Source organism: Oryza glaberrima, chromosome 5 (assembly GCF_000147395.1).
Source record: "Oryza glaberrima chromosome 5, OglaRS2, whole genome shotgun sequence".
NCBI classification, from domain to species: domain Eukaryota; kingdom Viridiplantae; phylum Streptophyta; class Magnoliopsida; order Poales; family Poaceae; genus Oryza; species Oryza glaberrima.
Genome location: NC_068330.1, coordinates 13951532 through 14023273, shown reverse-complemented (window position 1 = coordinate 14023273; position 71742 = coordinate 13951532). Strand labels below are relative to the sequence as shown.

General features: G+C 42.3%; 4 protein-coding genes across 5 annotated transcripts; 3 read left to right on the top strand and 1 right to left on the bottom strand.

Moving 5' to 3' along the window:
* Nucleotides 1-15922: 15922 nt before the first annotated feature.
* LOC127774552 (embryonic abundant protein 1) lies at nucleotides 15923-16873 on the top strand. Its single transcript, XM_052300814.1, has 2 exons — nucleotides 15923-16167; nucleotides 16275-16873. Exons 1-2 carry the CDS (start codon nucleotides 16044-16046, stop codon nucleotides 16436-16438), a joined length of 288 nt encoding a protein of 95 aa, XP_052156774.1. The 5' UTR covers nucleotides 15923-16043; the 3' UTR covers nucleotides 16439-16873.
* An 833-nt stretch (nucleotides 16874-17706) lies between these two features.
* On the bottom strand, nucleotides 17707-23351 carry LOC127775174 (chlorophyll synthase, chloroplastic). 2 transcript variants are annotated; one of them, XM_052301494.1, is made up of 15 exons: nucleotides 23161-23351; nucleotides 23011-23058; nucleotides 22838-22923; nucleotides 21971-22058; nucleotides 21377-21462; nucleotides 21159-21245; nucleotides 20561-20626; nucleotides 20383-20466; nucleotides 20201-20262; nucleotides 20025-20100; nucleotides 19884-19946; nucleotides 19711-19792; nucleotides 18936-19012; nucleotides 18306-18353; nucleotides 17707-18174 (listed from the first exon to the last, which is right to left on the bottom strand). In XM_052301494.1, the coding sequence occupies exons 1-15, from the start codon at nucleotides 23258-23260 to the stop codon at nucleotides 18112-18114; spliced, it is 1116 nt and encodes a 371-aa protein (XP_052157454.1). In that variant the 5' UTR covers nucleotides 23261-23351; the 3' UTR covers nucleotides 17707-18111. The 2 variants fall into 2 exon arrangements, with proteins under 2 accessions (XP_052157454.1, XP_052157455.1); XM_052301495.1 differs by lacking the exon at nucleotides 19884-19946.
* Nucleotides 23352-29150: 5799 nt separating this feature from the next.
* LOC127773865 (nuclear pore complex protein NUP50B-like) lies at nucleotides 29151-32685 on the top strand. Its single transcript, XM_052300077.1, has 2 exons — nucleotides 29151-29373; nucleotides 30915-32685. Exon 2 carries the CDS (start codon nucleotides 30934-30936, stop codon nucleotides 32350-32352), a length of 1419 nt encoding a protein of 472 aa, XP_052156037.1. The 5' UTR covers nucleotides 29151-29373; nucleotides 30915-30933; the 3' UTR covers nucleotides 32353-32685.
* Nucleotides 32686-58778: 26093 nt separating this feature from the next.
* Nucleotides 58779-69830, top strand: LOC127773680 (probable AMP deaminase). The gene is made up of 20 exons (XM_052299815.1): nucleotides 58779-59323; nucleotides 60329-60510; nucleotides 61256-61445; nucleotides 61879-62057; nucleotides 62143-62194; nucleotides 62290-62417; nucleotides 62513-62692; nucleotides 62795-62862; nucleotides 62962-63104; nucleotides 65336-65397; nucleotides 65488-65601; nucleotides 67012-67152; nucleotides 67778-67930; nucleotides 68002-68055; nucleotides 68124-68234; nucleotides 68405-68578; nucleotides 68783-68863; nucleotides 69045-69143; nucleotides 69244-69366; nucleotides 69482-69830. The coding sequence occupies exons 1-19, from the start codon at nucleotides 58876-58878 to the stop codon at nucleotides 69310-69312; spliced, it is 2628 nt and encodes an 875-aa protein (XP_052155775.1). The 5' UTR covers nucleotides 58779-58875; the 3' UTR covers nucleotides 69313-69366; nucleotides 69482-69830.
* Nucleotides 69831-71742: the final 1912 nt, after the last annotated feature.

Below are 71742 nucleotides of genomic sequence, written 5' to 3'. Positions count from 1 at the left end.
TGGTGATAGCTCAGTACGGGTATTCCTCCGCGCCTATATATAATCCTAAGTTAATTTACTAGGGAGGGTATTCCTCCGTATTTAGCCCCGGTTGGATGGTCATGACGGGCTGTCGTAAGGAACTCGGCAGTTAGGGGTGGCTTCTCGAAGTACCAGGAGGGCATCGGATAGAGGGTATTAGCTAGTATATCAGTTAACTAGAATGTATGTATACTATGTATATTAGATGTATAGGAATAGATTCTCTTTCTCTTTTCTTTCCACCTAGCTTAGATTATTTATTATGAGGATGAGTAGAAATGCTTGTGTGTCACTCTACCCTTGGATTATCTTAATCCCTGCTTAGAATATGATTATCACAAGTAATATATAAATTATTAGTTGAGTTCTCTCTACATGATCTTCCCACGGGATAAAATAAATATGATACCCTTGGAATACTCTCGGGTGAAATGCTATAATGGTATATCCGTGCGCTTGCAGATGAACTCTGCAACCATAATATACCAGAAGTATTTCTGCGCCATTGCTGGGAATTGTATTTCTAGTAATGTTGTTAAGAAATACCAACGGCTGTGTCGGACCGAACAACCCTTTTGGCCATATATAGTAATTACTAGACAAATCGTTGAAACAAAGAAGATGAATTTGCATTACTCATAAAGGACATGAGCCGATAACACATTTAAGTGAGAAGGTAATAATATGATCTTACAAAATATTGAAAAATAAACAAGAGAGTATGTCGAAACTTGATTTCGGTAATAATAAAAGGAGGTAGCGCACGAGACCTAAAAGTGGATGGATGCGGAGACAAGGATTTAGACAGGTTCAGGCCCTCTCGATGAGAGGTAATACCCTACTCCTTTTTGGGGATTTGAATCCGACGGGTGTATTATAACTCTGACGATCTAGTTATGTCATGCCCCCTAGAGGGCCTCCTGCCCACCTTATATAGGATGATGGGCAGGATTACAAGATAGAAACCTTAACCAATACGGTATCGGTTTCCTAAATCTATTTTACAATATTACCAAACCAGGACTTTAGACCGTTCCATAATATACAAGGAAACGTAATACCCATGACATGATCCATTACATATTTCATAGATATAAGGTACCCTCTACACCGGTCGAATAACCACGCCGTGTGGGTATGGGGTACCCATAATCTCCACAGTAGCCCCTGAGACCTTCACAGTCGAAAAGATAATCTTCTCTCGAACTAGATTACTCCAAAGCCGAGTGCTTCAATCATCTTTGCCATGGTCTCCCGAGTACTTTTACCAAATCTAAAGACTATGGAGGGCTGAAAAATAATTAAATGTAAACTTAGGTGCATCGACTAGATGCACCTAATAGGTGTAGCCCCCGACTATGTGCTTAGTTGAACAATCTAAACATATAGTCAAGGAGTAGATAATACAACCAACTGAGTGGTTTTGATAATTGTAATCAACCAAGTACCTTGATATCAATATATAGCATATGCGGTGTGAATCCCCCAAATAACATTATTCAAGTGATATACCGACTACTTTGTAAAAATTGATGCGAGCAACCAAAAGCTGACTACATCATTGAAAATTCACATAGAAAAACAACTATAAAAAAAGCTTGAATGCTATAAATAAAGAAATTTCCAAAGTATTGGGCATACGCCATGCGCACACTGTTTTTAACAGATGTGCTTAAGTCCCTAAAAGACACATGGTTTCACCACACCCGGAAATATACGGCATATGTGGTGTAAAATCCGAGTAAATAAACTCATAAAGGATTTACCAACCGCCTGGAAAATGACCAAGATATATAATCAGCCTAAGCCATAATATTGGTCAATAAAAATGCACACTTACGTGGAAAAAAGCAACGATATTGTATCTAATCAATTGCTTAAAAACCCAAACAGCACCTTGACTTATATAAAAAAGTCAGTGGGGCAGCTATATAAAGCTTTACTGTTTGACACCTTTTAAGATGCATTGTACCAATTCCTAAAAAGTTAAGTAACTGCGGTATAAAAGGATTTTAAGGTATTAGGCACTTGATCACGTGCACTTTAGCCTAAGCAAAAAGTGCCTAAGTCCCTAAAAGAACGTGACAGGCCACACCTGAAAATATGGGTTGCAGACATATTAGGCCTAGGCCAAAAAATATGCCTTCAACACCCTTTAAAGGATGACGCATGTAACATGCTCCCGAGTAATAAATCTTCCGGGTGATATAGACCAAGTGTAGCTCATATGAATAGCTTCTGATCTGAGTGATTATCCCTTATGGGATACTCCAAAATAGATATAAAAATTGAATCCCGACTGGCGCAATTATTCGGTTGATAGCCCTTACGAGGAATAATGATTGGTCCAGTCTTCGAGCATAGAAAATAATCTCAGGACTACGAGTGCATGTTGCCTGTATCTAGAACAAAATCCAACTTGAAGGTATGATCCTTGTGCTTGAGCTCGTAAGCCCCTGAGCATATAGCTTATCCTTCTGTTGTAGTCATAATTGTCCATTGATGGTAGCTGACGCAGTCGGCATGGAGATGAAATGACCAACATGAAGATGATATTGCTCATCAGAGGTGACGGAAGATGTCAGTGGTAGTAAAAACAGTGACACCAATCAAAGGTTATGAAGTCGCATAGCTGTGGAGGCGAAGAAACCAGTCGATAGCAGTCAGGTCAGCTAGCAGTGAAGATGAAGGCGCCCAACAACAACGACAGAGCAGTCGGTGGCGACAAAAGCAAGCCGACGATGAAGACGTAGACGTGCATCAACGGTGATGGCGAAATCCACCAATCATGAAGATGAAGAAAATAGTCGGCGACGACAAACGCATCCGACGGTAATGATGATTAGCAGCAACAGAGATAGCCGGCTATGATGACGAAGTTGCCCATCAACAGCAGCATAGTAGGCTATGTTGAAGAGGCTTGACAGGATGTTGATGAAGATGACAATGTCGGCGATCCAGTCAATAATGGTGTAGCAGCCGATGATAATGACGAAGACGCTCATCAGCGTTTGCGTAGTAGCTCAACTGTGAAGGTGAAAAAACAAGTTGGCGTTGAAAGTCGGTAATTCCAGAAGCAACCGAAGGCGAAGATGTAGGCACCCCTTAGCAACGGTGGAGACGTCAGGGCCGATGAAGTAGAGGTGCTGGTGATGATGTCAGTGACAATAATCCATCAAACTGTTGAGAAGATATCGAAGCTCGAGCTGTTTCCTTGACGTTGGCATGTCCATAATTGAGATTGAGACAATGCTTCTTGATTTATGACGATAGCAGTAAAACTTGGAGTTATAGCTGTTGCAGATGCTTCATTTGGAGGAAAATAGATATTGTTGTTCAACTCGTCGAAACTGAGCTGATTGGTTAATAACCCCAAACTCCCGGACATGTAGATTACATCTCAAACTTGACACTTGAGCAATTTGGAGTAGATTGTAGCGGCGTGGAGAAACCAAAATTGCCGGTGAAATAATAAGAGTTACTGAAGTAGAACGTCTGCTCTGAAGCGAAAACGAAACTGATGACTCCCGAAGTAGATTCCATAGAACTCATTGGCTGATTAGTTGATTGCTTCGTCTGGACATAAAACTTGTCGAGATTTGAGCCGTATATTTGTGTAGCCCCCGACTCTTTGGTTAGTTGGGAAACAGCTGAACATAGAGTCGAGAACTGTAGCTTCTTGTCATCGAATAGCCATAACTTGAGTGAAGATATGTGTTGAGCATGTCTGGGTAGAAATCTTGAATACTAGAACACCACTTGTTATAATAACATGGCATCATATTTAGTGACGCATACCGAGATGTCGAGGCTCTTGGAGACGTCGTGGCTGGTGCAGTAGTAAAACTTGCGAAGTACCGGCAATAGAGTTTGCCGGTGCCGAAGACAATGAAGATGAAGTAGCTCCACCATAATGACAAAGTTGCATAGCCATGATGAAGTGAACACGAGTCGGCGGCATCATAAGCAAACCGGTAGCAAAGACACGTGATTGTGAAGATAAAAACACCAATCGACGGTGGCATAACCAGTCGGCGACGGAAGAAGTAGAGTGATGACGAAAACGAAGACGTCCTTGAGCGGCGGCATAATAGGCTAGCCGTGAAAGTGAAGACACCACGAGTGGCGGTGAAGGCAAACCAGCAATGACGATGACGCCGGTCAATGATGATGAAGACGCGCAATCGTGAAGGCGAATAACCCAGTCGGCGTCATACAAGGTGGCCAGCAATGAAGACGATGACGTCCATCAGTAGTGTAGCGGTATAAACCAGCCGTAGAGGCGAGGGCCCTAGTCAACAGACAGCTTGCGTTGAAGATGATGACGCCTATTAGCGGCGGTGGCGGTGGCGTCGTGGCCGTGAAGACGATAGCACAAGTTGGCATCATACGAGGCGGCCGGTCGATGAAGATGTAGACGTCCAACAACGGCAACATAATAGGCCAGTCGTGCAGACGGAGACACCAGTCGGTGGCGGCGAAGGCAAGCCAATGGTGAAGACATAGACGCTCAACAACAGTGTTGTAACCAACCAACCGTATAGGCGAAGACACCAGTCGGCGGCGGACTAGACGAACCGGTGGTGAAGACGTAGATGCCTGACAACGGCGGCATAATAGGCCAGCCATGCAGGCGGAGACACCAGTCGGCGGCGCCGAGGGCAAGCCGGTGGTGAAGACATAGATGCCCAACAACGGTGGCATAATAGGCTAGCCATGCAGGCGGAGACACCAGTCGGCGCCGGCAAAGGCAAGCCGATCAGTGAAGACGTAGACGCCCAACAATTGTGGTGTGACCAACCAACCGTGTAGGTGGAAACACCAGTCGGCGGCGGACTAGACGAACCGATGGGTGAAGGAGTAGACGCCCAACAATGGTGGTGTGACCAAACAACCGTGTAAGCGAGGACACCAGTCGGCGGCGGCGACAACAAGCCAATGGTGATGTTCTGATTGATCCATTCCTGAAGCATAGGAGATAAGCTTAAAGCCATGAATCCCTATTATGCATATCTGGATCTGGATCCTGCAGAACAAACATATAGAATGAGTAGTATCTGATGTAAATATAGTACTTGAGGAAAATTCAAGATTTCAAAATGTTTATAAATATGTATTTCTCCTCTTGTCAATTTTGATTTCCCCAAGCATATGACTCCTTACGTTTAAACACTCTACCCGACTAGTCATAGCCCCCAAGCACCGGGGAGTCGGCCTAGGCACTTCCTAAACATGCATATGAGTGACATGCGTTCGTCATTAATGTAACAAAGTTTCACAAATCAAAATTTACTACTCGGGTACTTTCGCAATTGTTAAGAGCAAAAAAAAAATCTATCTTATCTCTATGCTTTTGATTTATTCCGAATAATACTTAGCATCTTGCGTCACTCGGTCCATCCAACGAGCCCCCGGTGCTAGGAATCGGCCCAAAGGCAACTATCCATCGACAAACCAAACGGAAAGCATAGGAAGATAGAACTTTTGTACTCAGATTATGTCGCAAGCAATCAAGATAAATATTATGAAAATTATTGAAAAAAATATGATATAACATCTGTAGCCCCCGACTCACTAGTCAACGGAGAACCAGTTGATGCAGTGAGGCAGAGGAAAAGGAAAAATATCATATAAAAAAGAAAATTAATGATGACTTAGCTTTTGGTAGTCCCCTTGCTGACAAAAACACCAGTCGGCACTAGTGGAACCAAGCTGGTGGTGTAGATGATGAAGCCCATCGACGGTGGTGTGACCAACCAACCGTATAGGCGAGACACCAGTCAGCGGCGACAAAGGCAAGTCGATGGTGAAAAAGTAGATGCTCATCAACGGCGGTGTGACCAACCAACCGTATAAGCGTGAGCACCAGTCGGCGGCGACGGAAGCAGGCCGACGGTGAAGTCGTAGACGCCCAACAACGGCGGCATAATATACCAGTCGTGCGGGCGGAAACACCAGTCAGCGGTGGCGAAGGCCAGCCAGTCGGTGAAGACGTGGACGTCCATGAACGGTGGTGTGACCAACTAACTATATAGGTGAGGACACCAGTCGGCGGCGACGGAGGCATGCCGGTGGTGAAGTCGTAGACGCCCAACAACGGCGGCATAATAGGCCAGCCGTGCAGGCGGAAACACCAGTCTGCGACGGCGAACGCCAGCCAGTCGGTGAAGACGTAGATGCCCAGCAATGGTGGTGTAACCATCCAACTGTGGATACGAAGACACTAGGCGGCGGTAGCGAAAGCAACCACGGCCATCGGTGAAGGCAGATCCTAGCGAGGTGTCCTGGATGACAGCCAACATGAATAGGCAGTCGTGCTGAATATATAGATGAACATACTGTACATGGCTTGATGTATTGCATTGTTCCTCAAAAAATTGCATGGCGTCGGGTTTGGCCCAACTGATCTGGACAGAAGAGATGAAACTACCCAAGAGGGCAAAAACTCCGCCTGTGTGTGCGCGTCGTCGAGGCCGTGGTAGGTGCAGATCATCGTGGCAAACAAAAACTGCAAAGGTCCGGTGGCCGTGACCAGTGCTCGGAGAGTTATGCATGTGTGATTGTTGTTGATTAAGGCGACTGGCGGCGACATCCGCGGTGCTGATGAAGTGGAGGACCCCTGGTCGAAATTGCTGATGACGTGACAGCTCCTGGTTGATTGACCAAATTGCCATGCACGCTCGTTTGCACATGTATCAGATTCAGATGGAAACATACACTTGCATGATTGGTCGTGGAGACTCATGATAGCCATTGTCTTCGAGTATTGCTGATCAGGGAAATAACTCGGCGACGACTGCTCTGATCAGTTGGCTCCAAGTGCAGGCTGATTCCGATTTGGATTGGTAATTGAGTATCGCTAGGAAATTTGACATCGTCTATAAAAAACGCTGGCAGTTGAGAATTGATCCGTTGCTTGGTATCGCCGAGCAGATTGAACCAGATGATGAACACAACATGTCAACTTTCTTCAATAAAACCAGTAAACATGACGGCGATCAAACGAGATGAAAGAGGTCTTGAGCCTTCCCGACTGATTTGCATCTGAATTGAAGAAGCGGAAAATTCCAAACTGGTGGACGAAGAAATCGAAACTCCCAAAGTGAGAGGCTTGGGGTGAATATGAATCCGGCGATGTCGGAGATTGGTTCCACCGCACTTCTTGATAGGAAACTCGACGCACCCCTACCTGGCGCGCTAACTATCGAAACATGATTTCGGCAATAATAAAAGGGGGTAGCGCACGAGACCTAAAAGTGGATGGATGCGAAGACAGGGATTTAGACAGGTTCAGACCCTCTCGATGAGAGGTAATACCCTAATCCTGTTTGGGGATTTGAATCCGCCGGGTGTATTATAGATCTGACGATCTAGTTATGTCATGCCCCCTAGAAGGTCTCCTGCCCACCTTATATAGGATGGTGGGAAGGATTACAAGATAGAAACCTTAACCAATACGGTATCGGTTTCCTAAATCTATTTTACAATATTACCAAACCAGGACTTTAGACCGTTCCGTAATATACAAGGAAACGTAATACCCAAGTCATGATCCGTTACATATTTCATAGATATAAGTTACCCCCTACACCGGTCGGATAACCACGCCGTGTGGGTATGGGGTACCCATAATCTCCACAGAGTAAGTTAACTGTTGTATTTTACTAGTTTTAAACTAGGTATTATTTTACCAGGTTTATTTCATTTACTGAAAACTCTAGTTAGCTCAACTGTTCCACACATGCATTGGCTGGGTACGTGCAAGTCATCGTGTGTCTGTCGATCACATCCATCTTCAGCTAGCACGCCTTTGAGCATCGCTGCTCTTTGCCAACAAGGTGCTATTCCACCTGTGCCATGTCTGTCGTCCTACCTTTGTCTCAAATCTAGTCTACTTCAGATCAAATCACTGCAAATTCGTTTAGCCATAGATTTTAGATATGTTTATTTCTATCGGGGACAAATTGTAGAATCATCAAGTAGGAAAGCTTTGCAAATTAATGGAATCAACATTGATGCAAGAATCTTCGATGAAAAATGAGACGAATAGAGCAATTGCTTTTGCATATTACTATCTCCCAAATTTCCAGGTTCCAAACAATTCTCAGGTGTTGCCAACATCTGACACTAAAAGGGCAAGTAAAGAAAAGATGAAGTCTAGTTTCCCTGTGCCCACCATTACACAAGACACATGTTAGATCATCATCCTCCTTCGCACAATGTCTTCAATCCAGCATATCTCTGGTATTAAACCTGTCACTTAATAGAGATTTGCAAGTTCACATGTATGTTGGTTTTTAAACTCCTTAACACAACACACTCATCTCTCCTCATTCAGCTCTATGTCAAGCTTAGCTTTGCAACCACAACGAGTGAGGGCCTGCGGATCTCTTTTCTGGTTTGTCTTTTCAAAGTGTTTCAAATCCATATAGCCTTAAGTTGAGCATACAAACTGACTCCATATGACCATACAATCCTTCCACTTCACCTTGTTTTTAAAGGTCTTGCTCTACTTAATCCGATCTACTTCTGGTCTGTAACGATGGATATGAAGGATTGAGAGAACAGTGTATCTTACCTAGCATTTCTGCGTGCACACCTGCTTTTGGGCTCACAATAAAACCCTTACCCTTAGCATACTCAATATAGAATTAGTAGTCTTTGTCCTCGCTTCTAAAAACCACATTACCCATCATTTTTGAAAGTTCAAGTGCCATTAATTTGGTTTTGGTGATTAATGATAAATCCAATTATGTGAAACTAATGTTTTTATAAGCATTTCTTTGCCTAGTCTCATGTGGACATGAAAGTGGAGTGTGTGAGAGGTGATTACCGGACTTCTTATGAGTTGAGATAGAAACATTCATTGATGATAGACCTAAATCACAAGGATGAAATGCATGGAGATCAAGCTATATGTATCACTGTTTCTCTCCATATACATATTGATATGTTCATATATAATATTTCCATGTGAATAACAATATACATGTGAGACTAATGTTTTGTTTGAGTCTTTTCTCTTGTTTATCTCTTTACATTGAGAACCTGAAGATGATGAAGGTATACATTTATTTTAGGGTTTGTTGGAACCATGCCACCCTAATTTTGCAAAATTTGAGATATGCCACCCGTATCTCAATGACATGTAGGACCCACATGAGTCAATGACATGTGGGTCAGGGTGGCATATCACAAATTTTGCAAAATTTGTTTGGCATGGTTCAAATTTTCCCTTTATTTTAATGCTTATATTTGATAAATGCCATCTATTCTTGTATAGGGTAAGCTCCTAATATTTCATTCTTTTATGCATACTCTTGCTTCACACAAACATTTTTTTTTCATACAGTTAGGGGGAGCAAATCCTATACTTTAGTTATGCATGTAATTGATCCAAGTTATTCACTTTCATTTAATTGGGATCTTTACATTTGAGTGTATGTTTGAGTATATGGCACTTGTGGTGTTGATTAATACTCATCATTTATTCATATTCTTTTATACATGCGATCGGTTGGTCAACTTATGGAGGTTGATAACTGGATCATTGGGACTAATAATTTTATTGGGTTGAATGAAAGAAATAGGTCCCAAGGATTGCAAAGTTGTTGATGCTCAAGTGATATAATTACACCTAACGATACCAAGAATGACAAAGTGAAGATATTGAAGATGTGGGATACGAAGTGGCTACTATGGCAAGATGGTGAAGGGCAAGTGAAGCTCGGTCACGATGGACCATGCGGCGGTGAAGGGCAATCAAGGTGCTTGGCGCCGAAGAACCAAATCCGGTGGTGAAGGACGAGTGACAGCTTCGTCATGATGGACCGTGTGAGGCCATTTGAAGCTACAAGTAACCGCATCAATCATTTGAAGAATATATGGTGAAACGGTTTTTCGGCATTGATGTCCCTTTAGACAATGAAAGAAAGATGGAAAGAAGGCATTCCTATTGGTATAATTCTCTTCCTATTTACATTTGAGTTTAGGAACGCCGTACTATTAGGAGGGATGCAACGTCGAGATGTTTGTGTATCATAGTGCTACCTTGAGAGAAACCCAAGCTTTAACTTATCCTTTGAGTGGTTTTAGACCTTATTTTTGGTTGAGTTGGTAGTTCTCTGAGTGAGCTTTCCATAGAGTCCAACATCATCAAAAAAACGGACTCTCGAGCGAAAAGTTATAGTCGTTTTACTCTGTGCTTTTCGGAAATTCCGAAAAATTATCGGAAAACTCCGAAAATTTTTGGAAATTCCAAAAATGGATGCGAAACTGAGATTCGCTTCTGTAAATTTTCGGACTTATCCGAAAATTCATTTCGGAACTTCCAAAAATCGCAGTCTTGGCCTCCAACGGCTAGTTTTTGAGAAGCTCGGGTATATAAACTCCTCCAGCCCTCCTTTGAGGGGCTGCTGTTCTTGGGCAACATTAGACGCATCCAAAGCCAAATAGGCATCCCCATTTCCCTACCTTTGTGATGCCTCTTTGTGAGAGGGATTTGAGAAGGGGAGAGAGTTGTATTGAGAGATTAAGAAGTTGAGAGCTAGTGAGCTTCATTCCATCCTTTGTGGTGCCTCTTTGTGAGTGGGATTTGAGAAGGGAAGAGAGTTGGATTGAGAGAGTGAGGAGTTGAGAGCTAGTGAGATTCACTCTATACTTTGAGCACTCGAGTTCATAGCAAGCAAATCTTCGATGGTGTTTGTTACTCTTGGGGACTAAGATCTCCTAGACGGCTAGGCGTCGCCGGTGAGCATCCAAGGTTGTCGTGTGCCACGGAAAGTTTGTGAAGGCTTCGATTTCGCCTCCGCAAGGGAAGAAATCAAGAGTGAAACCAATGAGTGCATTTGTGCAACCTCGTGAGGAAAGGGTTGAAATAGACGCGGCCTTGTGGCCCCTCAACGGAGACGTAGGATCCGTGGATCCAAACTTCGGGAAACAAATCAACGTGTCTTCTCTCTTGGTTTGCTCGTTGTTGTCATCTCCCATATTGTGCTTGAGCTTGTTTTTACTCGATCTACTTGCATGCTTAATTAATATAGTTAGTGACCTTATATATTGCATAGATACCTTATTTGTCACCTTTTGATTCATATACATTTTGTTTGTTCGAGCTACAAGTTCATAGCTAATGTTTTATTCCGTTATCCACCGAACTTTTCGGTTGAGACCGGAACTTCCAATCCCATACCCGAAGTTTCGATTTGAACCGAAAGCTCTCATCATTCTAATATGCTATGAAGTTGTGATAATTTTTAGGAACGCCTATTCACCCCCCCCTATAGGTGGCATCAAGGTACTTTCGATTTTATACTCCTCCCAAACCTTTAGGCCAATGTAACTAGAATTCATGTTGTCGGACTACACCCAAAGATATTACAAAGTAAATCAGAAATAACACAAAAAAAAAGCCATGTTTGAACTAAACAAAACCATTAGTTCTCACTAGCACTAATGTCACTAACAGTCTAACACTAATGCTATAAACTCACATGTTTACGGAATAACTTTCTCGGTAGGCTCTGGGCATGGAGCAGTTTGTACAACTGGTTGTCCAAACTATTGCACTTCCGCTAATTGAAATTTGAGACTGTAAAAGTGGAACCATTCTCCTTACATCTCCTCCTCCCACCATAGTCAGAGCGTCCTTACTCCTTACACTCCTCGCGTGCATAACTACCGAACCCATTGCTTTAACCTCAATCACCCTTCTAGCCCATCCCTAATTTTATGTATGTATGACCCGTTACAACATATAGGCCTGTTTCTAGTCTAAAAAAAATACAACAATTGTTTCTACCCCAAGCTATTAGGTTAAAACGTACCAAATCACCATATAGTTTTACCCACACCACAAGGCAGGGTGGAGCTAGAATAAAATGGAGAGGGGTACCACTCGCTTGCTTTACTTTGTTTTTGATCAAGTATAAGCTGATATGGGTGCTTGAGTTTGAATTGAGGGGTGCACATATGGTGAAACTAAACTAATTATAGCTAAAAAAAATTCTTAACCGAGTTCTTGGGAGCCCCCTCTGGTAATTTAGGTCTGCCCTTATAGGCACAAGCATTTGTCAGTATTGGCTCTACTACCAATTTACCAGAGGCATTTGCTCGTAGGCGGAAGGCCCGTCCGCCTGGGAAAACGGTTTTGGCCCGCTTGCAACTACTTTTTTTTTCTAGTTGTGATTGTTACACTCCCAGTTTCTAATTCGTCACATTTTGGGGAGAGTGAGAAACTTAACTAACTAAGAATAATCATGACACTCAAATAGATAGAGAAACAATTGAAGGCTCGATATTGATTCTAGTAGTAAGAGTGATTTACATTTACGTACTTTTGTATAACAGAACATGACCTGGACATGCTAAATTTCTATTAGTCCATTATCAAACTTTCCATACAAGCATAAGTGATCTATGATTAACAAAATGATATGCGCATCTATACTACCACTACTACTTTTCACATGTAGAGCCGGTGGAATATAAAGGCACAATTTTAACATGAACTTCAGGGACAGTGGAGAACAATCAGTTACAGAGCCAGCCAGGAGCCACCCCCTAGGACTCATTTCCATTACTTTGTCATAATTTCCTACAAATTCATACAGATTTTAGAAATTTATATGGAGTATAGAACTTTTAAAGACCTATGGCTTGAGCCCTAGCTGCCCTAGATCTAGATCCATCCTTGAGCACAACTCTCCATGTTAGAATAGAACACAGCCGGCGAGACATGGCCTTTGGCATGCCAGAGGAAAGTGCTAGCAGCTGCACCCCGCATAAAGTCAGTGGCAACGCAATAGAACATCATCGAAGCGGGGATTGACAATGGCGATGACCTGCGGTGATGATGACGGGGACAAACGGTGTCAGGGGGACCAGGACCATCCCCGAAAATTCCGTGGCCCCATGCAAAACTTTAAACTTAAGTTGGCTTATAAGTTAACAATAAAACATTAAATCAGCTGATCCGTACATACAAAAAAATGAAAAGGAAAAGCGGAATATAAGGGTTGGACTTGGAGTATATACCGGAATACTGAAGCTTTGTCGCTGCAACTGCCAATCACCCACCTGCCTCCGTGGCCGCTACAGCAGCAACTTGCTTTTGCTTGTATATGCGTCGCCAGCAGCCTATAGGCTCCAAGAAAACTAAGAGCAGTGACAGGCTGACAGCAACCACGAGCGCTCAGTGTTGCTGCTGTCATTGCATTCCTCCCATGTTGCAATACTAATGGAGCAATGCGAAGTGACCCTAGGGGAAGCGACTAGTGAGCTAGGTAGGAGAACCCACGGATTAGGAAACAAGGAGAACTGGAGAGAGATTAGACCAATTGTGAATCAAAAAACTCAACTGAACTTGAAAAAAAAAAAGAAACGAAAACCAATATGGCATTATATATGTAGGGTACTTAATATATGATTTAGGGCCCTGTAGAGTCACACAACCTGCACGGGACTAGGGACGGTTCTCGCAGGGACAACGAGGATGAACGGTACTAGAGACTGTTGGAAGAAACAATGTGGGCGATGATGGTTCGTGCAAGTCTTGCATACGGAGTCGATGCCGCCCTCCAGTTCCTTCACATTAGACGTCTTTCGGGACTAGTATTAGGGACGAACTAAGGAGGCGACAGGGAACAACACTGAAGCATGGGGATTAAAGTCGTCCTCCGCGCGTCCACCTAAGTGGGTGTCGCCACCTGAAATCGGACACTTACGGAGCTCTAGCGCACAAAGATTACAGTAATACGGTCAATATATCCAATGATTCAGACAGTAACAATTGGAGGAGGCGATGTTGAAAGAATGGCAGCAGCATGTAGTGGTGAAAACCGTTTGCAGGCCATCAGAGTAGAGCGCCGGTGATAGGAGGGATTTTGCGACGGCGAAAGCGGGATGTGGTGGAAGGAGGCGCCCTTCGACCAAGGGACCTGAGTAATGGAAGGGGAAAATCCAAATGTGAAAATTATCCCGGATCACATAGCTAGTAAAGTAGTAATATGTCTTATAAACCAACAACTCATATTGTTTTTATGGTTGTACAATAGAGAACACGGTAAAAGCACCGGCACATTTTACAAAGGCTTCCGCATGTGCTCCTCGGTGATAATAGCATAACACATCTGAAGCAGGGGTAGAACCGTGGCTTTAGCAGCTTGGGCCCGAGCCCTACTCGTGGAAGAAATTATCATATTTTCAGACTTTCTCAACATCGCTTGGCCCAACCCTACTCCTCTAGCCTAGCCCCACGCACATCCTTTCCCAACCTCAAGTGGCCAGGTTCCTAGCCTAATAGACGGATCACAGCCCAATAGACAACCCAAGTGACCAACCCTAATTCAGTGTCCTCACTCCTCACTCCCCAATAGACAACCCTAAACTATAATCTCCACCGGTCTACCGTCCTCACTCCTCACGCTGCACGCATGACTCCAACGTTGCATCATGCATCGGTGCATGTTCGCTGCTCCTCTCATCTCGCAACATCGGCTGGGGCGCGCATCGACAGCGGCAACAGCTTGGATCTGCATTCTCGTTTTGATTCCCCAAATCCAGGTTAGTCTAGTCTCTAATCTTTGATGTACATTCTCATTTTGCATTTGGTTGTAGACAAGCAGTTAGTGAGAAATTTGGTTTGATTTCCTAGATAAAGAGGAGCAGAACAAATATAGGGGTGAATGGGAGCTTTCGGAAGTTATGTTTTAAAAAGCACAATTGGTTGCTAAGGATGCAGTTTTCTGTTTTAATTGCTTCCTTTCTAAGCAAAACATGAGATGTTTTTGTTGTTTGAAGAGCGAGATAATTTTGCTAGCGTCGAAGATATTACAGAACATTATCAAAATCGTGCTTTGAGAAATGAAGATCGTCGAGGTATGTCATATATTCCTTGTAAATAGTTAAGTTCTCATAATTTGCAGTAATATCATTTTTCAGATTCAAGTTCAGCCTCTCTCCATACTGTAGTGCTGTTGATGGAGAGTGAAGATCATGGAGGTATTCCAATGAAATGTTAATTCAGTTCTTTTTAATTTTTACTGTACTTCCGTTCCGTGTATGAATTGTCATGGTAATTTTAGCCCTCATTTTTGCTTTTTTTTTTTGACATTTTTACTGTACTTGGTCTATGTGTGGTCATGGGCAATTTTAATCTTCAATTTGAGCTCTAGGCTAGAAGAAATCCTAACGCCACCACTAATCTGAAGCACGAAACAAATCAATTAAAGAAGCCATAAATGATAAATGAATAATCCTTCATGCATAAAAATATTTAGTTATCCATAAAGAGACGACAGACGTATGCAACGTTCATATTAATTGTCCTCTACAGTGTCACCGAGTTGTCGGTCCAAGCAATTTTACCCATACATGAAAACCATCTGAGAAAGGGCATGAGAGTAGTACTGCGTCAATACACATGCAGTTGCACACAGTAGCTGAGAGAGCGAGCCGGAAACATCTGGTCGCCGGTCCACGATCGGTCTACGCATGGGCTTCCCCCCGACCAGGTGGTGCGTGCGAGCCTACCACATGTCCACATGCATGCACGGTGATCAACATCCCGATCGACGTGTCGACAGTGCAGCCACCCCGCCGCTCGCTCGCTCGCGCTCGCGCAGTCGCGCTAGCACGGACATACGGAGTAGTATATGCGTATGCATAGGCACGCGCGCGCACGCGCATGCAGCGAACCAGAGCGCGCCGCGCGCGGGCGGAGGCATAGCTTGCGCACGTACGTGTCGCGCTCCGGCGGCCTCGCCACGACGCGTGTCGCGGAGGCGCGCGCGCGCACCGAGCCGTCCGCGTCGCCGCGCGACACGTACGTTGCCGGCGCCCTGATCCCGCCGCGGAGCACCGCCCCGTCCGTCGCCGCCTATAAGAAGGACAGCGCGGCCGCGTCGTCCATCCCTATCAGCTCAAGCCGCAGAAGACATACACACACAAACACAAGCCACCCTTCCGATTTGTTCATCGATCAGTTCGCAGCGTACGTCAGGCTAGCTAACTAGTGTTTGGCAATGGCGTCCGGGCAGCAGCAGCAGGGCAGGTCGGAGCTGGACCGCATGGCCAGGGAGGGCCAGACCGTCGTCCCCGGCGGCACCGGCGGCAAGAGCCTCGAGGCCCAGGAGAACCTCGCCGAGGGTATGCAAAATAATACTGAAACTTTTGATAGATCAAACTTGCCATTTCATTCGGTATTTCGGTTGAAGTACGTAACTAATATGCGTACGTGTGCATCGATCGATCAGGGCGCAGCCGCGGGGGGCAGACGAGGAAGGAGCAGATGGGGGAGGAAGGGTACCGCGAGATGGGGCGCAAGGGCGGCCTCAGCACCGGCGACGAGTCCGGCGGCGAGCGCGCCGCCCGCGAGGGCATCGACATCGACGAGTCCAAGTACAAGACCAAGTCCTAGACTACACACACTTTTGCATCCGTGAATGCCAGTGTGTCGTAGTCGTCTCAGTTGTAGTCATCGAGTCAGTCTTAGCTAGCTAGCTCTCTTATCAATAATAATGTAGGTCTTGACGGATGCACGCATGTAGGCGACCGTATGATTTGCTATGTTATGTTTCATATGGTGATGCGTGCTTAGCTTTAGCTAGCTTTGGTAGTTTGGTTTAGGTGCTGATCGATCATGGTCAGTAGCTAGGGTGTGTGTTTTAGTTTATTGCAGGATCGGTCAGGCAGGGGATGAATGCTAGCTAGGTGATGCTTTGGCTTTTCATGGCCAGCAGCTGCTAGCTTCTTGTTTCCAACTGATGCCTCTGCTGGGTGTGTCCTTTGTAACCGTGCTTGCTTTCAGTTAATCTAGCTAGCTGTTGTTCATCCGAAAGTGCCAGTGTCTATGTCTGATCTATCGCGGCTAATTGTTGCTGTTGCTAGTTGATCTTTGATTCCTCAGATGCCATGTGCAGGATGGAATTATTAGCGCAAAACACAGGAGAAGGGACAACAATTTTAAGTTGCCTAATTTTTTTCTTAAAACACCTGCTGGGCCGTGCACAAAAAAAAAAAAATCAAGTACCTCGTCTAAACTGAATGCTCAAGTTTGAGAGTGAAAACAGGACGTGCCGTGCCAAGAACTTATCTCCGAGTTCTCTTAAGCTTAATGGAAGATAAACCTGCCTCTTTGGCTCGACTCCTGTTCCCGGACGGTGTTAGTAAGTAAGTAGTAACTGGCGATCGATGAATTGGATGAAGCCAACAGCCGCGCAGACACAAGTTAGAAGAACGCCACCACCATATGGTTTTCTTAGCCAGGCTGAATGGTTGATCAGAAACTCAGATTACATGCAAAAAGAGAACCTCTGGGGCTCTCCAGTTCACAGAGAGCAAAATGAGTGCAAAATGAACGGACGAGCAGCCATGGAGGAAACATTAAAAATATTTGAGGACTGAATTCTGAAGACGAGCAACTGACTAAATTTTTTAGTGTGGTTTGATTTGTATTTTTTTGTATCACTGCGAGATGCACAGCAAACGGAGTATAACATTTGTGTACATTTTCCCCTCCGGACACCTATTTAAATACGTACTCTGAATTCAACAACCAAATTAAATGCAGCGCACAATGCATCAATATTACTTCACCTTGGTCAGCTTTATGTTCTTCGCACCTAAGGTCACAAATTGTTTATGCTCTATTACGAAATTATTACCTGCCTGTGCTGGATTCCATAATTTCATAATCAAAGACACAATTTGATCGAAGCAGTGCTCAAGTTTTGCAGCCCACTAGCACTGAACCCCCCACAGGTGTTACTGACATTATTCATCTACAGTCTGTCTACACACCCTACAACATCGGCGGCAAAGTAGCAAAACGACCCCCAGTACCATCTCCCGTCTGCAGCTACAATTGCATCGCAGAACCTTTAGAAGATGTTTGATCTGGATCAGTTCAGGGAATCAACAATAAACGATTCTACATTCTACTACCCAGCACCGCCAAAAGAGCGCTAATACACTCGCGAACATAGCTGCTGAACCTAGCTCCACCAACAGTTGCAGAGAACCATCAATCTGCATCTTCCACCCAAAACTTCGCTGTCACAGAATCACAGTCCAGGGCGATTGCTGCTTTCATCAGTGGCTGGTTGCAAGGGCGGTCACCAGAAGGCCCAAGACGAAGAACGGTTGCGCGCTTGCCTGCATTTGGCAAATGTAAGATTGCACTGATCAGATGACTGTTCGTTGGTTGTCTCCAGTTTCTACTGCTTGGCAGTTTCAGAATGGGGAAGGAAGAGATGAATGAATTGAAGAAGCTAACAGAAGCGCACCTGGTATTTGACGTCATACTTCACAGGGTCCTTGAGGAAGTATTGGAACTGCTCCAAGGAAAATGAGGATTAGAAGCTACTCCCTCCATTTCATATTACAACCATACTTTGACTTTTTCCTAAGTTATGAATTTTTTCTAAGTTAATTTTTTTAATGTTTGACCAAGTATATAGGAAAATATAGCAATATCTATAACACTAAATTAGTTTCACTAAATCTAATATTAAATAAATTTTGATAATACGTTTATTTTGTGTTGAAATATTGCTATATTTTTCTATAAGCTTAGGAAAAGTTAGAGCGCCTTATAATATGAAATAGAGTGAGTAGAAAGCAGAGAGCGACTGAATTTCCTGGCAGCCAGAGTTTAGTTTGCAGTGTTGTTTGTTTTTTAAGTCATAAGGACTGTAAGAAGAAATGTTTTTGCCATACATAGTTTGGTGGCACTAATTCCATACTATTGTGATATTGTCTGAACTGCAGATGGCTAACCTAAAAGGTTCACTCACTAGCATTACAGGGAGAAATGTTAATATTCACAGCAGTTTGAAATGTTTTGTACTGAGTGGGATCAGACCAGAGAAATAAAGGAAACCATTTGGGAGAACTAATTGGAACGACCAGCTCACCTGAAAGACCACCTGAGGAATTGTGAGTCCTAGCAGTGCCAGGGCATAATAAGGCTTGCCGGAACTGAAAAGGTAGCCTGAAAAATGGAATTCATTTTGTCAGAATAATGCAATATTTTATGGTGCTTTGAAAGTACTAGGGTCGCCACTCGAAAACATAGCAATCCTCAGAATAATCAGTTTGCTACGGAAATTCACAAAGATGACATAGCAACATTTATCTGCTGGACAGTTTGCTGACATGGGATGACGGGAAACATTTCTAAAGCTAATTCTGAACATTTAGGAAACATTTCTTGTTTCACAGCAACTGCCCTTTTATAGTTTCTTTAAAACTTTCGTCATTACACTGGAAATTTAAACTACAATATTTTTAAATAGTAACCAGATCAAATTTCCACATGGTTGTGCAGACCTACATTGTCTTACTTAAAACTCTGCATCTAGTTCTATAAATACAATTATAATTTGCATCCATCTATAGCAATCAATCTTTATTGTTACAGTATAGAGTATAGACCCACCATGATCGAACCGTGCAAATATTTCTCTTTTTCTCTGAATAACATGGTAATTTTTAGGCCTCTGAGCAAACATGGTAGCTCCTTTAATGTTTAGCCCTCCCCTTATAATAAAATAAATTCATAACATTATGGCATGCTAAATAGCAGCATGACAAGTTGACAACATGGACCACATAATCAATGAAACCAAGATACAGCCTTGAAGATAATGTTTGAAACAAAAGCAACATAATGAAAATGCATGTCTTTACCTGCAACGGATAATTGAGTTATGTCAATCGCTCCTACACATATCCACTTTGCAGTTTCCATACCAAAAGCAACCGGGAGTGACTGAAAAAAGGTAAGTGATATGGATGATTGCTTTTCTTTGGAACTACAGAAAAGGGCTGTGATAAATCTACACTACAGACAGAAGAAGAACCTGAAGCCCCAGAGCTCTATCTCCTTCAACACTCTTAAAGTCATTTACAATAGCAATCCCTAGCTAGGAAATCACGAAAGACGGTCAATGATCATGAAAAGCATACACTGTTACAAGAAAAGTAATCGTATGAAGATATACCCCAGCTATGCTATACAAAGAAGTCAGGACAACAATATCAGGAGTAAGGGTTCCAAATAATGCCTGGCCAGCCCACCTGCGAAGAATACATACAGATAGGATATACATCTAATTTCTTGCATATAATATCATAGATTTTTACTCAATATGGAAGAAGATCTGCACTGTTAATTTACCAGGGCAAGCCAATGTAGCTCGCACCAAGAGCAAAGTTTCCAATCCATCCATTCTGCTTGAGCTGAAATGTGCAAGGGTGTTTTTTTTTCAATTTTTTTCAATCAAAAGCTGTTGACTAATTATGATGTACTGTACTAAAAACAAGGGGGATTGTGTGATTCAGAACAGATGTATCAAATACCTTCAGAGGTGGAGCTGAATATATGTAAGAAAGCAAGGACCCACCAACAGCAAGATAAAAAATAATAGGAAAATCATGTCCTGCCTGCAAAATGCAGCAAAAAAAAATTAAGAAAACAAAGAAGAGCGTTTTCTTTTTCAACCTGCTAATATTCAAGATCAGTTAGCTGGAGACTTACCCATACATCTAACAGAGCACCCAGGCCAAGCCCTGCTAACAACAGTACCCAAATTTGAGTAATGACCTGGATGAAATCGTTGCCATCAGTAAATACATGAGATACATTTTGCATGACACAATGATTGTTGAGACAGTTGCACCTGGCAACATCATTAGGGATTGCATCGAAACTTCGCAATCTCTAGTGTATATATATAAAAAAAACTAGTAGTCGTGGTGGCAGTAAGTCTGCCATCCCACCACCACTTCTTTAATCGATGAGGTATTGTGTAGATAGTTGATCAATAAATATATATGGCTTGTAATAATATTATTAGTTTATTACATGATATATATATAACCTTTTCAATTTTACGACTTATGGTATATTGGTATACCCCCTCTATTTTTCTGTATGATGTTGGTTAGTCTTATAAAGAAAAATGGAGGGAGTATTTTATCAGAAACCCATTGCTAAAGGTGCTTCCCCAATGTTAAAGTGATAGCTGATGGCACATAAATCAGCAGAGTAGTCATTTGTCATTAGCTGATGAAACTAACAAAACTGTGAATAAATATGAGCACAGAAAAGAAAGGAGAAAGCTCCATTGGCATACCTCATTTTCTGATATAGCGCCTGAAGGAATAGGACGGTAAGGTTCATTTATCGCATCTATGTCTCGATCATACCAGTCGTTAATTGTCTACAGTCAGGAACATTTGAAAGCTGACATATTTGTTAGCAGCAGTGCAAAAAGTTCTCCATGCAGCATAATATGAAGTTATGAAGAGAGTCGATAAAAGTATAAAACATATCCAAGTCCTAACAGCAAACCTGTGTGTATCCTGTAAGACATGGACCAGACATTATCATGCAGACAATAGATTTTGCAACATCTTCAACTGTCCAGTGGAAATTTCCTGAATACAAGAGGTTAGAATAAACTATAAGCAAATAATAAATTTATGGTTGTACACCAGGAGGAACACTGTTCATAAGTACAGGTACTGTCAGCAATGAGCTAATAGTATGCCATTGCCACCATAAAGAACTCTTTTGGCTGGACTTATCTCGCATAGAGCCTAGCCCACATATATTCAATATTTTGGCTGATTCCACTCTAATACAGCGATAATCAGGAAGTAACTTCATCACAAAATAAGTTGCAGACCTACAGATCTTGTAAATTATGCAAATTGGCAACACAGTAAAATTACTAGGGTTCAGTAAATTCATCATTTAGGGACGATGCACACTTTTAAACCGTTGATTAGGTCTTATGAATGCTTGCAATGTAGTGACAGGCACACATGATTATAAAGTAAAAAAAGTAGTTTACCAATTCTACAGGTGCTCAAATGATTATTAGGAAGTAGAAGAATAAACTCTCCAAACAGATAAAATCAACGAAAGGTGCCATAGGCATACCAGAGGCAGCTGCTCCACAAAGCACTCCCCATACAAGCGGAGGCCATGTCACTGGCTTAGTAAGTTGAAGGCGAATCTTCCATATGTCCTATATGCACCATGTGAAAGAGTTGATTGATTAGCAATATAGCATTAGTTGTTTCCATACATGAATATATTGATTGCAAAAAGAGAAAAAGATGCATATCTTATCAGCTTCTAGAAATGTGAAGTAGAGTGCTTAAAACATGGTTTTGGGGGAAAAGCTTGCAAACTAAGGAATGCTTCAAATTGAAATCCTATTTTCTATTTTGAATGATTATGTATCGACATTCCAAGCCTTCCACAACATGAGCCATTAGTACTAAACTTGTCACAATCTGGAGAATCGTCTATTGCCTTAACAAAAACTGCGAACTACTACAAACAAGAAAGATGCATAGAGCAAAGCGTATCACTAATCATCATCAATCTATTGAAGAACGAACGGCATGAATGTCCATAACTTGGTCAAGGCACCTAGCTAGTATACACATAACTAAAATGACCCAAACAACAACAACGCGGTAAGGTAGGGCGTGCGCCGGCGTGGCATCATAAGCCGCAGCTGCATATAACATTTGTGAAAAATGCTCCAATGCTCTCCCAAAAAGGTAGAGAAAGGGCCATGTATGGCATCCAAAAACAGGAAATTTTCGAGGAGGACGCCACTGGGTAGCGCATCGGCAATCCCGCTACAGCACACACCAAGAACCCAGTGTAGGACATGCTCAATGCCCATGCATATATGCAGCTCTATATGCTGCTAAAACCCCAGTGCCCAGTGCTCTATATGCATTCTGCAACCAGATTAGAACGTAGCGCAAGGGAGCGGGATGGGACACTCACGTTCTCTTGCTTGGCGCCCTTGATGCCGAGCAGCTGGTTGAAGCTGGAGCCTCCCGCGGGAGCTTTCTCGGGCGCATTGGCCTTCGCTGCGCAGCCAATCCAAACCGCACATTAGGAAAACCCGAAAACGCCATAGAAATCAATCGAACAAACAGGGAGACGCGCGAGCTTACTCTCTTTGTCGGTCTCGGCCGCGCGGACCACCTGGAAGTGGCGCCTTCCTGCGAATGGAGGAGCTCAGACGCATCAGCCACACACAGCGGGGCTAGCTGCAAGAACAAGAAGCTAGAGAGAGAGAGAGGGAGCTGAGGGGGAGGCAGTACGGTTGAGGCGGAGAGAAGAGGGCGGCGGGGAGCGGAGGCTGAGGAGGGGAGGGCGGAAGGTGGCGGAGGAGGCGGCGGCGAGGAGGTGGGAGGTGGCCATTGGAGACTGGGGGTGGGTGGGGAAGACGCACACCACCGAGGCGAGAGGAGGGAAGGATAACGCGATGTTTTTGACCCTTTTTCGGCCTCGTCCTCATGCGTGCGTCGGCCTTGTGCCTGTTCTACTACTACAGTACTACACAAGCACTCCGGTCATCCGACCAACCGTGATGGCGTGATCGCTTGACCGGAGTACTCCCTCGGTCCCTCCCTCCCTAAATCATTTTCATGCAATGTGACATATTAAAATAAATCTAAATAGACTAGAATTACATCCTATCAAAATCTCTTATATTTAGAGACAGAGGGAGCACATAACTATACGTGTTTCCTATGTCTCTTTCAATCTTAAAGAAGGCAACATATCCTATGCACACAGGCCCTCACGTGTACACACGTGCACACCAACTAAAAAATATCACAAAAAATCTAGAAAAAATCATACACATACTTTCAGTTGTATTACACCTAGGGTTAAAATCTTAACGTCAAATTCATTATATTTTAGCCGTAACAAAAAAAACAAAAAATCTAACAGTTTTAAGGTTGCAATTTTGTTAGAATTTTATCTTTTTTGTTATTCTCTATGTAGAATGAATTTGAAGATGTGACTTTGCACGTAGATGTAATACTATTGAAAGTACATGTATGAATTTTCCTAGAATTTTTTGTGATAATTTTTAGTTGGTGTACACGGTGTGTACACGCGAGTGCCTGTGTGCATAGGATACGCTCCCCTTAAAGAAAATTCCTAATGTTTGTGACCAACATTATAAGAGATAAAATTAAATAATTGATATTTGTGATTGGATGAATAAGTAGCTGAAGAAAATAAAATCAACGATGGTTGTGATTGGTTGAGATGAGCTTAGATGAAGAAATTATTATATTCTTCGAATTGGATGATTCCCACAAGATTTTTAGAGGATACTGTGTATGAGAGTTTTTTTAAAAAAAAATTCCTTTCTTGCTGTTCGGATGTGGAAACAGATCGTAGAAAATCCAAAGGAAAATTTCATTTAATGCTAATTTCACATGAAAAGTACAAGAAAAATCCAACCACCTCAGGTTCTTTTTTTTTAATTCATATCCTATAATCCGAATGCTCTCAGCTTTTATATTCCTTTGTTTTTCATTCTCATGTTCTACAATTGGATTTCTTTTCTATTTCTATCGTAGTAATATGTTTTGTCTATCTTGTAATCCGAATAAGCTCTAGATATAACTATATTTTTTGGTAGGGAAGGAAATATTATTTTTGGAGACTAACTAGCTTGCATTCCACAGATTTCAGAGTCGATATTACACAGAATTTTCAACCCTTAGATCAAGATCCGACGCACATCAATAACAGCTACAGTAACTACTTGATGGGCTTCAACCTAACTGGACCAACCAACGGTGCTCGCACGGGCTAAAAAAAATTATAAACAAACTCATAGTCAAACTTTTTTTTATCACAACTTATTACAATATAACTATAATATAATTACACTGAAACTATACCATAGTACAGTGTAACTACACCATAATTACATTGGAGTTACTCTGTAATTATTGTGTAATTTTGGCTATGCAACTAAATTAAATTATTCACTTGTTCCACTGGTGAAGTGCAAGTTCTAGCAATTGGAATTCATATGCTCATCCCACAAAGGCATTTGCTAGAAGATTTTGTCAGCCTACATTAACACTAGTCGGTTACTATGCTCAACAGACAAGAAAACTTATGTTTTGATGTGGTAGGTCCAAGAAAAAAACCGTGTGATTTGAAGTAAGAAATCCGTCGATATATTTATAGTAAAACCGTTAATTTTTTTTTTGCACCTGCTGACTTTATTTTTAAAATACTACGACAACCAGTATCAGACAATCATTTGGGATAGAATAAATTATATAAAGGTCCTAGATTTTTCAAGACAGGACAAAAGAAAATCTAAAAAACACAATCAAGACCTTCTTGATTTGTCTTACGCAATTGCTTCATCTATGTTGATGACAAAGGTGGCAAGAGCAACCATGGCAAGCCGCAACAGAACAAGCATCGGCACGTTTCCAGACAGGGCCTTACATGGCCTTGACCGGTAGAGAATCATTTGGCGTTGAAAAAAAAAACACCGTCGAAGATACAATGAGCAGGCAACCTTGCAACCGATCTGGTTGCTAGAACGATCCCACCAGGAGCAAAGAGAAGCAAACAAGCAACAACAGAAGAGGCCTAGAAGCTTACCCTGATCGGCCTAGGAACTAAAATCCAAAGAGTGGAGGTAAATGCTCCTTCAACCATGCTTTTCTAGCCCAGCAGTAAACTCATTTTTATTGGGCCTGCTCAGCTACCATTCTTGCGGCAACGTTGTAGCTGAGGCGTTTTATGTTGTACGGCTGCAGCTAGCTGCAGAAAATGCCAATCGAATAGGCCCATCAAGACCATTGATATCAATCCTTGATGAGCAATTTTTTATTGACTTGATTTGCTATAAGGTATTGTAGTGTTACAGTATCGTAGGACACGCAATCCGTTATTTCTAATATACTTGTATCACGTCTTCTATGATTAAACCATTGGCACATACAGTTTAGGCTATGTTAGGCTCGACTGAACAAATTCAGGTTATTTTGCCACGGAAAAATATGAGTAAGTATTAACTATTATAACTTAGATAGATTTATTAATTATTTTAAAAGAATCTCTCCCCGATCTATCCTCTCCTTTTCCCCACACGGGCACACGGCGATGGCGGCAATGAGCTCGAGCAAGGGCCGAGGGGACACAGGTCGACGGTTTTGGTGGGCCAAGATCTAGGTGCTAGCATGCCCTGACAAGCGACGATGCGGCCTCAAGGCGGAGCAGTTGAGGAGGAGAGAGCCGGCGGTGAGGAGGAGAAGGAGGAGAGAGCGCCACCGCCGGCTCTGCCATGCCACCCTATGTCGTATCCCCTCCATCTCTGCCTTCTACAAGCTTTCCCGATGATGTTGGCCTCCCGATGTCATACTCCATGGCCGCTGCTAGCTCCGCCGATGCATCCCTTCTTCTTCCCTGACGATGTCGTTGTCGTGCAGCACAATGACTTTAGCACGTGCCTTCTCCCTTGCATGCGCGGGAGCGGAGGGAGATGGGATCAAGGGAAATGGTGTCGATGTGGCCTAGCTCGTCAACCGCATCTTCGCTGCTCGTCGAGACACTCGGAGAAGGAGCCAGGGCAAAGCGACTCGAGGTCTACCACTGTAGGGAGAGTGGGCTCTGATGGTACACAACCCAAGTGGCGGTGGTGGCCTTTTTGTCTTCCTCCACCATCCTCGCTGCTCGCCTCCTCGACTCTTCAGTGCAGGGGGACAACGATGAGCGGGCCTGCACCACTGGATTGTTGCACCCATGTGCGAAAGAAAGAAGAAAGAACGACAATAAGAGTGGGATTGACATGTAGGCCCCATGGTTTTTTATTTTCCCCCCTTGTTGCTTACATGTGGGCCTATATCTATTTTTAATTGCTTTGGTGACTGGGTTGTTACATGAACATCATGTCAGTAAAGATTGCCCTCAAAACAATCGATGGAGACGTTTTGTATGGTTTTAATAATTGAGAGGGTTGATGGATATGAATTAGATTCGGCTGATATTTGAGGAAGTCATGGACTGTTTTTCCTATAATGTATGGCCTATTCAGATTGTAGCCAAAATAAACCTTACCAAATTTTGGCAAGTTGACAATATTACCAAAATTTTGGTAGGATTTCTTATGTGTTTACCAAAAATTGACAACAAACTAAACATAGACACATTTTTAGCAACCATGCCAAAAAAATGGTATGGTTAAAAATTGCATCAATCTGAATAGCCCCGTAGTACTCTCGAGCTAGGTTGGAAAAAGTACACTGAAGGTCCCTCAACTTGTCATCAGGATACAAAATCGTCCTCCAACCACAAACCAGATATGCGAGATCCCTTAACTATACAAAACCGGTCACAATAGGTCCCTCGGCGGTTTTGATCCCGGTTTTGTCCTACGTGGCTACTGAGTCAGCGTGGGACCCACGTGGGCCTCACATGTCAGCCTCCTCTTTCTTTCCCCTCTTCTCTCCCTTCCTCTTCTCTCTCTCACTCTTCTCTCTGTGGCAGCGTCCTTGACACAGTTGCGGATGGCAACGCGGTTGGCGGGGGTCGGGGCCATCCGGTTGAGCACGCCGAGGCTGTTGTGGCAGATGCCGTAGGGCGTCATCCCGGGGGTGCTGGCGAGGTATGGCATGCACGGCGCCATCAGCTGCGTCACCTGCCCGCACTGCACCGCCGCTGACGCACCCCTATCGCCGCCGCCTCGAGCATGAGGATGAGGAGGAGGAGGGGCACTGTCTGAGAGGCCATCGACCGGCGAAGCGAGGACATCCTGTATCTCAACGTCGTTCATGGATGCAGGCAATCTTGGCGGCGTTCAGGGCCTTGTTCCGACGACCCTCGGCGAGCGTGCTTCGGCAGGGTAGTACTCTCTCCGTTTCAAAATGTTTGACACCGTTGACTTTTTAGCACATGTTTAACCGTTCGTCTTATTCAAAAAAAAATTGTGAAATATGTAAAACTATATGTGTACATGAAAGTATATTTAACAATGAATCAAATGATATGAAAAGAATAAATAATTACTTAAATTTTTTGGATAAGACGAATGGTTAAACACGTACTAAAAGTCAACGGTGTCAATCATTTTGAAACGGGAGTAGCATTCTTCTACCGAGTGGCTCGATGATGAGCGTGAGGCAGATCTCTCAGCACCATCTTAAGGAAGAGGACAGCGCCGTCGAAGATGAGCAACGCCGAGGTCGCCAAGGTCGCGGCCTTAACTTGATCAAATCAAAATCTTTACTTTGATCGACTGAGTTTATCCGGCCGGCGGCGCGTAAAATACGATAATTACTTCACCCTCAATACGATAAGCATGCATGGCGCATGCATGTACGTACGTAATTGCTCCACCGGCCAATTAGCAAATGCTAACCCTTGATTCTCTAGCTAGAGTACATTCGCATGCATGTACATTCGTATATTCGCATGGCTCATGCATGCACAGAATGACAAGCTAGCTAGCCTCGCATAAATTTGTTTGCTTGCTAGCTAGCCGGTAGCCGGAGCAGCCGCCGCAGGAAGCACTAGCGCTCTTCTGCCGCGTCGGCTTCGCCTCCGCCTCGCCCTGCGACGGCGGCAGCGACGCCCATGACTCCGACCACCACGCCCCGCCCATGGGTCCTCCGAGCGTCACCACCACATCATCATCATCAGCAGCAGCCGGCACAGACCGCTGCCGTCGACATGCAGGATGCAGCAGGCGCCCTCGCCGCGCAGTTCCTGCCACAGGGCTGGGCCGTCGACGAGCTCCTCCAGTTCTCCGACTACGAGACCGTCGACAAGGCAAGCCCGCCCCAGCCGCCGGCCAGATTGCCCAAAAAAGAGAAGAGAGGAGTGAAAGAGAGAGAGATGAGGAAGGGAAAGAGAGAGGAAGCTGACGTGGCCACGCTGACATGTGGGGCTCATGTGGGTCCCACGCTGACTCAACAGCCACGTAGGATAAAACCGGGATCAAAACCGCCGAGGGACCTATTGTGACCGGTTTTGTGTAGTTAAGGGACCTCGCATATCTGGTTTTACGGTTGGAGGCGATTTTGTATCCCGATAACAAATTGAGGGACCCTCGGTGTACTTTTTCCAACTAGGTTTGTTTTTCCTATCAGAATTGGGCTTTAAAGTCTGAACCCTTAAAAGCCCGGCCCGGTCCGACTCCTATGTAAACCTGCCGGCCTTTTGGGAAGTCCGGATACGAGGAAGGCCCAAATCGCCTACAAAGCCCAGCACCCAGCCGCCATATAAAACGAGCCACTCCCAATCCCCCAACCCTAAATTGCCAGATCTGTACTCCGGAGGCTTCGCCGGTCGGAGCCACTCGCTACTTGCCGCCGCCGCCGCCCCCGCCGTCGTCGAGGGCGAGGCAGCGGCGCTCCGCCTCGGCTCGGGCGGCGCACCGGCGCCTCTGAGCGGCCACGCCCCGGTCTCCGCCATCCGCCCGTCCGCCCCTCCGTTCGACCTCGTCCCGTGGTCCCTCCCTACGCCGCCGTCGACCGCCGTTTCTGGTGAGTACGGGCTTGTTTGGTCAGTAGTAGTTCGGTACTGCACGCGTTTGGATTGAAATTCTATTGAAGTAGCGATGAGCTGATGATTTCTGAATTCTAGTGAAGTACAAAGGACAATTTTCTTTTTAGTCAAGATAAACTGAAATTAGGGTTTACTTCAGGCTTTGGGGCTTTTACCTGTGCTGGGCTTGGTCCTGAGAAAAATGTAAAATATCAAACAGAGTCTACTGTGGAACACACCATCATCCCAACTCCTTTTAAAGGAGTTTAAAGGAGTAAAGTATTTTTGAAATTGGTCCTCTTATGGTACCTACACTACTCTGGGAATGCATGAATTTTCAGCTTGTTCATGTTTGTTTGGTTAGCTGCAAATTTTTTACCTCCTGAGTATTGATTATACCTTTATACTTCTCTCTGTCGGTATGTAGAAACTTTTGTTTTGATTTAGCTGATTGGTAGCTGTAGCAACAACTCTTCTGAGTATAACGTTGCGTATACAATTTTGGAATTCCTATAATGTGTACTAGAATCTGCTAGTTCTCAGACGTTTGCTGAAGCATAGCTTCCAGTTAGTCAATACCATGCGTCCATGCCTATGTTGTTCCATTGCTGTCTTCAACTATATTGGAGGGGTCCTTACTGTTAGGGCAACCGGTTTTTCAGTTGTGAATGTAGTTAGGATGCCAAGCAAAGATAGAAAAAAAGAAGTTTTTTTTTACTTGCCCTAGGCCCAGGTGTAAATACTGCACTGCCCATAAACGTACATGCTTCAGATGTTCATCACTAGATTACATAGTTTGGCCATGTTTCTTTTTTCAATGAAAAACATGAATGCTCTTGTTCAGTGGTAGATATTTTTTTAACGCCGGTAGATATTCTTGGTCATTTACAACATTTAGTTCAAAAACTATGTATATAGTATTCATGGGCCAATTGAAATGACTTTATAAACTTTGGTCTCTCCAACTTCAACCTTAATTTTATTAATAACTGCTTATGAGGCCTTTGCACATACCTCTTATCTCATGTTATTGATCAATTGAGTCCTTGTCAGAAACTATTTTTATGTGCCCTAGAGGATTGAAGGAAAGAGCTAAAAGTTGCCGGAGCCTTTAAACTAGGATATTATACTTCACACATATATTTTAGAAATATCATGTAATTTTGTTCAACTCTGCCTTCAATTGCTGTGTACATGCACAACCATTTTTTCGTTTCAAGTTCGCTGGTTTTTTAGTTCTTTTCTGTGCATAGATTGATGGATTGTAAGGAATTTGCATGGTCATAATGCTATTGACCTGTACAGACATGAAGTTTTGTAGTTTTGTGTAATTAGAGAGCATGTTGAGCCTTTTCTGTTAACTCTCTTTTAGAGTTCATGCTGCATTCATGTTTTGACTCATGCTACGTACATGAAAAGACTACATATTTGATCTGGAATTTTGAAACCCACTAATAGGTGTTTTAATTGCAACGCCTGCGTAAGTTTTACGACATCATTATTGGTTTGCTAATCTCTGGTCTTTTATTTTGATTTCCAGGTAATCTCAGAAACTTGAAATGGCAGACGAGGAGCATGCTCCAACGTCTAGGAAGAGGGTTGCAGGTACCCAAATCAACAAGGATAATCCTGAGCCTGATGATGACTCAACTGAGCAAGAGATGGGGACATTTAAGAGAGCTAGTGAGGAAGTGATGGCAACACGGAGAATTGTAAAGGTTCGACGCCAGCAGCCCTCATCAGCTCCTTCTAATCCTTTCTCTGCAATCAGATTTACCCCCAGTGATACCAGCGCCCAAGCAACTATCCCTGTCTCAGAGCCTCAACCTTCTGATGTCATTACAGCGAATGCAAAGGATAGTTCAAGTGAGAAAGCTGATGAGGGAAGCAATGGCAGTGGGAAAGATGCTTTACCTGTAACTGAAAAGAGTGCAGGTTCTAGTGAGGTAGCTGAGACAGAAAAGGATGGATCGGATCTGAAAGGATCAGATGAAAAAGCCAAGTCCAGTGACTCAATTGAACCACCTTCTCAACCTGTTGAGACCACTGACGAAGCAAAAGACTTGGGGGGCGGATCAGTGGTAGCTGGAGAGGCCAAGGAAGATAACAGCAAGGCATCTGATATCGAGGACAAAACAGCAAAAGAGGGAGATGCTGAAGAAGAGGATGGAGCAAATGAGGCTGGAGCTGAAGACAAAATTAGCAAGGGTGATGATGAGAAGAAAGATGGAGATGAATCAGAGACAAAGGATGGATCGTCTGAGGAGCAGAAGGATGCTGATAACAAGGGGCAGTCGTCATCACCAACACCCCTTTTCTCTTTCAAGAACCTGTCGAGTGGCCAAAATGCCTTCACAGGACTGGCTGGAACTGGATTTTCAGGCTCTTCATTTTCATTTGGATCAGGCTCTAAAGAAAGCTCGAGTGCTCCCCTGTTTGGGCTAAAGACTGATGGCTCATCATTCCCATCTTTTAGTATTGGTGCTTCAAATAATGGGAGTTCCTCCCCTGCGCTTGCGACTTCGGCAGAAGCTCCCAAGAAATTTGCTATGCCAGAGGGCCCAGTTGAAACTGGTGAAGAGAATGAGAAGGCCATATTCACAGCCGACTCAGCATTGTATGAATACTTGGATGGGGGTTGGAAAGAAAGAGGAAAGGGGGAACTAAAGTTGAACATCCCAGTATCTGGTGGCGAGAGGTCTCGTCTCGTCATGAGAACCAAGGGCAATTACAGGCTAGTTCTTAACGCAAGCCTTTACGAGGACATGTCGCTGAAGGACATGGACAAGAAGGGCGTGACGTTTGCCTGTATGAACAGCATCGGCGACTCGCAGAGCGGGCTTGCCACATTTGCTCTGAAGTTCAGGGATACCAGCATCAGGGAGGAGTTCAAAGCTGCGGTGGAGATGCACAAGGCGAAAAAGGCGTCCGGCACACTCAAGACACCCGAGAACTCCCCGAAGGCATCAGATGGTTGAAGGTTGAAGCCCAACTCTCGCCACAATGCACCGAGTCCATGAAGTGGAGGAGCTGAGATACGCTTCTTGTTCTTTTGGGGGGGTTTATTTAAGTAACATACCGTACCATGTCACTACGCTGCCTTAAGATGATGATGCGCTTGCATACGGTTTCCTGTCGCTGTTTTTGGAACAGTGGGTAGAGTCCTGTGAAACTTTAAATTAAAAGTCCTGAAATCTTAGTAAGTGGAGAGATGAGACTCCTATTGCCTACTGTGATGACCCCAGCGGACACTCACTAAGAGTATGCCGCTGAGTGTTTGATATTCTATTTGGGGATGAGATCTTTATCAATCGGTGTTGTACTGGTGTATCATGTATCCGTGATCTGCAGCGTCAGCGTCGCCTTACCTTTACCTTCTACTGTTGCTGATAATCTTTTCTTTGAGAAACTTGTTGCTGATGATAATAAGAGTACCTTTTGTTGGAACTTCGATACTGTCCACGCTTGTTCCTTGGTAATAAGATGGGCCGGGCCGTCGGATGGATGCTGCTGGGCCGTCCTATTTACTTACTGCTGTTTAAACAGCACAAGCACATCGTTATCTTTGGGCTTTGAAAACCTTTAAATCTAGAGAATTTTATCCATAGCATAGGGAAAAAAAAGTACAAAAAATAGCACAATAATTTTTCGCTTTTGATCATAAGCACAGGCTACCGGTTTTTCTTCGCCCCGTAGCACTTTCGTCGTGGTCATCGTTCCAGTGAATTGTTTAGTTATTAGTCAAGAGTTAGAAAGACCATATTGCCCTTGTTCTATCTATGCTTGGTTGGGCTGGACCCCTAGCACAGTCCTGCGTTGGTTTCGCTGATTAAGCTGAAGAGAAAGGGTGACGGCGGCGGCGGCTGTTAGAGGGGAGACACCACTCCAATAAACCAACAATACATGCCCACGATACTGCGGTAGAATTAGGTTTTGACTCACATTGTTTAAGACAACGGTAATCAGGTTTGACCCAAATGGGCATCCAAGATCATTTATCGACAACTAAAGAGTTTATTAAAGCATGCGTAGAACCTCACATGCATTTCCGTAAGCACCTAGCGTGCAACACAGACTAAGGAAGAGAATCCCACCTCTAGCGCCGCTACTTCTTCTCCTACTCCGCAGCATCCTCGTCGGCGTTGGAGCCATGGTCGTACTCCAACGTGAAGCCCTCCCACTCCTCCTGTGCCACGATGTCCTCGACGAACTCCTCCGCCGCCTCCTCCTCCTCGTCCTCCTCGCTGAAGTACTTGCCTAGCCCGTCCACCTCGCTGTCGGAGGTGGAGTAACCCTCGGGCCTGATGGGAGGCGCCGAAGCTGCACCGTCGCCACCGTGGGGCGGAGACCAGGATGGACCGGCGGATGGCGCTCGAGCATCATCGCTGCAGCAGTCGCCGGCCGAGGGAGGCCGTGGAGCAGGGAGGCGCAGGCGCCCCGCCTGCTCAGCGAGCTTGGAGGCCACCCGCCGGAGCATGTCATCGTGTACTCGTGTCGAGGCTAATAGGGTGAAAACGGAACGGGTAGATGACACGGGGAAAATGCGGCGAGGAAGACAAAGGGCAAATGGGTCCAACGAATTTTTTCTGTACTTCAATCTAACGTTGTTAACTCCAAACCTAACGGAAATACTACGGGGCGAAGAAAAACTGGTGGCCTGTGCTTCTGATCGAAAGAGAAAAAATCTTGTGCTATTTTTTGGGCAAAATTTGCTACATGACACTCAAAAAATGTGTAATTAGCTGTGGGACACCGAAAAGATGTGAATTTGCCCGAGAACACTTGAAAAGTGTGGTAATTTGCTGCAGGACACTAAAAGCATTAAAATATAATATCCATCCAATTGATGAGAGAGAAACCACACAAAGCGACAGTTTTGCCCTCCTTCTTCTCCCTTCACCCGGTCGACATGGTTGCATTGCTCGGAGCACGCTCCCGGGTGTCCATGTGTGCGGCGGCGTTCCCGTCGACTCACTGCATGGAAAGGGATGAGGTTAGAGGGAATGAAATCGGTGTCTTGAGGAGGTAATGGAACGTGGATGAGATTGGGACGATGACTGCTTGACAGCGATCGACGCCATCCTTCTTCTTGGCAGCCATGCGTCGAGGAAACTGGAGTTCTCTCTCTCTGGTCTCTTCGGCACGAGGGTGATGTGTGAGAAGAGATGACACGGTTTGGGGAGATAGAGGGCGAGCCAGGCGTCACCACGTCGAGGCCATTCATCGAACAAAGCCGACGCTGATCTCTCTCTCTCTCTCTCTCTCTTTCTCTCTCTCTCTTTTTCTCGTGTTCTTGAGCGGTGGAGGATGGTGTATACTGTATATAGCCTGGGCAAGCTCAAGTGTCTGCCAAGTGGGCCTAAGGCAGATTAGGCTAGGTATGGGTTGGAGGGTAGGATAAGATAATAAGGGTAAAAGTGTCATTTTGCGTGGTTTCTCTCTCATCTATTATATAGATATTATATTTTAATGCTTCCAGTGTCTTGCAGCAAATTACCATATTTTTGAAGTGTCCTCGGACAAATTCACATCTTTGCGGTATCTCACAGCTAATTACACATTTTTTAAGTGTCTCGTAGCAAATTTTGCCTTTTTGGTATCGCTTTCTTCCTATGCTATGGATCAAATTTTCTCTTAAATCTACTCCAAGATTTATGCATTGTCTTCGTCTCTAGCGAGTTTCCAACTTTGGTAGAGAACCTTGAGATTAGCGTTTTTGGGTTGAGATGTGTTGGAGGGTAGGGGTCTAGGGTACAGTGACCGACGGTTTTGGAGGGATGCCTAGGGTGGTGAAAGCCCAATAATAACAGTGGAGGCGAGGAAGGACCGGTGGGATAAGGGCATCATATTGCTAGAGTCAGAGAAGAAGAACACCGGGAGAGGGGGGGTGCTCAACGGTGTTGTTGGAGAAGATGGAGGATGGACGTACTGGAGCCGGCACTAGAGGAGATGCACAAGACGGAGGGTGGCGGTGGAGTCAAAGAGTGATGAAGACAAAAAGGATAGGATATGGTTAGGAGGTATTGCATGAATCTTAAATCAATCTTGGCCATTTTAAATTCGTGTGATTTGAAAAGGGAATTGTGTCGAGTGATGTATGGAGTATAAGTCCCAATAGCAACGATATTCATTCATGTTTTGTCGAAGCAAGATTTCGGCAATAATAAAAGGGGGTGGCTATCAAGCTAGGAAAGTGGATGGGTTTGGAGACAAGGAATTTTATACAGGTTCAGGCCTTCTTATTCAAGAAGTAATACCCTACTCCTGTCCGGGGATGATTCCGCCGAGTGTGTTATTGATTGTATAAACTGGGAAAAAGAAAACGCGCCCCAAGAGGCACACAGACCCTCCTTATATAGGGGAAGGAGTCCGCTTTACAAAATACAGTCCATATCCTAACGGAATATGGGATTATAGATAAAATACAATCGTAACCGACTAAGATCCCGGGTATTTCCTTGACATACAAGTTTAGAACCTAACCCAAGTCTTCATAGAGATATTCCATCTATATTTGGTACCGTATATACGACTAAATTACAACCGTCATGTAGATATGGGGTATCCATAATCTCCACAGTAGCCCCCGAGACCTTCGCAGTTGACAAAATAGCCTTCTCGAAACAAAAAACAGTAGTCCGAGTGCATCAATTCAACTTGCTCCAGCTTGCCGAGTACTAAAAATCAAAAACTGTGAAGGGCGAAAACAAAACATGGTGCATCGAGTAGATGCACCTAATTAGGTGTAGCCCCCCGACTATTTCATTAGTTGAAAAACTAAACATATAGTCAAGAACCGAGTGGTTTTATAGCGAAGCACGCATGGTACTTAGTAAGATACCCAGCCGACTGCTTCTCAACTTGAACATATCAAGGACAAAAAATACACGAAGGGCCGAGTGATAAACACTCAAAGATCCAAAAATAGACATGTTTGATAGGAATCCGAGTAAAAAATCTCATAAAATGACCCACCAAACAGGATAGAAAATCATGGTAATTAATGAGTCCGATAGCCTAGGCTGTGACCCTTACCATAACCAAAATAAGCATATAACATGCTAAAAGAATGACTATTAATAAACCAGTCATCTCAAATCAACCCAAACAGCTTTTGCAGCCTAACAAAGCTTACAAAAACGGTATAACACCTTTCTGTCGGGCACCTTTTTATGTGCATCATAATAATTCCCAAGAATTATTGAATCGCGTTAAAAAGGATTTTAACAGCATTGGGCCACACCATTATGAACACAAATCACCAAAGCAAAAAGTGCCTAAGCCCCTAGGGATCACAATAGGCCACGCTGATATTAGTATTGGGCTGAAGTACTGTACAGGCCCAGGCCCATTAGTACTCCCGATACCCTAATAATACCGAAGTGAAAAACGTCTCTTCGTCTTCCCCGCTGAGACTCGCCATTTTCCCCATTTCTTGCTACAGTGCAAAACTGCGCCGGCCAAACTAGGGTTCATCAATCCGCTCCAATCCATCCTCAAAATCTTCATGAAATTTCTCCCCACATCCACCGCTCCAATTCCCCATTCCTTTCCAGCCGTATCTCGAACTAAATCAGACCATCTAGTTCACATTCATGGCGGAAGAAAGAGAAAGCTTCGAGAGTCAGTGGGCGCCCTCCGATGTGACGGAAGACAATCTGAAGGAGATGGTGGCGCACGGCGTTCTTCCAGCAAAAGAGATCATCGGATGGCGACCGGCATTTGGTGAGGCATTCCCGACCCCCGATACACACGAAATCGTGGTATTTGCTCATTTCTTCTACGGCGGATTTTCTCTTCCAACCTCAAGATTTTTCCGGGGAATTCTGAACTTCTACGGGATTAGCTTGCATCATCTGAATCCAAACTCCATAGTGCACATTGCCAACTTTATTCATGCTTGCGAAGCTTTTCTGGGCATTAGGCCTCATTTCGCCTTGTTCCGCCGCATCTTCTTCCTCAAGCCCCAACCAAACAAGAGTAAACCATGCGTCGTTGGGGGTGCTGGTTTCCAACTCCGGGGAACACTAAGCCAAAAATACTTCTCCATGCCCTTCAAGACCTCAAATAAAGGCTGGCACGCAAATTGGTTTTATGTTCAAAACCCTGAGCCTGTTCTTCCCGAGTACTCCTGTCTTTCTCCAGTTTATCAGGATACTTGGAACTCACTGACAATGGGAGACGAAGCTGCACAAGCAGTAGAACTAATGGAGAGGATGATAAAGCTGAAAGAACAGGGCCTTCAAGGAGAATAGATCACCCGACACTTTATTAAGTGTCGATTAGCTCCAATCAAAGAAAGGTCTCGCACCGCCTTCGAATTTGACGGCAAGCATGACCCAAACCGTGAAGATCCAGATTCTCTTGACTTCAAGGTCATGAAGGAAAGGATGTACAAGATCTTCTCAAACGCCATCGTTGTCAGCTACTCACACTTGCTGCCAGTTGTACCGTTCAACGCATTCAATCCTCCTCCACCGGTACGTATTCATACACTTCAACCTTTCTCAAAATATGGTCTTGTTTTCTTGTTGAATCAGTTAACAATGAAGGATATTACACCCAGGAATTTGCTTTGATGAAGTCGGATCCCCCAATCGCTCAACGCCGATCTCCCCGCCACCAAACTGGGCAAGGGAGCGGAGGACCAAGAATTCGGTCTGAAACTCAACCAAGTGCTTTTGATCCAGTCGGCCAGTCAGATTCTCGAAAGAGGAAGCTGGTTCTAAGTGACGACGAAGCCGATGATACCGCCAGGAGGCCTGGAGACCGAGGGACAACCAAGAAACTACCAAAACAGGCTACTCCAAGGAAGAAAACATCCAGTCGCCCTGTGCCAAAGATCAGGAAGTCTTCTAGGTGCAACTCATATAACGATCTCTCTTGCATTAATGCACACCCATTGCGGCAATAATACTGATAATCAAATTTGCAGGAAACCATCTGATATAGATCCGTCTGGGAAAGACTCTGACCCGACTAACATGGACACAAGTTCTTCCAAAGAAACCGGGCCAACTGCTGAGGATCATCCGAGTGACAATCAGCCGGCAACCGATAATGTAGAATCCGGTGATCAACCCCCGATTGGAAACCAGTCGGCCGAAGCCGAAGCCGGAGTTAATCAAGAGCCCCCGACTGGAAACCAGTCGGACGCAGGGCCAAGCCAAGAGATTCCAGAAGTCGAAACCCAAGCAGACAACCCTCGCGGACAAGACGCCGGCAATGACCGGAGATCTGGATCCCCTTTAAAGGCATCCGAATCCACTCGTCCTCGTCCAGAAATCATTACGGGTAAACACTTTGTCTGAAACCATGTTGACCCAAATAACTCTGATCGATTGTCTAACCTTTGTCAACGGATGCATTAGGACCAATGGTCGGTGATGAAGAAGAAATTCCCCGTATACAAGCAGCCGAAGATTCGTGTCCTCCTATTCTGGTCAAGTGGTGGGATGACAACTTGCAACCTCAAGGAATTGTAATAAACTGGCAAAAAGAAGACGAAGAGGTATGCCTACTGAAAAAGGCACTCAACCAAGCGACTCGCATTGTAAATGTATGTTCCTTGACGCCTGACCTCAGCCATCTTGTCTACCGTCTGGCTCGAGCGCTGATTAAACTGCTCCGCAGAGGATTCATCTTAAGAACAAGGTGAAAACCGCAACTCTAGAGAGACTAGTTCCTCATCTTGGATCCCTCGAAGCCACCAGGAGTCAACTGCACGAGGCCAGAGAACTTGCCAAGAAGAATGAACACGATCTGAGGGATCGGATTGCTAAGCTCCAGGAGTCCAATTTCGAACTGAGTGGCTCATCAAAAGGTTCGCGCAAACTCTGCCCAACTGATTGTGCTGTTATCTCTGTAATCTTGATTAACCGAAGTTAATGTAGTGCAAGCTGCCAAGATATCTCAACTAGAGAAGCAGATCCAAACTCTGGAAAATGACAAGGCAGAGCTGGCAAGGCAGAGGGATTCGGCTTTAAAGGAGGTTGAAGGTACCAATAATCAATACCTCAAAAGCCATTATCTTCTACATGCTGATTCATTAATGTGAATCTGTTGACGCAGACCGCAAGATCAAGTCTCAAGCACAATTTGATGTCTTAGTTGACAAGATCAACAAGCTTGAAGGAGCCAGGGATAAAGTCGCTAATGCTGCTACTCCACTTATCCAGGCCATGTTCTTCAATAACGCCGGTTCGAGTACACTTGATGCTGCCGAAATCTTCGACAAGCTGAGAGTCGCTCCAGATACTTACTTCAAAAATATCAAAGAAGCTGGAAGTATGGGAGCAAGTCTGGCGTTGGCGATGACCAAATCCCTTTATCCAAGAGTTGACATTGATGCCATTGATGGCTTTGCAGACAGGACGAGCGAAGAAGCTGCTCTTGACCTTATCAGTGATGCGCAAAAAGCGGCTGACAAGATTGCTGCTGATGTAGTTGAGAGATTCCAAGATGTCGACCTTCGGCCGACTGGGTCTGATAAGTCTGATGATGAAAAAACTGATACTGATTGATATAACAATGATTTTGAGGATCAATGACGGTGGAGGCTCAATTTGTACAATACTGATGAATTTATGCTATGCTTGGTGTTCCATACTTAGCTTCTGATTTCTTAAAAGCCTTTGTCAAGCCTTATTGAGCCTAAAACCCGCAAAAGCTATTAAAAACCTTCAGTCCTCATTGGCTAAGTCGAAAGACCAAACAGGGCAATGATAAATCAAGTAAGCAAATTGAATTGATAAAAATCACACTCCATTATTATCATAGTAGCCCCCTGACTGAAAACTTCAAGGAAAAACTTGAAGTTAGCAGTCGAAGAGGAAAGATTCAAGCGAAATGCCTAACCATAAAATCGACGAAGGTGTTCAATATTCCAAGAATTGTTGATGAGAGTACCGTCTTCGCGCTTGAGTCGATAAGAACCTGGCCGAGTGACTTCAGCAATTATGAACGGTCCTTCCCATAAGGGAGATAATTTATGCCGATAATGTGTTGTTTGAATTTTCCTCAGAACCAGGTCGCCGACTAAAAAGGCTCGCGATCGAACATTCCGATTATGATAATGGCGCAGCCCTTGCAAATATCGAGTCGACTGAATTAAAGCTGCTTCTCGGGCTTCTTCTAGTCGATTGATGTCGTCTACTCGGCCCTCTTCATAGCCCTCCTCGTTGAAGTTCCGAAATCGTAGTGATTCAAATTCCACTTCACTCGGCAACATTGCTTCTGCGCCATAAACCAAAAAGAACAGCGACTGGCCGGTAGCCCGACTAGGAGTAGTGCGTAAAGACCAAAGTACGGACGGCAGCTGATCCACCCACTTGCCAGCATAGGGACGTAGTCGGTCAAAAACTCGTGCTTTGATCCCTTGCAGTATCATGCCGTTAGCGCGCTCGACTTGTCCGTTACTCATAGGGTGTGCCACGGAGGCGTAACAAATTTTAATGCCGAAGTCTTCACAAAAGTCTTTAAATGCTCCGCCAGTGAATTGAGTGCCATTGTCAGTGTTGATCCGATTAGTTACCCCAAACCGATGCACAATGTTGATGAAAAAATCTCTAGCTTTGTCTGCTGGTGATCGTGATGACCGGTTTAGCCTCAATCCACTTGGAGAATTTGTCGATAGCCACAAAGAGATGCGTGTAACCGCCGACAGCCCTTTTAAACGGGCCGACCATGTCAAGCCCCCAGACCGCAAATGGCCAGGACAACGGGATGGTTTGCAACTCTTGGGCTGGCAAATGAATTTGTCTGGCAAAAAATTGACAACCTTCGCATGTCCGCACAATCTTGTCAGCATCGGACACCGCTGTAGGCCAGAAAAAACCTTGCCGGTAAGCTTTGCCGACAATGGTCCGTGCAGCGGCATGGCTACCACAAATACCAGAATGTATATCCTTCAACAGCTGTCTCCCTTCTTCCAAAGACACACAACGCTGCAGTATTCCTGATAGACTTTTCTTGTACAGTTCAGTCTCATGAATAATGTAAAGTCTGCTGCGCCTGGAAATCCGCTCGGCTTCACTTTTGTCCTGAGGTAGTTCTTGTTTGCTCAAAAATCTTATAAACGGTTCTCTCCAGTCGGCTTCGATCATGCTTACACCTTGAGTATCCATGGCTTCGACTGTCTCTTTTCTGGGCACGGTCGGTTCGTAAAGGTGTTCGACAAACACATCTGAAGGAGCTGCTTCCCGTTTTGAACCAAAATTGGCCAGTCTGTCGGCTGCCTCATTGTTATGTCAGAGGACATGGGTGATCTCGAGTCCATCGAATTTATTTTCCAACTTGCACACCTCTTGTCGATAAGCAGTCATATTATCATCTAGACAAGACCACTCTTTCATGACTTGATTAACAACCAACTGGGAGTCTCCACGGATGATTAGTCGGCGAATGCCTAGAGAGATTGCAATCCTTAATCCGTGGAGTAGCGCCTCGTATTCCGCCACGTTATGGGACGCGGAAAAATGTATCCACAATACGTAGCTCAATCTTTCTCCGGTCGGGGAAATCAAGACGACCGTAGCTCCAGTGCCTGTAAGCCTCTTTGAGCCATCAAAATGCATAGTCCAATGTTCCATCTTTTCCTCTGGCATGTCTTCTTGGCACTCGGTCCACTTGGCAAGGAAGTCAGCTAAAGCTTGTGACTTGATCGAAGTTCGTGGCTTGAACGATATGTCCAAAGACATCAACTCTAAGGCCCACTTCGCAATCCTTCCATTTGCTTCGCGATAATGAAGTATATCTCCGAGTGGAAACGATGTGACCACCGTGACCGAGTGGCTTTGAAAGTAGTGAGATAATTTCCTGACGGTAATTAAGATACCATATAATAACTTTTGAACCTGAGGATATCTTGTCTTGGAGTCGGCTAAAACCTCGCTAACGAAATAAATTGGACGTTGGACTTTTTGAATATGGCCTTCCTCTTCACGTTCAACAATCAGGACTGTACTCACAACCTGGGAGGTCGCCGACACATATAACAGTAGCGGCTCTTGTGGATGTGGCGAGGCCAAAACTGGTGGGGTGGTGAGAAGTTTCTTGAAGTCTTCAAAGGCTTTTTGTGCTTCGGGTCCCCACTGGAAATTGTCAGTCTTCTTCAGCAGCTTGAAGAAGGGCATCCCCCGCTCGCCGAGTCGTGAGACGAACCGGCTGAGCGCCGCCATGGAACCAGTCAGCTTTTGGACATCTTTTTGGGAACTTGGCGGTTTCATGTTGAGGATGGCATTGATTTTCTCCGGGTTGGCCTGTATGCCTCTTTGAGATACCATAAATCCGAGCAACTTCCCTGACGGTACTCCGAAGATGCACTTTTCCGGGTTCAGTTTCATCTTGAAAGCATGAATGCTTGTAAAAGTTTCTTCTAAATCCGCAATCAAGTCATCCTTCTGCTTGGTCTTGACGACTACATCATCAACATAAACTTCAACATTGCAACCGATCTGAGTTGAAAAACATCTTTGAATCATGCGTTGATAGGTTGCTCCTGCGTTCTTCAATCCAAAGGGCATGGTGATGTAGTAGTAGGCCCCAAAGGGCATAATAAACGAGGTCTTCAAGCAGTCGGGTTCTTTTAGTCGGATCTGATAATATCCCGAGTAACAGTCCAAGAAGCTGAGTAACTCGCAGCCGGCCGTTGAGTCAACCACCTGGTCAATGCGAGGTAACCCAAAAGGGTCTTTGGGACAAGATTTTTTGAGGTCGGTATAATCGACACACATGCGCCATTGCCCTGTCTTTTTCCGAACCAGGACTGGGTTAGCCAGCCAGTCGGGATGAAGGAGCCTGCTGCTAACAGCTTGGTTAATTCCTCCTTGATCGCATCCTTCCTGTCCTGTGCAAAACGGCGGAGTCGTTGCTTGATGGGTTTGGCGTCTTCCTTAACATGTAAAGAGTGCTCAATCACCTCTCTGGGAATACCAGGCATATCGAATGGTTTCCACGCAAAAATATCTTTATTATTCTGAAGAAAGGTGATGAGCGCGCTTTCCTATTTACAATCTAACTCAGCGCCTATTACAGCAGTCTTATCAGGATCGGAGGGATCTAAGGGAATCTTTTTCGTCTTGGCATCACTTTCTTCGGTCTTTGTCAGTGGTTGCAGGCACTTCTCCCTCGCTTGCCGTGGTCGCAGCCAGTCGGATCTCTTCGCGGGCGAGAGTAGTCTCGTGGGTCTGGGCCATCTCGCAACTTTCTTTGTCGCATGTGACGGCCTGCTTGATGTCGCTCCGTAGTGATATGACTCCTCGGGGACCAGGCATCTTCATCATCATGTAGGTGTAGTGTGGGACGGCCATAAATTTAGCTAAAGCCGGTCTTCCGAGTATAGCATGATATGCTGTCTCGAAATTAGCAACTTCGAAACAAACATTTTCTGTGCGAAAATTCTCCCGAGTGCCGAAGGTAACTGGAAGAGTGATCTGGCCGAGTGGTGTAGCTGACAATCCTGGGATAACACCGTGGAAGGGTGCATTACTCGGCTTTAATTCTGTGCGAGGAATCTGCATATCGTCCAGAGTCTTAGCAAAAAGGATGTTGAGTGCGCTGCCACCATCGATGAGAGTTCGTCGGAGCTTGACATTGCGAACCACTGGGTCTAGTACCAGGGGATACCGCCTCGGGTGGACCACTCGGTCGGGATGATCCGAGCAGTTGAACTTAATTGCTATCTCTGACCACCGAAGGTATTGGGGCGTGTTAGGCTGAACCGCATTGATCTCCCATTCTGTTAGCTTCTGCTTTCTTTTAGATTCATAAGCTAGGGGTCCGCCGAAGATGTGATTAAGTTCTTTGCGATGATCTTGAAAACCAGTCGGGGCATCGTCTTCATCATCTTTCTTCTTTGATGTGCCTTGATCTCCGTCTGAGGGCTTACGTGCGTTCTTGACGTACTGCTCCGCAAACTGTTTGTAGACGAAGCAATCTTTGGCCACATGGTTGGAGTTGGGATGATGCGGACATTGGGAGTTCATTATCTTGTCGAAGGTGTTGACGCGGGAACGTTGTCGGGAAGATGGAGAGGTTGTGGCCACAAGTTCTTCGGGCTTACGCTTGCGATCCTTGTGGTTGTTACTTCCACTCCCTCCTGCAGTCGGCGTGTCCTTCTTTGGCCTCCAAGTGGTGCCCGACTGCTTGGACGCCGTAATAGCATCTTCGGCTTTGGCATACTCGTTGGCTTTTTCAAACATCTGCTTGACCGTCTTGGGAGGTTTGCGTCCGAACTTGCCGACTAGGTCCTCGTGGCGAATGCCTTTAGTAAAGGCGGCGATGATGACGTCGTTAGTGATGTCGGAGATCTTATTGCGTTGCTCGGAGAAGCATTGAATGTAATCTCGAAGAGATTCTCCAGACTTCTGAATGATGTTGTAGAGATCGAAGTGTGTACCAGGTCGTTCAAAAGTGCCTTGGAAGTTGGCGATGAAGTGGTCGCGTAGCTCTGCCCATGATCCGATCGTGCCACGGGGTAGCCCGTGAAGCCATGACCGGGCAGAATCCGCTAGGGCCACAGGTAGATAATTTGCCATGGCTTTGCTGTCTCCTCCTACTGCGCGGATTGCGAGACCATAGACGGTGAGCCAAGACTCAGGGTTGGTGGTGCCGTCATATTTCTTGATTCCAGGCGGCTTAAAGCCGGCTGGCCAATCCACTCGACACAGATCACTTGTGAAGGCAGCAACTCCGTCCACATCATCGTCGTAGCGATCCGGTGAATGATGGCCTCTTGCTGCACGGCGCTGGTTGATGGTGTCGCGAAGATCGATGGGGCGCCTTCGATGTGGGGAGTGTGGTCGTTCAACTTGGCGCTCCCTATGTTGTTCGGGAGGCGATCGAACAGACCGTTCATCATGTCCCCTGCTCCTGCGACTAGATCCGGTGCCGGCAATGCTGAGGCTTGGCTGGTGATAGTCTTGAGATCGAAGATGAGGGACTCGGCTACCAGTCGGAGTGCGGGTGGTTGCGGAGTTGGCTGGAACCGAGGCAGCGATCATGGTCTTTGTCTGGTACAAGATGTTGACTACATGATCAGCTTGGTTGAGTGCGTCTTCCTTGAGGAGGGTGTCGAGGAGAGTGATTGCTGCAACTGCGTTCTGCTGGGGGGTGCGAAAGACCGCTGTCCCATCGACGTCTTGTTGCCCAATGAGCTCTCTCGCTCACCGCCCAGATTCCAAGGCGCGTTGTTGTCGATCTTCAGCCTCCTTTGCAATCCGTTCGCGATCTTGTTGCTCACGCTGTAGTCGTTCTCGCTCTTGTCGCTGTCACTCTTCCTCCAGTCGGCGACGTTCAGCTTCTTGCCATGCGCGATCTTGGTCCGCTTCTCAGGCTTGCGCTGTTCCTCCGTTTCGTTGTCAGCCATGAATACGCCGAAGAAGAGGGGCGTGTAGTTATCCTCATAGCTGTCGTCGAAGTTGTCGAGGTCGCCGTGGTCGTAGTGGTAGCCGAAATCGTCGTAGTCGAGGATCTCGGTTGGTCGAGAACTGACGCCAGGGGAGCTGAGGTAGCCATCCAACTCTTCCGTCGAGACTGTCCCAAGAGGTTGGAGTATAACGCCAACCTCCCTGGATCTAGATCGGATCGGGGCCGAAGCCGGAGCTCGCCTAGATCTTCGAGTGGGAGATGTCTTGACTATGAAGACAGCGGCCAAATCATCAGGAAGTTTCATCAGGATTGAGGGATAGGACCCGTCGTCTTGATCTGGTCGCGGAAGAGTAGATTGGATCTCGTCCGAGTGGTTTGAAGCCGACTCGGGAGAGATGATCTTGGAGTAGGCCTCGGCCGAGTTCGGAATACCGAACGGCACGGGGACCTGGTCTCTCCCTGATTGGTTTGAATCCGAGTCAAGGAGAGAGATCTTACCGAAGTCGTTGGTGATGAAGTTGAGGCTGCCGAACCGGAACGCCTGCCCGGAAGGGAAGGCGAAGTCGTCGATGCCAGAAACGAAACCCATCGCACTTAGTCGGCGAGAACTTGACGCTACCCCTACCTGGCGCGCCAACTGTCGAAGCAATATTTCGACAATAATAAAAGGGGGTGGCTATCAAGCTAGGAAAGTAGATGGGTTTGGAGACAAGGAATTTTATACAGGTTCAGGCCTTCTTATTCAAGAAGTAATACCCTACTCCTGTCCGGGGATGATTCCGCCGAGTGTGTTATTGATTGTATAAATTGGGAAAAAGAAAACGCGCCCCAAGAGGCACACAGACCCCCCTTATATAGGGGAAGGAGTCCGCTTTACAAAATACAGTCCATATCCTAACGGAATATGGGATTATAGATAAAATACAATCGTAACCGACTAAGATCCCGGGTATTTCCTTGACATATTATAGATAAAATACAATCGTAACCTAACCCGAGTCTTCATAGAGATATTCCATCTATATTTTGTTAGGAAACGATAGGCGAACAAACGATAAAGAACAATAGATCAATCACAAAAGACACGAGATTTAACGTGGAAAACCCTCCCAAAACAGGAGAGAAAAAACCACGGGCGCCAGCCAGCAAAATATCTTCACTATATCTGAGGTGAGGTTACATCGCCGCACGGCGGCTTACAAGAGGTATATATATAGTGGAACCCTAAAAGGGATGATGATCCGTACTGCTCCGCTACGGCAGAAGCTGGCCTTTATTAAGTGCAAATAAATTTGGATCACAACTTAACATATTTGGTACCGTATATACGACTAAATTACAACCGTCATGTAGATATGGGGTATCCATAATCTCCACATGTTTATTACTCCCAATAATAATAGTAATAATAATAATAATAATAATCACACTTATTTTTCTTCTATGTTGCCAGAGCAAGATGAGAGCATCTTTGGAGGCACTAACAAACAGTCTGAATAAAAGCTAATGGTACATGTGTACGAAGCAATTCGATCCACCTCACTATCCACGCACGCGCCTCGTCGGCTCATCTGATCCGTCCCGTTCGACAGGGACAACGATGTCCACATCGACTAGGAGACACGGTTGAAAGACAACAGCAATATTGACGACTAGCTAATCCTCTTCTATCCAAAAATATAACTTCAAGATGGGTATTAAAGAGATGGATAAAATTAGTATACTATTATAGCTTTAATTTTTTTTTAAAAAAAAGACAGAGATGGGTGTAGGGTATTTTGTTTACTAAACAATATATATTATATATAAATTGTAAAAACTAATACTATATTTTAGAACAGAGGGAGAATGTTTCTTTCATTTTCAAATAAGTGAGCAGAGTACGTAGGTTATTATAATTGCATGCGAAAACCACGAGGTTGTTGGGGAGCACTTAATTTAATCTCGCTCTTGCGTGCGTTTGGTGGCACTGGGACCATGGCCTGTCATTTTCGCATCGCCGAACGGCTGAAGAATTCTTCCCTCTGTCTGGCACTGTGGTTGCAGTGCAGGAGCTTTACAAGAATTAATCACGTCTAATTCAGTTTCTTTTTAATGTCTTCTTTAGTCTAATTAAAGTTCCTTTTTCTACTAAAGTCCTTTTGGTATCTCTAGAAAGTAACACCTCCAACGTTCCTCACTCCTGTCATACGTTTGAAGAAATTCATATGAATGCTTTGCTTTCATAATTCATACACGTGAAGCTCAATTAACCATGAAGTTGCTGCATATTTGGAGAATTGGAGAAGAGATTGATATTTCGCTTTCTGAATCGAACAAGAAGAAATGCTCACCAAAGGTCAAGTGGCTGCATGCATGGATGGGATGGATGGATGCAAAATTGCAAAGATAGGCTTCGGAGATAGTTGCACGTCATTTTCTCTCCCATTCTACCAAGGATATTTGCGTACTGCAAGAGGGGCAGCAAGCATCAGATGCCATAAAGGATCCAAATTTCGGAACATTGCATATTAAGGCTGTGTTCTTTCCTGGGTGATCTGGGTGATTGTGAGTGAGTTTGTTTCGTTTTTCACGCGCACGCTTCCTAAACTATTAAACGGTATGTTTCTTGTAAAAATTTCTATAGGAAAGTTGCTTTAAAAATCATATTAATTCATTTTTAAAATTTAAAATAGTTAATAGTCAATTAATCATGTGATAATGACTCATCTCGTTTTGCGTGTCTTCCCGATCTTCTCTATCTCCTTTCCTCAAACACAGCCTAAGACCGGTTGGAAATGTATAGGCCGGATCGGAACAAATTAGATTCGAACTTGAAATTTAAAATCGTGTGAACTATTCACAACTTCATGTGTGAATGTATTTTATATATATGTTGGTTCTATGAAGTTGGGCATTAGTAGGGGTGGGAAAAAAATAGCTCGAAGCTTATGGCTCAAATCGGTTTTGATTGAGCTCGACTTAAACTTGTAGTCATAATCAATCGGGTTGAGCTAAGCATTTAGCCGCCAGTTGCTCATTTAGCTTGCTAGTACAAAAGATCACCTTATCTTCCTTAATGAGTGTTTATTCTTTTGATAATATCCAAATTATTAATTAATTTATGTTTACTGAGTTTTTGATAGCTAGTGTTTATTATTACGGTAATATAGGTAAAACAATAAGTTTATAACTATAAAAGCGATTACTATGGTACCACAAACAATCCTGATGAGTGAACCTGTGGGCCTAGTTGTGGTAATCCCTGAGCTACAATTCATACGCTAACTGTTCTTATTGGCCCGATCTTTCGGTGAGTTAAAGATAACTACGATTTGGGAGAGAAATTGTTGACCCGACTACAGCCGTACGAGATATTGTTGTGTTGTGCCTTAGCGATCGATACATCTCTTAGTGAGTTGTTGATATTGCCGGTGCAGATCAATCTTATTCCTGCAAGCAAATCGAAGAAATAAATAATAACAAGATACAAAGCAATCTGAACTGCAAATAGGAATTAGAACTCACGATAATGTGAGGTTCCGAAGACGAGTAATTAGGGGGTCTAGCTGACACGCGTAGTTACAAGGCAAAATAGTAATGGCTAAACTTTAATTTATAAACAAAACCCCGAGCAACCTTGAAGGGGTACCTAGCTATTTAAGGAGGCAGGAGGACGACCAAGGGATCCCTACGGTTGTGCTCGACCTGGCTGTGACGCACCCCACATGGGTCCCAGATGAAGTTATAAGCTCATATGCCCATTATAGGTGACACAATACTTTGTTTCTATGATTGCGACCGACTGAGATGAAATTTGAAGATAAGGCTTGATCCGTTGGAAAGAGGACTCTGGTTGCTTTTCATCAGGTACTCATGGACCCAAAACGGAGTTCGTATGTATATTTGGTGGCCGTTTGAAGTCAGCACTGTAGTAGGTAACCGAATTAGATTGTAGAACCTGGACAACTTGATGACGTCTCCCTTGAGCTATGATGCGAGTAACGGTTATCAATGATGGTCACATCAAGTTGTGTTAGTCTTGGAGCTCGCTAAGGTTAACGAGTTGAGTTGAGCTGGCTCGTTATTCACCGTTAAACTTTGGCGCTGTCTAGCTAGATTTTGAAAACTTTTATTTGGTAAAAACCAGCAACTAATTTTGGGTTACTGGTAGTATAATTTGTTTTTTTCTTTTGAATCAGTACTCGGAACCTAATTAAGATGCCTGGATGGATGGACGGGTTTCATACTTACATGGTGCAAACCAGAGACAGGAACCAGGAACCTTCAACTCGCTTTCATGTTTCATGTCCTTTTTAGCCGGCAGCTTGATCATGCACTGGCCGGCCAGCCAGCCAGCCAGATGGAGTAGTAGGCAGGCAACTTTTACATCCTGCCACTCAAAAAGAGGGCGATTGCTTGATTGGATCTCCTTCTTATTACTTTTCTAGGTGCAGTTTTTAGTGTTTAGTGGAGGGACCTAACCAAATCCAAACCTTGTGACTGTGTCTTGTGTGGTCCCTTTTCAGATAATTGATTGATTAATAATTTGCTGCAGTAGTCAGAGTGAGCGGTGGTGTTGGCATGCAACATAAATCCTCTCACCAAATTAAAGTTGGAGTACCCTGGCCGTTTCAAAATATAGTAATCTATATCCCTTATCATATTTCTTATAGGATATATATAATTTGATTTTAGCTTACTATATTTTATATTTTAAAATGAGGGAGTAGTATATATGCTTTCTTTTGGCTTTTGAAAAGTAAAAAGTAACCAAGGAAAGTGATTTATTTAGGGAAATTATGTTCAAGAAAGTATCTCAAGGTATCGATGCTGTTGGCACGACCGAGTTCCTTTTTCATACATGCAACTGATAGAAAGTCCTATATAATTTTGTTTGCTTTTGTGCTCTTAAGTCGTGGTTCGTATTTAATTTCCTCGACTTAAAAGATAGTACTTCCAAATGGAGAAAATTCCTCACATGCACCTAAGAGTTTTTTTTCTCAATCCCTTTCATGCCCCCGAATTTTGCCCTATTCCTTACATGTCTGTATGTTTTTATTTTGATCTTCTCTATACACATTTCGCTACTTGAACATGAGTTGATCATTAATTTTTCTTCAAAATGGCTATATTGCCCCCCCACCCTATACTCATGTGCTAGCTTGCTGAGAAAAATACAATTCCCAATATGAAAAGAATGCATCTGTAAGAAAAAAATGAAGGTGATAAATTAGAAATTGTAAATTTATTTTTTTAAATAAATTTCAAACAAATTTGATGAAACTCATACAACATTTTCGCCATAATTAAACTAGAATAAAAACTAATTTGATTTTCAATTTCTTGGTGAAACTATTTTATGGATTTAATAAAAAAATAATGTATGAAAATTTAAATTCTGTTTCAATTCCATCAAATAATTCTTTCTTATTTGGTGTTATTATAAATTAAAAGTTTTCACATTTACATTTATGTTTTAAAGTAGGTAACACATAAGTTTGATACTAATAAAGGGGCAATATGGCCATTTAAGAAAAAAATATAATGGTCAACAAACATGATATGTATAGTGGGGATTAAAATATATTAAAAGTTAGGGGCATGTAGAGGATGTGATAAAATTCAAAGACATAGAAGGGATTGAAAGAAAACTTATAGGCACATAAAAGAATTTGCCCTGACGTCCACTTCGAAATGGTAAGAATGAATGGACCATTCAAATTATTCAAACCCCCTTTGGCATTTGGATCATATGACAGAGGGCTCCAGCATGGCAGCATGTGGCATTTGGATCAAACCTATGCCATTCGATCTGCAGTGGAGGGTTTAGATGGAATTGCTACATGAGATAACAGAAAGTACTAAAGTTCGCCATCAGTACATACTGTTGCTTCGTTAATTTGACACCATGCTACTGTAGAGAACTGTAGTGCAAGACTCATAACACAATGTAAATTGTACTCTGCAGAAAACGCAGAGGATCGGATCCCATCAGCATACCATGATAGAGGCTATAGTAGACACATCTAATAGTATATATTCTCTTTCTTTTCCTTCCTAGACTAAATAATAATATTCTATATTCACTATTTTCTATTACTTTATGATGCTTGGAACATAATTCAGTTGACCCTACCAAGAGCTTTGTACACAAAACAAAACTACTATTACGATTAGCGAAACAGTGGCAGTTCATTTCATTCCCACAATATTAATTAAAATATAAATAAAGTCGTTTGGGAATTTTTCCTAGGTGCCTCTTTTGTGTATGATGTCCGCCTATGTTGTTCTCTCATCATGAGATTCTGGTGAACAAAAACATCGAGATGCTTATGCAATAATTCTGATAAGTGATGATACACCTATACAAAATGGCATTAACTGCAAGATGGTTGTATACAAGTAGACATCGTTCAGTTGTAGTGCTTTTCTTTTGAGATGCCATTCTATCTTGGTTCTTCGGTATATGCTCTAATAAACATCATGAGCAAGTGTTGTTATCGTAAAGCTTATTATAGATATGTCAAATAAGCATGTACAAGTGGAAAGGCGATTAGAAGATATGGTAGCTCAAACTAGCTAATAGTAAATCTTAACAAGGAATTATAGTCCACACTATGATTTATATATCTTTTTCTATGGTAAGCATCATCTTATTGATTATGGTTGTTGAAACTCTAATGCAGAAAAAAAAATTGAGGCTATAGGGAGTACAATAATATTGCACTTCTTGTCATGTAGGTACTACAATATGCATCAATTAATGCAGCGACATCTTATTAAAAAAAAAGAAGTGCATAAACACAAGTGAACTCAAAGCATAAACTATTTATGGATTTGGGTTTAAATATTCTTAGTTCCATTCATTAGTTTGTAGGAAAACATATTTAGTTTGTAGGAATACATATAGGTTCCATACAACTTCATCATTAAACAAGCTAAATAACAAGAGAATGGTGATGCTCTTATTTTTATTGATAAGACATAAAAGGGCTATATGGAAGCTTAATCGGTTATCAAGACATCTCCCGCGCTTGCCATAGTTGGAATATTTTTATTTAATAATGTCCTAGCATTCCTTCACGTGCCTTGGATTAATCCCAAAAGAATCTTGCAATCTTGTTTAAATGACTGTTATTTAATTATCCTAGACTACAAGTACTAGAGAGGCTTGTTTTCAAGATTGTTTTTCTTTCATATTCTTTTTACTTAAAACAACAAATTTCTCCCATAATTCTACCTTTTATGGACACTTTTTTTTACATGAACACTAAAATAGTGGAAATATGCACTTCAATTGCTCTGAGTAAATCGTTCTTTTAATATAATATCAATGAGGCTTTTCTGAGATGAAAAATAACATATTTTAGAGTCATCCGTCTTTCCTTCATATTTCCTTACAATATAATCGTACTTTACTTTTTATCATTTTTTGGAGGCTTTATTTGAAATTTTTGACTGGTTAATGTATCAATCTTGATACACACCTAACCTTTGTTGTATCTTTAATGGTTACATAATTTCTCATGAACATTACACACCTACATATATCACATCATTCATTTCTCTATAGAAACTAGTTGTTTTATCTTTTTGTGTGCTTTCAGTTCTGATTCCATCCTTCTCTTTTCACTTATATCATGTCCATCTTATCTTCATGTAAAATTTCAAGAAACCATGACGAAAGCAGAAAACAAGTCCACATTTTCCTTATCTTTCTTTGTCTTGGCCTGTCCTTTAGCCTTCCTTTATCTTTACTCATTTATCAAGGAATCACACAACAAATTGAACGGTCTTGGATTTATTATCTTAGCATGCAATTGACTACCATAATTATCTCACTATTTATTCCTTTGTAAAAATTTTCTACTTACTAAATTTCACACATTTAAATAAAAACATACCTCCCAATATTTAGATCAGAAATATGATGATTGGCAAGAGGAAATAAGGTTCTAACTGTTCTAAAACATGTAAATCTAATTTTATTTCTTGACGAAAAAAATGTTCATATATAAGTACAAGACTGCCAAACCTTTTACATCTAAAAAAAAGTCACTTGGGAAGGAATACTTAAGTGAAATTCTCTATTTTATTTATACCATATTTCCTAATGATTGCACCATATGACATGATATTATAATTACTTGGAAGCTTTCACCAATTTTTTTGGCCCTTATATTTGCACTTTAGTTTCCTTAGAACTCACCTTATCCCATAAACATACAAGAGTTCATGAGTATCTCTTACTTGCGCATATCTAAATCCAAACAGATACAATTTCATTTTTATGCCTTTTTTTGTTGTAATTTCATCCTTATTCCCTTTTCATGTGTATCATTGTTCATCTTAAATTAAATAAAGCAACCACTTGAGTTTATTTGCTTACTGAAGCAAGTTTCACAACTACAATTACAGTCCTCATATTTCTAATGTCATTTTATAACCTTATGGGAAAATTTTTAAGAAACTATGGCAGTAGTGGAAGAAATAAATTGTTGTTTCCATTAACTTCCTTTGTCATCCTTGCTAATAGAGTAGTCCTGAATTTATTATCTTAGCATGTGATTTAATACCATACTTTTTGATATTTTTCTTTATATTCAACCTACAAAAATACATCAAATAAAGATTAAAAAATGTATAGCCGATGCATTCAAATTTCGTACACCACCATGAGGATTGATAATATGGAAATGATGTTTGATGTACTAGCTCCGATGTTAAACTCTAACCATTTTTTTCATACTATACCCTTAGCAACTATCAAATTAATATCATATGATATATATTCAAATACAAATCTATTAACACCACTGTTGTGGTTCTAAACATTTATGTTATTAGCTTAATCATCAGTAAGAAATTACAAAAAGTTGATATAGTCATTGCACACCTCGGATGAAATATTCTAAAACATGCAAAATTCATTGAATTGATTGAAGAAAAAAAAAAGGTTCGCATAGGTGTAAGTACAAGACTATTATACCTTTTGCAATTTAAAAGTCATTCTTTGAAGGCACAATTTAGGTGAACGAATTATTTTGTTTGAAGCTAATCTCTTTAATATATCATCACAACACAACCTTATCTTTAGTTAATAGCTTACATATTTTTGTTCCTTACATGTTAGGTTCCTTGCAATTCATCTTATTCTGTAAAGATAAAAAAAGAGTCCCAGAAGTACCTCTTATGCCCAAAACTAAACAACTATGCCTAACATTTATGTCCTTAGTTACATTATACTAATACCAATGTCATGCTTACCTTTCTTAGCAAGTTTAGGTTTGTACTTACGTGTAAGGTTTTTCTTTGTGGAACTATAGAGAAAAGGTTAAAAAAGAAGAACACTCATTACTTCCTTATATGACCTATACAAGTTTAGATTTGTCCTTACATATAGTTTTTTCTTTACCAAACTATGAGAGAAGATTAAGAAAGAAAAACACTAAGTTACTTTCGTGAATGCCCTTCACAAGGTTAGAATCATCATACATATATATTTTTTCGGAAAACGTTAGCGATCGGGCGTCCGATCAGTAGCACAAAAATCAGGCCCCCGCCGCCTCCGCTGTCTCCCCCACGCGCCCCACCACACGCGCCGTTGCAACAAATCACCCGCATATTATGGAAACGCTCTATTAAGTGAATCCGTTTCATTTTTTTGTTCCACCAACAATGCTTCAGCAAGTGTAATCGTGATGTTTCACTATGTATGGATCACGTTGCAGTGAATTGAAATATCCTTTCGCTATTTGCTAAACATTGTTTTTATGGTGTATGGATCACGTTGCAGTGAATTGAAATATCCTTTCGCTATTTGCTAAACATTGTTTTTATGGTGAAACAACGCCCGATTTTTTTTGAAAACTGTTATTTCATACGTTGTAGCAAAATGTTTCACGAGGTGATTTGGTTGTGTTTCAACTTTTTTAAAATATTGAAACATTTTTTATCTACTTAGTGAAACAATTCCGATCTATTTGGTGAAACAATGCCCGATTTTTGCTAAAAAAAATCGGGCCCCCGATTTGTAGGTGGCCCCCTATTTTTTCTTTACAAAACTATGAATGAAAGATTCAGAAGGAAACAGTCCTTGCTTCCTTACATACCCTTCTTAATCCTGCGTTACATATACCTCACACATGCAAGGCCTTAAAATTAACCCCACACTTAGGATATGTACAACAACACTCAATAGCTGGCACATAATCGGCCAACTAGACCAATAAAATTTTAGAAGAAGATAAGGAGAAAATTTTCTTCATGATGCTGGAAAAGAAAGAAAGAATAATAAAATTATTTTGTGGGTAACTGTTAGAACCTTTATTGTCTCAATTTTTAGAAGAAGATAGTCTCTACTTAACATTTGTTGCCTAGGATTTAATACTTAACTCGAGTACTTGCCTGAACAAGTATAATAAGAAAAAAAATGGCTAGTTATAAGGAGATCGCGTAGCATGGCCGAGATATCTGGTTAAAATCATTTATTGTCTCAATTGTTAAAAAAAGAGAGTTTCTAGTTGATATATCTAGGAATTACTGTTAAACTCAATTGTTATACCTGCTATACTTGCCCGAACTAATACAATAACAATAGAGATAATCCAAGAAATGCCATTGACAAGCGGCTAGATCCAAGAAATACCATCAACAAGTGTGAGTTCCAAGAAATGCCATCGTACAAATGACTTTGTCCCAAAAATACCATCGCCGTTACGGTTCCGTCCATCCTGCGCTGTTAAGTGCTATAGGATGAACAGTGTATTTAACGGCACGGGATCGACGAAACCTTAACGACGATGGTATTTTTGGGACAAAGTCGTTTACACGATGGCATTTCTTGGAACTCACACTTGTTGATGGTATTTCTTGGATTTGGACGCTTGTCAATGGCATTTCTTGGATTATCTCATAATGATAAAAGGGCTAGTTATAAGGAAACCACATAACATTGCATATCTAGCTAGAGCCTAAGGAGAGAGATGAGGAGAGAAAGGGTGAGTAGGCTACTAAATAGTACTCCTAACTAATTGCACATGAGCTCGAAGAAAGTGAGGTCCAACGCAAGTCTCTACTATTATAAAAATTGAAGATGTTTTTATCGATACTTTGGTACGTCATCTATGCATGAGTCGGTTTTTAAATTCGTTTGCTTTTGAAAATATAGATCTGTATTTGAGTCGGGTTTTAAATTCGTTCACTTTTGGAAATACTAGAAGTCATATAAGAAATCTCTTAAAAAAACTTGTATGCTAACTTGAGATGATCGGACTCCTAAATCCTAATTATAGCTCATAATTTTCTAAAAAATATATATCCAAGCGAATCCTCACAGTGAAACTATTATAAAAATTGAAGATGTTTTCGCCGGTACTTTGGTATGTCATCTACATATGAGTCGGTTTTGAAGTTTGTTCGCTTTTGGAAATACATATGTGTATTTGAGTCGGGTTTTAAGTTCGTTCGCTTTTGAAAATACAGGAGCAGTCGTATAAGAAATCTCTTTAGAAAAAACTTGCATGCTAAATTGAGATGATCGAACTCCTAATTGCAGCTCACGATTTTCTAGAAAAAGAATATCCAAACGAATTCTCATAATGAATTTTGCCTTAACTAAACCTATAATAACAGTAAAATTAAAATAGCCTTCACCTGTTACAACGCACGAGCAATTTTTATAGTAAATAACAATGCGTAGGATATAGTAGGGTGTGAAAAAAGGGATTTGGCTAAAAGTCTACTCCCTTTATAAAAAAAATTCAAATGCTAAGGATGAATCTAGAAAAACAAATTCAAATGCTAGGGATGAATCTGGACACAAGTCAGAGTCACCGCTAACAAATACTAGCATTACATACAGGATATGGGAGTGTGTGTGAAGTGATTTGGCTGAAAATCTATTGGTAAAATATGTTTCATGATTATTGTGTCAATAGCTACCTACTATATGCTCTATTTGTATGTGTATCTTTAAATGATGTGGCACCCATTCATATTAACACTTGCCTTACACGTTGATGCTCGACTTTTTTTTAATAATTTTACATGGCTTCTAATATTTTTCTAAAGACATACTACTCCTTCCAGGTTAATAATACTTGTCGTTTTGGACAAGGGTGAGGTCAAATTTTAAATCTCTGGTTATAAATAATTTTAAAAATATTTATCTTTGAAATATGGTGACTATATGTATAGATTAGTCTTAAAAATTACTCCAATAAAATCATATATTTGTTAACATTTATATACATATTATAATAAAAAATAATGGTGAAAGTTGTTTTTTTAAGACCGTGCCCTTGTCCAAAACGACAAGTATTATCAACCGGAGGAAATAGTACACTAGTATTAGAGCAAATATAATAGTGAGCTATAAGCCAACTATAAGCTTAGGTGCACGAGAGAAGTAGTGAAAAATCAAGGATGTTGGCTTTCATGCAAGAGCTAGCTTATCACAAACTCCAAGACAAATATATTAAATGTATAAGTGAGAGATAGAGAGAGGAGAAGAAAATTATAGCTAATTTATTATATATATTGGCTTTAAGATAGGCTAATAGTAGGAAGTGAGCTCTACTATTATCCTTGCTCTTAGAGCAGGTACAATAGCAGGCTATGAGCCAGCTATAAACATATTTTAAAGAGATAAAGGAAGAGAGAGAAGAGCAGCGGGCTACAGATCTGTATCCAGCTACAGCATGGACTCCAAGACGCAATATGTGTATGACAGGTGGGACTATCTATTAATAGTATAGTAAGCAATTATTGTATGAATTGGCTGTTATATTAGCTATAGATGATTTAAAGCTAATAGGGGTAGTGCGCTATACTATGGAACTTGCTCTTAGACTCTCTAACCAACATTTAACCAAAGAATCTAACTCAGTTAACTTATTAATACTCGAGCATCAAGCTAATTAAACCCTCACTCGTCCCCACGAGGAGGCGGAGCCCACCTGTGGTCCCCGCCACGTCACCATCTCCACGGGCCCCTATAAATACCCCCCACCCCCCCCCCCCCCCCCCCCCCCCCTCCCCCTCTCTCTCGCGCTAATCCCCCACCCCCTTCCGCCTCCTCCGCCCACCACCATCCCATTACCCCCCTTCCCTCCCTAATCCCGCCCTTAAACCCACCATTTACCACCACCATGGGCTCCGACGCCTCCGACCCCTCCTACCGCCTCCACCTCGCCTGCGCCGCGCTGGTGGGCGCCTCCGTCGCCGCCGCCTCCGGCTACTACCTGCACTGCCGCTCCGTCGCCGCCCAGCTCGGCGACGGCCTCTCCCGCTCCGCCTCCGCCCAGCGCCGGGGCGGGGGCGGCCGAGCCCCGCCGCGCGCCGCCGGGAAGTCCCCGGCGCCGCCGCCGCCGCCGCCCCGCCGCGCGCCCGCGGGATCGTCCTCGCTCCCCGACCTCTCCTCGCTCTACTCCGTCGGCCTCGGCGTCGGAGGGGCGGGCGCCGCCAGGAGGTACCCCGTGGCCGAGGAGGAGGAGGAGGAGGACGACGACGACGACGGCATGAAGGAGCTCGCCGACGCCGCCGAGGCGTGCCTCCCGGTTCCCCTCGGCCTCCCCAGGCTGCACGTGGGGCCCGACGGTGAGTTTTGTCCCTTCTCTGGTTTTACACGTGTGGGCGGTGTGGGGCGCGTGTGTGCGGCTTTGGCTCGACTGGATAGGATTGGTATTGGTGATGTTGGCTTGGAGTGGGAGACAGCTAAGCTAAGCTAGCTTTGCAAAATAATGGCCTCCGAGTGTGCATGCGCAGTGTGTCAGCAGGAGGAAAGCATTGTTGTGTTTACTGCTTTAATCAAGTGTTCTTCCCATAACTCTTCTGGTGGACATTTAGTGCTGAAGTTAGTATGAATTTTAATGCAGAAGAAGAAAATCTAGTAGTATAGTATGAAATGGATTTACGAATAGTTTGGATGGAACATGAATGCTAAATTCAAGCTCTAGGAACCATGAAAACTGTGTATAACAAGCTCTGGAAGTGTTTCAAAAACAGAAAGAGGGAAGGATTTCGTGCACGAGGTAATCCTTAGCATGGAATGAAGCTAGTGTGGGCTTAGATACACTAACATGCTTCTTGTGTGTAGTGGGTTTGAGCAGTACCTTTTTGAAATGCACCTATTGAACACTGGTTATCAATAAAGAAATGCGGAATTTTGTTCAAAACATAGGAGGATGATGGTAGGTCCTCATGGGTAAGGCTTAAGAGCTAGCTTAATGATGGAACATGTAACTTGCTCAGTGGAGTAGCTTCTGAAGGTTGAGTAACCTATTGATTATTCGTTAATGTTTTGACAAATGTGTTATTTAGGCTAGCAGGTTGGGCTGGTCCTTAGTGTTGCTCCAGGATCTATTACAGACTTGTTGCAAAGAGTGTTTAATCAACTCCGAAATCCATTGTCAATATGTTGATGCAAATGCCTTCGGTGCTTAAATCAGCAGCAGATACAACTGTACTCTTGTGATACACTGTCCTCTTTATTTGTCTACAATTTCTTTTGAAAACAGGCTATTTACATTAGTATGATATGATATGACATGATCATCTTTTATCTTTTAGAATGATACTGGTAATAACAGGCTGTTATTGCAGGCAATAAACAGCTTGTCCGTTCAAGTTCAAACAGAAGGGTTGGAATAATCAAACCAAATTCACCCAAGTCCCCTGTTGCCAGTGCAAGTGCTTTTGAGAGTGTAGAAGGATCAGATGAGGATGATGCTAAACAACCGAATGGTAAACTTGAAAATGGCTACCTGAAGATGAATGGAAATGTTGTAAGTTTCAGCCATCCTGTTGTCATTACAGTTTTTCTTGTTATATAGTTCCTAATTCCTTTATTAATCGCCTATATTTTTGGAGTTAAAATAGGTTTGGCATCAAGTTTTGCACGCGCAATCAGTATATCATGCACATAAAGGAAGTGAATTTGTGGCTATCATTTTCTTAATCTATTGAGCATCGATTCTTGTGGTTATCTATTTTCTTAATCTATTATTGCATTGTTTTATATGCTGTAGTTTATTGATTTATCTTCTTGTCGTTTAGATTTACCTTAGACAAAAGACATCTTACTGGCTCAACAATGGCCACATAAATCTAGCTAGGCAATACTGCTGGCATGCATTATAAAAAGGTACTACACACATTGAACACTATCTGTATTTGCTGGCTGCAGATTTTGTTAGCCTGCAGATTTTATATTACTCAAACCTAGTAACCGGCAGGAGATAAATGTGAGTTCCTCGGACAGTCATTCTACAGTTAGTGACTTGGTAGAAGAAATCATATTGCTAACTTTAGCTGTACAACCAATAGCATTTCGTGCTGATATGAATAAAGCGTCTGCTCAGCTGGCTGTGATGCTGCTTCACTGCACAGCCGCAGCAAAGACTACCAAGTGCCCAAATATGCTGATATTTCTCTCTGTTTGGGGGAAATTTGCTGATTTTTCATTTGGTACAATGGCTGCGACTGATTTTGTTTTTTTTTTTAATGTCTGATCATATATGTTTCAATCAGGAAGGAGAACAGAAAGGAAACAAAGTACTGGAAAATGGGGCTGCAGCGCCATTAGCTGCAGCAAGTTTGATTCGGTCTCATAGTATATCCAATGATCTTCATGGTGTTCAACCTGATCCAGTTGCTGCAGACATTCTTCGAAAAGAACCTGAGCAAGAATCATTTATTAAGCTGTTAACTGCTCCACATGGTATGGTATTAGATCTTACAGAACAGTAATATTCTCCCTGTATGAATATCCTTTAATTTTGTTATACTTCCATTTTTTATGAGCACTACCATTTTTGTTCTTAAGAAAATTTGTCCGATAAAATATTCACATGCTGTATTTTATGAACTATGGAGTTCTCCATTTCTTTGAACTATTAGGTGCAAGTCAAGAACCTGGAATACTAGTAAAAATTCATGGAGACCATATTATTGAAATGTATGCATGTTAGTTTCATATTTTTCCTGTCAATTAGTCAGTAATTCTTTTGTATTTTAATGCATATAATTTTAGTCGGATACATCAAATTTCGTTGTTAGTAAGAGTAAATATTTTTGAATTAATTCTTCTCATTTCCCTTTATTCCCAAATCCAAAGTAATTTCTTTCATAATATTATTTTACATTTTATGTAGAGATTCCGTCTCCTGATGAGATTGAGGTTTACAAGCTCCTTCAGAAGTGCCTTGAGTTAAGAGACTGTTATCTTTTTAGAGAAGAGGTTGCTCCATGGGAGAAGGAGGTCATAAATGATCCCTGTACTCCAAAACCTGACCCCAATCCATTCACCTATGTGCCTGAACCAAAATCAGAGGTAGCCTAGTTCATTTTTTTTTCAGTATTTCAATTCTTCCTCTCTGTTTTGTCCTTCTGATTTCTGCCATTGATTATGATTTCAGCATGTTTTCCAAATGGTCGATGGTGTTGTCCATGTCTATGCAGATAAAGACTGTAATGAGCACTGCCCGTTAGCCCTTTTGCTTCATATGTTTGACCAGATGCTTTCAATTTCCTATGACTCATTTATTTTCCTCATTTTGCCTCAGATACGGAAAGACTTTATCCTGTTGCTGATGCGACAACCTTCTTTACTGACTTGCATTATATGCTCCGTGTGATTTCTGCTGGAAACACAAGAACCGTGTGCCATAACCGGTTAAATCTTTTAGAGCATGTAATCATATTGTCAAATCATTGACCCCTTGCTTACCTTGGTGAATAAACTTGACTCCTAAAATTCTGTATGTGTGAATGTTTTTTCATTTCTAGAAATTCAAATTTCATTTGATGTTAAACGCGGATAGGGAGTTTCTTGCCCAGAAGACTGCACCACATCGTGATTTTTACAATGTCAGGAAGGTTGATACTCATGTACACCACTCAGCGTGCATGAATCAAAAACACTTGCTGAGATTTATAAAATCCAAACTAAGGAAAGAACCTGATGAGGTATATTTTTGAAACAATTGCTGAACTGACTGTCGCAGCTTGTACTTATGGACAAACCATTTATCATATTATAATCATAACTATATATGGTATGCCATTCAGGTTGTCATTTTCAGAGACGGCACTTATATGACTCTGAAGGAGGTTTTTGAGAGCTTGGACTTAACTGGGTGTGTTTTGAGAGCTTGGATTTTATCCTATGTTTATACTTTATATAATGATGGAACCACTATTTAGTTGATTATCAATTCTTCGTTTTCTTTTTCTAGGTATGACTTGAATGTTGATTTACTAGATGTCCATGCGGACAAAAGTACATTTCATCGTTTTGACAAATTCAACCTTAAGTACAATCCGTGTGGCCAAAGTAGGCTCAGAGAGATTTTCCTCAAACAGGACAATCTTATCCAAGGTATCGCTTGTTTCAATTATTTTGTTGACACTTTTGTGCATCTTACCTTTTTTGTTGTTGCTAAACGGGCTTGCAGTTTCTCCTAAAATGTTTGTCCTTGGGAGTCATATAGATGTATGTCCATATAAAAGCAGGGTGCATTGCCTTGATGCAAACATTATCACATTCAAGCTAGTGGTTACACTGAAAACTACTTGTATTTTGTAACCTCTGCTTAATCCTGTCCAGTTGTTTTTAATGAAGCACAGTTACCACTAATATTTCCATTGGTATATCCTCCAGCGTTATGCTAATGTTTTTATTTAGGTCTTATAAGCATGTGATTAGCGTCATTTCATACAAGGTTGTACCTAGAAGTTAAACTATTGACATTTTAAGCCTATGAAGTGTAAACCAATGTATTTGCTAGCTATTTTCATTATCACCAAATGCCAAAAGCAAAAATGGAAGTGTTTAAGCTGTTGAGTTGCATGGTTGATAAGTTGATGATTTGCCCAAGAGATCTGGTTGGTCTTGGTTTTATGTTGGTTTATGGCATTTTGCATAAAAATAACAAATAATAATGCATATCTTGCTGGACATCCGCTGTTGTTTTTTTTGTGACCTCCATGAGAATTTCTTGTCATTCAATACTACAATGGCATCCAGCAAATGCAATTTAAGGGTAATATTTTAGCAAATTGAACTCCACAGGTTATTGCACAAGCGCACTAGCAAAATTAAGATGGAAACACCACTTGAGTTTTTTTGTTCTGTAAGAGTGCATCACACAAATACTTGATCTTTTGTGTGTTGGCCATGTCACATATTGGATCGTGTCTCACGTGTTGATCAATGCCCAAAGGGTGCTGGGCCATGTCTCAGCTTTTGGAAATAAAAATTAATTTTAGAAAGAGCATATGATTTGGCATGCCCTTGAGATATATGAGACAGTTGCGAAGCCAGAACCAAAACCCTTTTCTGAACTCCTTTATAGTATTGGAAGTTTTTTGTGTTACAAGAAAGCAGTACTGGATTCCAAAAAACTCTGTTCACCTGGCCTCACAGGTTTGGACGTGACTCTGCCACTGATGACTGGCATGATGAGGTTCAATTTAGTTACATTATGTATGCTTAGAGGAAGTGGCCATTCAGCATTGCTGCCTCACAGGGGTAGGGAATTGTGGAAAATCAAAATGACCATATCTGAAAGTCAATTTGTGAATATGAAATGGCTGTAAGGCTGTTACAGATTTAGTATATAATCTGGCAACAGATTAATATATTGATTGATTGTTAAAAGAGAAGCGATGCTATAGATCACTTCTTGGATAACTATATACACAACAAATAACCTCCCAAGAAAGCTTAAACATTTTTCTTTAGGAGTGTCTACTAGAATAAATGCACTTGTACCTTCAGATATGGCAGGTACATTAGAGCTGCCATAGTACATGTTCCTCCATAATGGTGCTAACTTCATCCAAATTCTGCAGAAAAGCTGTGAAATTCTTGCGCTTCGTGCTCAGATTTTCTACAGTAGCCAGCTTAAAGCCTTAAGCTAGGCCTTTATATTGGTATACATTTTTTTCTGGTGGGGGATATACATTGTTTGTTAACCATATAATTCACACCCTATCTAAAATAAGTTGATTTGCGGGGTTTGTAAACTAGATTATATGATAAGACCTAAATATATTTGGTGACCTTATGGTCTACTGACTCCTGACCATATAAATCCATAACCTACCCATCCTTAAGCTTCAGCTTCTCTTTGAAGAATGGACTTCCACATAAATATAAGCTAAATGTAAAGCGCTTGTTTGGTACTGTTTCCGGTTTCTATCAAGTTTGGTGAAAAATACCTACATATTCTCATTTGGAAGACTTAGCGCATATTGTATATGTAGCCACATGCCCATGCATTGCAAGGGAATTCTCAAACCCATCTATAGTTGAGTTTTTGTAACTGTACGTCCTGAAATTTCAGATGGGAATGCATAGCAAAAGGAATGGGTGCAGAGTTGGAAGTGAGATGGCAAAGATGGGTAATTTTAGTAAAAAAAATGTGTGAACTCACCATTACGGATGTGTTCTTTTGAAGTAGTAAAGAAATGCACTTATTCTGTTTTGAGAGGGAATCACCACGATTGATTACTATATCCACTCGTGTCCTATATTTTATGTTTCCTTGAGAGCTGTCTTGGTTCCTTTTATTAACATTTTATCTGTTGCTGTTTGGTTTAAACTAGGTCGTTTTCTTGCCGAGCTAACAAAGCAAGTTTTCTCCGACCTTACAGCAAGTAAATACCAGGTAAACTCCTCTTTTTTTTTTGGTATATGCAAATGTAATGCTTATTTGGGATATCCATATTTAACCTGCTCTAATTTTTGTTTTCACCAGATGGCTGAATATAGGATTTCAATCTATGGGAGGAAGCAAAGTGAATGGGACAACCTTGCAAGCTGGATAGTGAACAATGAATTGTCTAGTGAAAATGTTGTCTGGCTGGTTCAGGTACCCTTTCACTATTTCTGCTCGTACTTAGCTCTAGAAATTTCTATAATTGTCTTGCAGTTATTGAACCTACATACTCTGAATTGATTTTTGTGCTTTACTCATCTGTTATGTCTGCATAATGCCACTGCTTTGTAGTAAAGCGTGAAGAAAAATGGGAATAGTTAGGAAGATTTACCTTTCTCTGCTTTAATGAGGGCCAGCCGGCCTGGCTGCCTGGGACACCACAATTCTGTGCTTTTGTTATCTTGCTGTTGTTTTCTTGATTTATTTCTGTGCTATTACTGTAAACTAGTAATATGCCCGTGCTTTGCAATGGGTCAGGCCCATATAATTGGGGAATGGGGATTGGCTGGATGGGACATGGGTGGGTGGATTGAGGAGAAAGTGATCATACGGTGGTTATGCACACACGAAGAAGCGCACAACCTCCGCGCACGGTGAGAAGGGGATGAAAGGAGGACGACTGTGCTTTTAAAGTAGTACAGAGATAACCATACTTTTGTAGATGTATTTCTACCTAGCATTTACAATGATGACTTAGCATAATATCAATTCTTATCCATGGCTGTTTTCAAATCCATAAGCTAATAACCGGTAGGTTGCATTTTTTTAATTTCATTTGACTAGTTCTGTTAGCCCACACTTTCACTCAAGGTGTGGTAGCAATATTTGGGCCACCTTCTGCTTCTTCAGTTCCCATACGGCAAGTAGTTTGCTACTACCTCCGTTTCATATTATAAGTCATTTTGACTTTTTTCTATTCAAACTTCTTTAGGTTTGACCAAGTAGAAAAATTTAGCAACATCTACAACACCAAATTAGTTTCATTAGATGTAACATTGAATATATTTTGATAATATATTTGTTTTGTGTTGAAAATATTGTTATATTTTTCTATAAATTTGGTCTAACTTAAAAAAGTTTGACTAGGAAAAAAGTCAAAGCGACTTATAATATGAAACAGAGGGAGTACCTTTTTGTGTAAGTAAAGTAATAAAAAAGATGAAACTGTGCTAACAGAAGGGTAAATTACATCAGATTTGTGCACCTTTATTATCTTGAAAGTTCCATATCTGCTTCCTTTTGATCTTTTGCAAGTTCTATCTGATATTTACAGGAAATAGGCTACCTGGATGACTAGTTGTGTTCTGTATCTGCTTCCTTTTGATCTTTTGCAAGTTCTATCTGATATTTATAGGAAATAGGCTACCTGGATGACTAGTTGTGTTCTGTATTGGTTTATGATCTGTGAGCGATCTTAATAAACAAACCATTAATTCTTTGTGAAATTAAATCTTTAGTTTATTTATTCAAAGTGGTATACACCTCGTTATGTTACTGATATATTTATGATATTTGATATTCGGAGTTGCATTCAGATAATTGTTTTTCTACATTCCTTTGCAGATCCCACGCTTATATAATGTGTACAAGGAAATGGGTATTGTTACATCATTCCAAACTCTTCTGGACAACATTTTCCTTCCTCTGTTTGAGGTCACCATTGATCCAGCTTCTCATCCGCAGCTTCACGTCTTCCTAAAGCAGGTTCAATAGTTTTCTCACTATTTTGTGATTTGCATAACTGTTGTTTGTATTGATGCTGTGCATTTTGTCTCAGAATTAACACATATGTAGTAAAGATTAACTCGTTATTTTTTTAATGTAAATTCATGTTTGGTACAGTCACTATTATGTAGCACAAGTTCTAGCCTTCTAGGAGATTACATGGTGACTTTGCTTTAACAAATGATGATGGGCGACATGTCATGTTTATTTGAGGCCTGTATGTCATTTGGACAGCTGTTTTGGTTTAGTTGGGAGGCTGTTCAGTTGTCTAATTTCTAAGGAAAAAAAATCCAGCTGTCTAATTTCTCACCACAATTTCAATTTTCACAGATCAAATGTTGTGAATCAGTTCTTTTCATGTCAATCATGACTTGTTTTAATACTCAAAGAGACATCTTTACACTGTAGGGTAGTTAGGCAAGTTTCATGCTCTTTCGTGGGCTTCATAAAACTATACTGGTTAATTTAACAGCTGAATTTCATTTTTATCTTGGAAATGACTAGGGACTAGGTAATTTTTATTTTTATTTAAAACTACTAAATATGTTAATATCGCACACATCACAAGCAGGCAACTTTAGGATACTCTTTTTTGGCCTTGCAGGTTGTAGGGTTAGATTTGGTTGATGATGAGAGTAAACCTGAAAGGCGTCCAACAAAGCATATGCCTACACCTGAACAATGGACCAATGTCTTCAACCCAGCATTTTCATATTATGCATATTACTGCTATGCTAACTTATACACACTCAATAAGGTAGGAAAATTGCCCTCATACCTCTAATTTTCCTCATTTTGCTGGAAAAGTAACACTTCTGTGCAATTTAGTTGCGTGAATCAAAAGGGATGACCACAATCAAATTCCGTCCACATGCTGGCGAGGTAGAATCTCTTCAATGTTCCACTGTCTTTCTGTTATTGTGTTTGTCTATAACTGTATGGTGTCACAGGCTGGAGACATCGATCACTTGGCAGCAACATTTCTTCTTTGTCACAATATATCGCATGGAATCAACTTAAGGAAATCTCCTGTGCTTCAATATCTATACTATCTTGGCCAGGTAATTCTTCATATTTTCATAATCCAGCATGATTTTTAAAAACCTCTGTAGCTGTAATTTTATGAGTAAAAAGCATGACAGATTTATCTAATTAGTGCAGTTTGGTTTGCTTTTAAGAAACTTTTTAAGTCACTATCATTTCTTCAATCTGTTGCTTTCAATTTTATCAGATTGGTCTGGCAATGTCCCCATTAAGCAACAACTCCTTGTTTCTTGATTACCACCGGAATCCTTTCCCAATGTTTTTCCAACGAGGCCTGAATGTTTCCCTGTCAACGGATGATCCATTGCAAATTCACCTGACAAAAGAGCCATTGGTGGAAGAATACAGCATTGCTGCTTCAGTACTCCCTCTTTCCCTCTCCCCTCACCCTATTCATCTTATGCAGACACTAATGTACATACTTATGTTTATGTATGTGCATGTACAAGACATACATGAATGCAGTTCAGTGTGCACCTTTATGCTTGTTCATGGAACAAATAAAATGCTAACCACTTTTTTTCGAACAAAAGGACAAACTCACTTATTGTGGTTTTTGTTTCAGCTCTGGAAGCTCAGTTCTTGTGATTTATGTGAAATAGCTAGAAACTCTGTCTATCAATCAGGGTTTTCACATGCTCTCAAGGCAAGTAAACAACCTTTGTCAACTACTTTCAAAGCTCGTTGGTGATCTTTACCTTATTACATTCATTTCAGCCACAAACCATTTTTCACAAATTATGGTTGAGCAACTTATTGCTTGATATGCTCTGTAAGTAATGCATTATATGGCACCGTGAAGCATATCATCATTCAATCTCTTGCAGGCACACTGGATTGGCAAGAACTATTACAAAAGAGGACCTACAGGGAACGATATTCATAAAACTAATGTGCCTCACATCAGGGTTCAGTTTAGGGACTTGGTACGAACAAATTTCCTTCACTTCTGTTGGACGAAAAACTTGAATTTTCATGTTCCCTTGCTAAACGCGTTAGTTGATCAGAAAATTGCGTGATTTTCAGATTTGGAGAGATGAGATGCGTCTTGTATACCTAAACAATGTCATCTTACCTGACGAGGTGGACCAGTAACATGTACCTGGTGTATATGGCGCGGTTGCCATGGGAGTTACATTTCATGTTTGGGTAAGCATTATTCACCTTTTATCTGCCGGTTCATACTCTACATCTCATTTCATTTCTTTATTAATCGATCACTGAACTGCATGCCTAAACCGTACACTTTCTCTCAACATTGCAGTTATTGGAAGTCAGCATGAGAAGTGTTGTGATACACATCGTGTCCGGGTTCCAAGCCGACGAGAGAGAAACTTCAAACCAAGTAGTGCCCCCAAAAAGCACAACCAAAAGTACAACAAGATATACACAATAAAATTGGATCTTACTAGATTAGGAAGGATGAAGCGGCTCACAGCTGGGTGCTGGATTTTGGGGTGTAGTGTAGGGGAGGCAGGCAAACAATTGCTTTGGCGTGATTGTAATTGTGCAGCCTCTCGTTTGTGAAGGATGCTATACCAACATTGCATGTACTTTAACTGGTCTTACACAGTTATACTCCTGCGAATAAAGTGGCGCCGCTTGTTTTGCTCCCCAGAAGGAAAAATGTTGGTTTGGGTTACCACATAGTGTCAAACGCTATGAATTATTGTGGGCAACATATCCTATGCACACAGGCTCTCACGTGTACACATATGCACACCAACTAAAAAATATCACCAAAAAATCTAGATAAAATCATACACATACTTTTAATTGTATTACACCTAGAGTTAAAATATTAACGTCAAATTCATTATATTTTAGCCGTAACAAAAAAAACAAAAAATCTAACAGTTTTAAGGTTGCAATTTTGTTAGAATTTTATCTTTTTTGTTATTCTCTATGTAGAATGAATTTGAAGATGCGACTTTGCACGTAGATGTAATACTATTGAAAGTACATGTATGAATTTTTCTAGAATTTTTTATGATAATTTTTACTTGGTGTACACGATGTGTATACGCGAGGGCCTGTGTGCATAGGATACGCTCCCATTATTGTGACCCAAGAGTGAGCTTGCCATCACATAAATCCAATCGAGTCCCTTTCACTAGGGGGGCGACTCTTCTGAGACAACAGCAAATGACTAGGAGTCAAACAGATCCTTTGGTCCAAGAATCATTTCCATCCCCTTCTTGACCAATATTGAGCCTCTCTCAATGTAGATTGCCTCGGAGTTTGTGGTGTTTGACTCCATAGATAAATGCACCCAGTGGGAAAAAAAGAGAGAAACTAGACCCTACGAAAACACACACCCCTTAGAAAAAGTGCCCATCTAGCTTTATACTAACATCTAAAAAAGAACAAATGTATCGTGTTCATATTGACACTTAAGAGTTCCCTTCAAAAAAAAATTAATATTGAAACTTAGAGCAAGTTAAATAGTATGGTTAATTGCTAGCTATAATAATTGACCCATCTCTTTTACGATTAATTGTAAAGTTTGTCATAGTTCCTGCTATAGCTTTCTTTTTTAACTTTGTTTTTTTGGCAAGATACTAGTACCTTGCATTCTTGCAACAAATAATTCTCATTCATGTATATGTTCGTAATGGATAAAATTAGAATATTATCAAAGCATTTTGCAGTGCAAATCTATATAAGTGTATTTGACCGCGAAAAACTATTTTGCTTACTCTTATAAGCAAAATGGCTCTTTCACAGTAGACATGAGTATATACTTCTTTAAATTTTGGAACAAAAATATGTTTCCATAAATTTTTAAAAATATATTAAGTCGTGGAGAAACTTGAAGACCAGCAAAACGTGTAGGCCCAGCTAAAAATTCTCTTCTCTACAGCCTAGTAGGCGCAACTAATGCACTAGGAGAAGCTTTCGTAGCTTGGGCCAAAAGCCCACAAAAGTGTAAGGCCTGAATAGTTATCGCAGCTTAAGCCATAGTGGGCCACCTTGCCGAATTTCGTGGGGCCCGGATTAAGCCACACGATACCGTAGCGCGCCCGTCCAAGATTGAGTGGGCCGTAAGTTTTGCGCCGAGTCAGAGTCCTATTCAAAGTCTAGTTTTTGTCTCAACACTTCTTCAAATGGAAAAAAGTACACTGTACACCGAAAGTCCTTCAACTTGTCATCGAATTAAAAAATCGTCCCTCGATCACAAGATATCCTTAAACTTATAAAACCGTCCGCTTTACGTCCTTAGATGGTTTTGACCCGGTTTTATCCAACGTGGCGGGTGAGTCAGCGTGGACCCCACATGTCAGGACGCCACGCCATCGGGCTCTCTTTCCCCTACTCTCCCTTCCTCCTCCTCCTCTCTCTCTCTCTCTCACTCATCTCCCTGGACAGGCCGGCCGGCGGTGGTGGCGCGACCGCGTGCCTCGCCGGGGAGACCGGCCAGCGAGTACCGGCGCCAGCTCGGCTCCGCCGTCGACATGCCGCTCGACGCCGACGTCTTCCGCGCCCCGCCCGGCCACAATGCGCCCCAGCAGGTAACCCGCACTC

Bases quoted from the DNA above. Each gene is read 5' to 3' on its own strand.
- LOC127775174 (XM_052301494.1), bottom strand. From the start codon at position 23,260: ATGGCCACCTCCCACCTCCTCGCCGCCGCCTCCTCCGCCACCTTCCGC. The intron at 20,627-21,158 runs GTATGCCAATGG...GATTTCATCCAG, and splicing joins GCGCTATATCAGAAAATGAG to GTCATTACTCAAATTTGGGT. The intron at 20,263-20,382 runs GTATTTGATACA...TGCACATTTCAG, and splicing joins ATTCAGCTCCACCTCTGAAG to CTCAAGCAGAATGGATGGAT.
- LOC127773865 (XM_052300077.1), top strand. From the start codon at position 30,934: ATGGCAGACGAGGAGCATGCTCCAACGTCTAGGAAGAGGGTTGCAGGT.
- LOC127774552 (XM_052300814.1), top strand. From the start codon at position 16,044: ATGGCGTCCGGGCAGCAGCAGCAGGGCAGGTCGGAGCTGGACCGCATG. The intron at 16,168-16,274 runs GTATGCAAAATA...TCGATCGATCAG, and splicing joins CCAGGAGAACCTCGCCGAGG to GGCGCAGCCGCGGGGGGCAG.
- LOC127773680 (XM_052299815.1), top strand. From the start codon at position 58,876: ATGGGCTCCGACGCCTCCGACCCCTCCTACCGCCTCCACCTCGCCTGC. The intron at 62,058-62,142 runs GTAGCCTAGTTC...TTATGATTTCAG, and splicing joins TGCCTGAACCAAAATCAGAG to CATGTTTTCCAAATGGTCGA. The intron at 65,398-65,487 runs GTAAACTCCTCT...TGTTTTCACCAG, and splicing joins TTACAGCAAGTAAATACCAG to ATGGCTGAATATAGGATTTC.